General features: G+C 33.5%; 4 protein-coding genes across 9 annotated transcripts in view; 2 read left to right on the top strand and 2 right to left on the bottom strand.

Moving 5' to 3' along the window:
* The first annotated feature begins 21691 nt into the window (after nt 1-21691).
* Nucleotides 21692-26284, top strand: LOC122279162 (serine/threonine-protein kinase D6PKL2-like). 3 transcript variants are annotated; one of them, XM_043089546.1, is made up of 3 exons: nt 21692-22026; nt 22928-23997; nt 25256-26284. In XM_043089546.1, exons 2-3 carry the CDS (start codon nt 23033-23035, stop codon nt 26130-26132), a joined length of 1842 nt encoding a protein of 613 aa, XP_042945480.1. In that variant the 5' UTR covers nt 21692-22026; nt 22928-23032; the 3' UTR covers nt 26133-26284. The 3 variants fall into 3 exon arrangements, with proteins under 3 accessions (XP_042945480.1, XP_042945481.1, XP_042945482.1); XM_043089547.1 differs by lacking the exon at nt 21692-22026 and adding an exon at nt 22050-22204; XM_043089548.1 differs by lacking the exon at nt 21692-22026 and adding an exon at nt 22411-22511.
* Nucleotides 26285-27420: 1136 nt separating this feature from the next.
* On the bottom strand, nt 27421-29449 carry LOC122279163 (U-box domain-containing protein 35-like). 2 transcript variants are annotated; one of them, XM_043089550.1, is made up of 4 exons: nt 28776-29449; nt 28067-28185; nt 27859-27977; nt 27421-27742 (listed from the first exon to the last, which is right to left on the bottom strand). In XM_043089550.1, the coding sequence occupies exons 1-4, from the start codon at nt 29167-29169 to the stop codon at nt 27511-27513; spliced, it is 864 nt and encodes a 287-aa protein (XP_042945484.1). In that variant the 5' UTR covers nt 29170-29449; the 3' UTR covers nt 27421-27510. The 2 variants fall into 2 exon arrangements, with proteins under 2 accessions (XP_042945484.1, XP_042945485.1); XM_043089551.1 differs by having other exon boundaries at nt 27859-27974.
* A 16708-nt stretch (nt 29450-46157) lies between these two features.
* LOC122279450 (phosphatidylinositol/phosphatidylcholine transfer protein SFH2-like) lies at nt 46158-51196 on the top strand. Of its 3 annotated transcripts, none has more exons than XM_043090131.1 (11): nt 46158-46486; nt 46591-46622; nt 47392-47475; nt 47589-47642; nt 48305-48382; nt 48570-48623; nt 48776-48835; nt 48974-49021; nt 49266-49367; nt 49583-49663; nt 50550-51196. In XM_043090131.1, the coding sequence occupies exons 1-11, from the start codon at nt 46432-46434 to the stop codon at nt 50862-50864; spliced, it is 963 nt and encodes a 320-aa protein (XP_042946065.1). In that variant the 5' UTR covers nt 46158-46431; the 3' UTR covers nt 50865-51196. The 3 variants fall into 3 exon arrangements, with proteins under 3 accessions (XP_042946065.1, XP_042946063.1, XP_042946064.1); XM_043090129.1 differs by having other exon boundaries at nt 46160-46486; nt 48926-49021; XM_043090130.1 differs by having other exon boundaries at nt 46161-46486; nt 46594-46622; nt 48926-49021.
* A 185-nt stretch (nt 51197-51381) lies between these two features.
* The window catches only part of LOC122279449 (WEB family protein At1g12150), a 3446-nt gene continuing 2361 nt past the window's right edge, over nt 51382-52466 (bottom strand). The window contains exon 4 of the mRNA XM_043090128.1: nt 51382-52466. This exon is cut by the window's right edge and continues 855 nt beyond it. Within this exon, the coding sequence (XP_042946062.1) occupies nt 51831-52466 (636 nt within the window). The 3' untranslated portion in view covers nt 51382-51830.

Raw genomic sequence — 52466 nt, 5'->3', positions numbered from 1 at the left:
CTGATGGAGATACAATCTGGTGGATGAAAGTCCACCTGAATTTCATCCACCTGAACAATCTCTAATCCTACGGTTGATATTAGTCAGGTAGATTTGTGAAGAGGGTATTGAAGTAGTAGAAAAGTCAAACACAGGATCAAAATTCAAAGCAAGCCAGCCATCAAAATTCAAAGCTTTGGAATGGCAGGAACCCCATTTCACACGTTTCGTTCGTTCGTTCAAAGTCACGCAGCTAACCTTAAAAACCTTACGGAACCGGTGATCTCACTCTTAGCTATTCACTTCCCCTCACCTACGCACAAATCTTACATTGCTGCTTACCAATAAATTATAAGATAATAATACTCCACCTACTAATTTACAACTTCTTTATCTCTCTCATATGAATTTTTTTGTTTTAATAAAATAAAAAACATCAAGTACCCTCCCGTTACAAAATTAGATATCCCCGACGCGCGTTCACTTCTCTCCCCCCGCTCCCCCATCTGTCTTCTCTATCATCCCATTCAAAAGTCAGAAATCCATCACCCGCGTTCTCCTCCTTCCCCATCTCATCTCCATCATATTTTTCCACCACCACCATTCGGCAGCACGGTCTCAGGTGAGTCTCCTCTGCCTTCCACCTAGACTCTCTCTCTCTCTCTCTCTCTATACAAAATTAACTTTTACTATTATAGTCGCCTATGCTGCCATCTAGACTCCAACTGGCACCACTTGAGACACTCCTCAAGGTAAGCAAGGTCACGGCTCTCTCTCCCTCATACTCTTGATGTGCCCTAACTCCACTTATGCAAAAATCCATAGATTAATCCATCCCTAATTGAAACCCGTTTTCTCGATCCACAAACATAGGGCATGCACTGCTCTTTTAAAGTGGTTTGCTGGCTCCAAATCAAGCCAACCCAAAGCCGATTGAACAACCTCATCTTGAAATTCTCATCATAAGCAAGATGAGACACTGTCATAAGATCAGATTTAAAAATCCCACCTTTCATTTCCATGTGATCCAAGGCCTTAAAAGATGAAGAGAACAAATCCAAGTGCTAAAACAAAATGAACCCATATTTTATGGTTGTCGTGCAACCATTATAAGTGCGTTTTGGATGGTGTTTACCAGAGGCTCATGGAGGCTGTGTATGGTGATGCTGGAGTCAAGATGGCGACGACAGCAGCAATAGCTATATATAACTGTATAGTAACCATTTCTGCTCAACACCCATGTAGAGAGAGAGAGAGAGAGAGAGAGAGAGAGAGAGAGAGAGAGAGAGAGAGAGAGAGAATCATGGTGGCAGGTAGAGGATAGAAGGAAGAATATAAACTCACATGAAATGGCACCAAACGGTGGTGGTGGCTGGAGATGACAAAAAGACAGCGTGAGGGAGGGAAGAGTGCATTACGCTGAAAGTTTCGTGTGAAATAATTTTTGTCGTTAGATTGCTTTGAACATAAGGTTGTAAGAGTATATTAGCTTTTGTTAAAAAAATAAAAAAACACGTGGGGTAAATAAGTTGTATACGGGTGGGTGGAGTAACCTCGAAAAACGAAATGCTCAAAGTCCTTTGCAAAATCCATTAGAATTTGCAGTGCAGTACCCATTAATATCACATAGATAACACAGACAGAGAGAGAGAGAGAGAGAGAGAGAGAGAGAGAGAGAATCATGGTGGCAGGTAGAGGATAGAAGGAAGAATATAAACTCACATGAAATGGCACCAAACGGTGGTGGTGGCTAGAGATGACGAAAAGACAGCATGAGGGAGGGAAGAATGCATGGCAACTTATGCTGAAAGTTTCGTGTGAAATAATTTTGGACGTTAGATTGCTTTGGACGTAAGGTTGTAAAAGTATATTAGCTTTTGTTAAAAAAATAAAAAAAACACGTGAGGGGTAAATAAGTTGTATAGGGGTGGGTGGAGTATCATTATCCTAAAGTATAAACCTGGAAAACGAAATGCTCAAAGTCCTTTGCAAAATCCATTGGAATATGTAGTGAAGTACCCATTAATATCACATAGATAACACATCAGAGAGAGAGAGAGAGAGAGGAGAAAAAGATCAATGCAAATTTCTTTTCATTTCTTAAGTAAGAAGCCAAAGCATTTCGACATTTCGTAATCCTCCAACTACTTTATATATTATCAAATTGCTGCTAAGCCCTCCCAATCAAGGTGAGCATTCTACTCGCTGCTCGCAAGTTTTGATTTCCTATAGTTCTTTTTTTAATCGATTTGCTTGTTGGGATTTGGTTCTTTGGTTCTTTGGTTTTTCGATTATGGGTTGTTTCCAGCTTGAGCTAGTTGTCGTTGCTGAATATATATATATATATATATATATTTATATATGCATCTAATTAAATCTCTAATTCTCGTGTGTTTAAATCTAGGTATATATAGTAAGTTTGCTAATTATCTTTATTTTTATCTCTTAGCAGATGAATTACTGTTTTTAGTTTGTTAATCCTAAATGTTTTAGACTGGGTAAAATATTTGCACGGTCTTTGGTTCCTCGTCATAAAAAATCCTAAATTCCTTAGAAGATTATTATTAAGGGATATATTTTTTTTTTTGGCAGTTTAGAGTTTTTTTTATTCTAGAACCTAAATTGGTATGATTTTTTTTTTTACTTTCTTTTATTCATATTCTGAGTTATTCGTTGTTGATCAAGGAAATGTTTTGTTGTGAACATTGAACTTTGGAAATGCTGGCTTGTTTATTCTTTTATTTCGATCATAATAGTGGCTCAATCGATCTTTTAATCCGTTATTTAAACATACGAATTTTCCAATTCTACCTTAATGATTATTTTATTGCTGATAACTTGATATCATTACTTATTAGGTACTTTTAATGTTTATTCTTGATCTATAAATTTTTCTTAAAATATAGAAAAATATAAGCAAGCCAAGAATAATTGATTCTTTTTTTTAAGAAAGACGTGGACAATTCTGAGAGTAATATACATTTAGAGAGCTCGGTAACAACGTGATACTTCTATCACTGATGAGCGTCATTCTAAAACTTCAAAAATCTAACCTGAAGAGATGGATGCTACCTCTTTGAAACGTGATCTAGGATGACGTTCACAAATATAAGAATTTCCTACTAACCTACAAGATTATATTCGACATGCCTATCTTAAAGTTGATTCATATCAATCTAAACTTTTAGAATATTCATTTTCAGGAATAGGCAATCGATGTTGCCGATTTCAATTTTCTTGGTTTCAAAGATATTCAAATTGGTTGCAGTACTCTCCATCGAAAAATATTGTATTCTATTTTCCACGTTATGTTTTTTGTTAAGAAATCAACAGGCTGTCCAGGATCAGATGCATTTACCAATAAAGGTTTTGAAAATTGGAAAAAAAAATGAATGATAGAATGAATTTTCTTTTAATAGGACATGTGGGAAGATGTCCAAATTTACCACATAAAAATAGTGTAAAATACTGTGAGGATCTAATGAATTAGTCAAGACATATTGACAAGTTAGTTGAAAAATAAGTATCACAAGAGGTGGAAACTAAACCGTTGCGGCTTAAAACTTTGATAGATAGTATTAGATGGCTTACATTCTAAGCTTGTGCCTTTAGAGGTAATGATGAAAGCTTTGACTCAAAAAATTAAGGTAATTTCATTAAACTGATAAAACTTCTAGTAAGTTATAATGATCAAGTTAATGGAGTTGTTATGGAAAATACTCCACAAAATGTCAAATATACATCACCCAAAATTCAAAAGGAAATTTTGCATATATTTGCAAATAAAGTACGAAATGTGATTCGTAAAGAAATCAGAGATGTTAAATTTTGTATTCTTGTTGATGAAGCTCGTGATGAGTCTAAAAGAGAACAAATGACTATCATTTTGAGGTTTGTTGATAAAAATGGTTTTATTAAAGAGTGATTTTTTCATATTGTGCATGTCAAAGATACTATGACACTAACTCTAAAAAATGAGATATATGTTATTCTTTCTCATTACAACCTTCAAATTGAGAATATTCAAGGTCAGGGATATAATGGATGAAATAATATGTGTGGTGAATGGAATGGATTACAAGCTTTATTTCTTAAAGATTGTCCCTATGCATATTATGTGCATTGTTAGGCTCATAAACTACAATTAGCTTTAGTTGCAGCCTCTAGAGAAACCAAACATGTTCATCAGTTCTTTATCCATTTGACATTTATTATCAATATCGTTGTTGGTTCTTCTAAATGTAATGATGAATTACAATCTACTCAAGTTGTTGAAATTGAAAGTTTGATCGCTTCTAATGAGATTAAGATTGGAAAAGGAGCAAATCAAATTGGTACGCTATAATGAGTTGGAGATACTAGGTAGGGATCTCATTTTCAATATGTTTGTAGCTTGATGAGAATGTTCGATGCTACTTGCTCAGTTATCACTACTATCTCAAATGAGTGATCAAATTATTCTCAACGTGGTAATGCTGAAGCGACTTGCATGGTATTAACATCTTCTTAATTTATTCTGATATTACATATGATAAAAAAAAATCATGGGAATCACTAATGCACTTTACCAATCTTTGCAACAAAATTTTCAAGATATTGTGAATGCGATGAGCCTAGTTTCAACCACAAAAGTACTCATTCAAAAATTAAGAGGTGATAGGTGGTTGTCTTTGCTTACCAATGTTAAATCATTTTGTGAAAAAATCAAATTGATATTCTTGATATGAATGACCAATATACTAGAGCTCGAGACAAATCTAGTCGTCAAGTTGACAAGTCATTGACAATAATGGATCATCATTTTAGGATTGATATATTTACTGCTACAATAGACTTCCAATTGCAAGAATTGAATAATAGATTTAACGATCATACAATATAACTTCTCATTCTTAGTGCTGCTTTAAATCCTAAAGGTGCATTCAAATAATTTAAAAATAATGATATATGCAAATTGGTTGAGAAGTTTTATACACGGGACTTTACTGAACAAAAAAAAAAAAATCCTTTTGAGAATTCAATTACAGCATTATGAGATTGATGTGCTGACGCATCTAGATTTTCAAAATATGTCTACATTATTTGAGCTATGCAGAGGACTAGCAATTTCAGAAAAGTCAAAGATTTATTATTGGATTGATAGGTTAATTTGTCTAGTATTAACTCTCCCTATTTCTACTTTTACTATTGAGCGAGCATTTTCTGTCAAGAAACGTGTAAAAACTAGATTGTGTATTCGAATGGAAAATGAGTTTCTTGCAGATCATTTGCTAGTTTATATTGAGAAAGAAATTGTCAATAACTTCACTTCAGAGATGATAATAGATGAATTTTATTCTATGAAAAATCATCATTGATCTTAATTTGAAGGAAAAATCCTAAGTTGATATTTCATTTTCTTTTCTTTTTGTAATGGTCTCTAGCAAACTATAGAAATCTTAAGAAAAATTATTTTATAAGATAATTTATAGACATGTATTTTTTATATATAATTTTATGATGTATGATTATTGTTTTTTATATAGTCATATGCAAAAAATACATATTACTTATACTCACATATACTATACACTTTGTCGATCGGCCCCTCAAACATCAAATCCTAGTTTTGCCCCTTCCTTGAGCTAATGTTAGGTAGAGTTATAGGTTATATAAGTTTTGTGCAATTTTTTTAAAAAGAAAAATGTTTTAGTGATGAAAAGATTATACAAAAGAACATATACAAACTGACATACCTTGATCTGATACATTAAATTGTAAAATTACTTTTATTATAAAGTAGATCTAACGGATTCCATGAAACCACATCATTGTAGATTTACTTTGTATAATCTTTTTGTATCTGTAGTAATTTTCTTTTAAAAAAAAGAGTAGAGTCTATTATTAAAGTATTAATTTTTTTCATGTGGATCCATATTTACTCACTATTTTCAAAAGTAATGTGAGACACTTGAAAATTCTATGAATGTAAATATCATTTCTCTATCCTTAAATAATTAGTCTTTCTAAAGTAATTGTTAAATAAAGAAGTTATTTATTATTTAATATCTCGATACATATAAATAAAGTGAACTACACATAAATCTTAAAGTTATTAAAAAAATTACAAAAATTATAGAAATTTTTTTTAAAAAAATTAATCTTGAGAAATGCTTTAGCTACAAAGACATCTTACAAAAATAAATTTACAAATTGATATTGTTTGATGTGATATATTAAATTATAAAATTATTTTTATTGAAAATTAAATTTAACTTATCATATAAACTTTTGTTTATTTGTGAAATTTTTTTTGGAAGTAGAACTTCTACGTGGTTGCATGATTGTGCAAAAAATGAGTTGATATAAGTCGATTAAGCTCATGTGAATTCTTTTTTATTTTTTTTTAACAAGAGTGTTTGTTGGTTTGAATGGTGAATTGAGATGAGATGAGATGAAAATTGAATAAAATATTGTTATAATATAATTTTTATTTTAAGATTCAAAAAAGTTGAAATTATTTATTGTGTTTTATTTTGAAATTTGGAAAAGTTGTAATGATGAGATAAGATAAGTTAAGCGACTTTTTATAGCCAAACCTCTCCTAAAATAGATCGTTTAAGTCCAATTAGACCACTTGTATTTTGGACAAAACCCTAATTCAGAACCGTAGTAGAGGCCAATTACTACATGCCCAATAGTAATGGTTTGACTATAGTCTAGTTTTTCCTTTTCTTTGGTAGACTTTTTGCTTATAGTGGGTAGCAGGGCCCTGCACCTCGTTATCTCGCCCTGCATGGTCTGCCATATGCAGGTGGCATGGCCACCAGCCCTGCATCTAGCCCCCTAATTGGGGGCAGGGCTAGGTTCGGCTTTGGTTCTGTGGCAAAAATAATAGGAATTTTTCTGTTAGTCAAACCGACACCGTGTAATATTTATATATATGTTCGAATCTCCATTTTTAAGTTCTAGGATTTTTTTCCCCACAAGTTACAACATCGATTCCAAGCAAAGAAATATCAATACTGAATTCTCGACACTGAGGCATTGAATATTATCTATTCTAAGCTAACAAATAGCAGCATTGTTCATGAATTTTAAAGAACAAAGTATCGCCTAAAGTGTTGCTCACCCTAATCTGTTAACCCATTTAGACCCCGTTTAGATAGTAAAAGTATTTCATCTTATTATTAGGACTTTCATAAATTTCTATACAAAATATAATAAATAATTCAATTTTTTTAAATTTCAAAATAATAATAATATTAAAAAATAATATTCTAACAATATTTTATTCAATTTTTATCTAAAACCATCTCTTCTCATCTTACTATCCAAACCACACCTTAAACCAAATGTTTTTTTTTTTTTTAAGTACTATCTTTATTTACAATTTTACTTGCATAACATGTGTCAACTACTAAAGATAGTAAAAATCTTAAAATTAAAATTTAAGGTTCAAAGTTTAAAAAAAAAAAAAAAATCTTATTGAATAAGAATTACGTATAATATTGTGCATGTGTAGCACTATTTTTCTTATTAAGTAATTATAAATATATAGTATGTAAGTGTCGCGTACTCTCATTACAATAAGTGAGTCCCGCCATTAAAAATATAGTTTATTATATAAATAAAAATTTTATCTATATTTTTCAAATAAAATACTTGAAATTTGGAAGCCTTAGAAAGAGATTTAAAATTGCTATGAGGCAATTTCCATGAATAGCATTAAATTTAAATTATTTAAATTATTATTTAGTAATTTAACCAACTGATGATTCCAAAACCCAATGGTATTAAACTCTCATATTCTTAACCTTTTAATTAGGTATTAAACTCTCATATTTTTTTCTTTAACTAAACACTACACGGTGTCGGTTTGACTAACAGGAAATTTCCTGTTGTTTTTGCCACGGGACCCAAGTCGGACCCGGGTAGGGCCGCCCCCCACCTATATATTTGTATATATAAATATGTATTTATATTTATACAAATTGTGTGTATATATATATTACAATTTGTTAGATTTATTAATAAGATTATATTGTATTGCTCGAATAAGACTTGTGTTGCCTTGGCCTCCTATGTAAAGGTTGGCCTAAGAGGCTAATGCAATACAATCTTATGAATAAGTCTAACAAGTTTAAAAACTAATAACATAAAAACTATGTTAATAGTTTTTATATTATTGTTATATATACAAATTTTAATTTATAATTTAAATTATATAATAATTTAGTTCCAATTTATTATAATTTTTAGATCCAGTAGGAAATCAGTACCTTTGAAATGGCTGGGGGTGAGGTGGATGCAATATTCGCCCTCGCCCCCGCCTCCCAGGGGCAGGATGCAGGGGTGGAAAATCCACCCCCTGCATATGTGGGTATCACTCCTATACTTACACAGACTTGGGAGCTTAAGAGTGTATTTGGAAACATTAATATTCTTAAATATTTTTTTTAAACATCAATCAAATATAAAATATTTTTTAATTTTAAATTCTCAACTTTTTATCTATTTTATTATATAATCATTATAATTTCAAATTTGAAATTTGAAATTTTCAAATTTCAAAACAACAATTATATTAAAATATTTTTAACTTTATAATATTTTTATTTAACTTATTTTCCACCATTTCTCAAAACCTAATAAAATATCTTAACTCAAACCATTTAACTATTATTTATAGATATTTTGAGATATTCTAAATATTCAAACGTGTAACAGCCCGCTAGAAATTCAATTGTGAAATTTTTATTAACTTTAGGAACCTCGTGAAGACCCCATAAGTTTTCACGAATCCATTAATCGTATAGGTTTTTATCTAACTACATAGTTAGTGTTATTATTTATTATGGTATCAGAAGTGTGTTTTTGATTATTGGAGATAGTTAGAAGTGTCAAAATGTATTATGGTTTGTGTCATTAGACTCGGAGGGTTATTTAAGGTCTTATAGTGCAATAACACTTTTTCATAATTTCGGGCGAAACATCTGTTCAAAACTGTAGATATTATTGGATAAAAATATCTTAAGCTAATTTTGTGTATATTATTGGATAAAAATATTTTAAGCTAATTTCGTGGATATTATTGGGTAAATATATATTGAGTTAATTTTTGTAGATATTATTAGGTAAGAGAGTCCTACACTCCACTCTCACTCCGAATAAGAGAGTCCTACACTTAACTCTCACTTCGGGTAAGAGAGTCCTACACTTAACTCTAACTCCAGCCTCATCTCTTCCATATCTCATCCATAAGTATCTCCAGCCACCCCTCCCCACGAAATTATCTTCATTTATACTTTCCATTAAAAGAATATCAAACACTCTCTCTTAGACAGCTTTTAGGAGTTCTTTTGCATGCCGATTTCGAAGCTTTTGTAGGTGTTTTATCATAAAGTCTCCTTCATATAAGTTATTCTTTTTTGAGTCTAGTTTACGTGGATATCTTATTTGTCCCATTTGAATATCATTTGGTCAGTAAAATATTATGTAAACTATAGAAAGGTTATTCTGGAAGATAAACTGGAGAATATGTTATAGTTTGGAGTTTTTGACCAAGTTAATGGATAGATGGTCCGAAATTTTTATGGAGTATTGTTAACATGTATATATGACTATTGGTTGAGGATTTTTGCATGATTAAAGGTTCTGATGAAAGATTTTCTTAGATTTAGAAACTTAGAAACTGGAAGAGGAAAAACAGTTTCTGTTTTGAGAAAGTTTAACTCTTTGGTGGTCTAAACCTATTCCAATGACTTTGATAATTTTATTGGAGGATCATAAGCATCTTATATACATGTTATATTATTATTTTGAAGATATTTGATGTTAGTTTCAAAGATATGAAATTTTATGTAAAGAGATATTTAGATAAGCCAAAGTGTGGATGTTCTTGGCTAAATTTATGTTTTGGTTAATTTTTAACCATGTGATCTTGAATTAGAAACTTATATATATTTTAGGATATCTTTTTAAATCATGTGATGGTTTGGTTTGAAGATCACATCTTTATAAGTCATAGATCAAAAGGTTAATCAAAACAAGTTAGAAACAAAAATCAATGGAAATAGCATATGGGAATTTCGACCCTATGAAGTTTTAATAGTTGTGATTTGTTTTAAATTTTTCTAAATTGATATTTGAGTTAAGGATAAAATTTATATGAGGCATGTAAATTTTGGTGACTTTTGGAGTTAGTATGCAAAATCCTTAAATTATGGGTAAAATGGTCATTTTCCTACATGTAGAGAGTAAAATAGAAATTTTACTCTTTAAGTTAGTATTTTTCATATTTCAAGTTATTAGTGATTCAGTGCTAACTTTTAGAATCACTAATTACAGTTCCTCGTGATCGCGCTTGAGGTTTTATAAGAAATGCGGAGATCGAGGTAAGTTAGCTTTTAACTTACTAGCAGTCTACTGTGTATGTGTGCTAAGTAAAGGAACTACAGTGTATGTATGTGTGTTGTAATATATGTCATGTCATGCCAAGTCATCATGTAATTGTTTGTTATACAGAATTTATTCTGTCATCAGTTTTTATCTGTTACATAATATATTTTGTCATGTATTGTTGTACATTACAAGTACATTATACTAAGTATGCCATCTATTACATGTATGTCAAGTCATGTAATATTCACTGTTACAAGTATGTCATGTTAAATATGTTATCTATTATATGTTATGTCATGTTACGAAATATTTCTATCTCAAGTTGGTCATGTATTTCAAGTTATATTCAAGTCACGTTATGTTACGTCAGGGCTTCAATCCTTTCGTATTCCAGTCACGTTTCATCTTGATTACTTATGTATGGGGTCACAGCAATTGTGATACATACACTACGTGAGACACAGCAATTGTGACACGTAGAATACATGGGGCCACAACAACTGTGGAGTATGTATTTAAGCAGTTAAAGAATAAGTTTCCATAGAATACATGAGGTCACAACAACTGTGGAGTATGTATTTTTCATGTTAAGTCAAATTTGTGTAGAATACATGGGGCCACAACAACTATGGAGTATGTATTTACACGTAGAATACATGGGGCTATAACAACTGTGAAGTATGTATTTTTCATGTTAAGTCAAGTTTCAGAACAAATTCATGATAAGTCAAGTTTCATATCACGTTCATATTAAGTTAAGTTTCAGAACAAGTTCATGATAAGTTAACTTTCATATCATGTTCATGTTAATTCAAGTTTCAGAGCAAGTTCATGCTAAGTCAAGTTTCAGATCAAGTTCATGTCAAGTCAAGTTCAGTTCATGTTTCAATTTAAGTTATGTCAATTATGCTATGTTGTACGCCAATTTATGTTTTAATTACTTATGAATTTGATTATGCATTTATGCTTTTACTGTCATCCATGCATCATTAGCTTGTGTGAAAGTTTTTTTGTTAACTTACTGAGATTTGTAATCAAATCTCACTTTGGTAGTCCCAACTACCATTCCCCCCGAATGGTAGATCTTGTTACAGGACCTGAAGGAGAGTCAGGAGCTGATCAACTAGACACAGTTGACTAAGCGACGGTGCGACATCAATGTTAATATAGTAATTAACGTAAATTACTACTTGTACGATTGAGTTGCATCTCTAGTACTTTTTGGATCATAACCATTTTGGACTAGTGTTGTGATTTTAGTTGTTCAATAGGTTTTTATGTATGAAGTATGTTTTAAGCATTTGAGATATTTTCAATTTGGTGCATAGTATTGCTAAAGAAAAAATTTATCCTCTGCGAATATTGCATATTGTTATATGCATGTTAGGAACATTGCATCTTATATGTCATGAACGGGGGCAGATAACCTTGTGTTGTATGTCTCGACGCTTCAAATGTCCGTTCGATCCCAAACGGAATTTGGAGGTGTCACAAAACAGGTCATAAATCTGCACTAGATGGTCACCCAAAATCACCCATGCCCCCAACAATGAAATCACCGTGGCCATCATGTTCCACCATCCCCACTCTAATTGGAATCTTGATCTTTTTGATCAACAAGTGTGAAAACACCCACCGACGTGCTCCTCTGCAACTCCACCACCTTTTGTGCATTACTTTTTTGAAAAAAGCTATATGTAGTCGCCTATTACAAGTGCGAGGCAAACGCCCTCTTACGTGGAAAAATAAAAACGCACCATTTCATCTCTAATCCCATTTCCCCCGAATCTTCAACTTTCCCTCCTCCTTCTCTGTGTTTCTCTCCCTCCCCAAATCTTTGACTCTCTCTCATCTTCTGTGTTTCTCTCCCTCTCTGTGTTTCATCTTTGTGTTTCTTAAGTGGTCTAAGTTATTGATTCGTTGCTCGTTTCGATTAGAGGAAAAGAAAGGAGTGATCGTGTCCATGATAAACCCTAGGATTGAAGAGGCATCGGCGTAGATTATATTCACCATCTTCGTAAATTGGTTCGTTCTTTGCGGTGCCTCTGGACCTAAATTGGTTCGTTCAGTTTATATTCACCATCTTTGTAATTGCTGTGGAATTGCTTCACCTGGTGAAGAATACTGCCTAGAAGTATTTTGAGGTCAGCGCAAATTTCGAAGCAGAGGGAGACCTCTTTGATCCACCCCAATGCCCAGCATTCTCATAGATGACAGCTTCGTTTGTGCCAACTGCTGCAATCTCGCCACCAAGCAGCCATTCGCTACTGCTTGTAAAAGTGCCAAGAAGTACATTAGAAATCTGGGCATAAGACAAATTGCAAGTTTCAACCATCTGAGTAAATTCAACTTCTAGTCTTGCAGTAAGAAAGTTATCTGCAATTGCTTTAGTTCTTCTCGTGGAACCTCTAACTTTATCAAGCAGCCATAAAAGATTCTTTTTCCATTGATTGAGTTTATAAGATTTTTCAATTGGGAGAAGCCTGGATTTCCTCCTTTGCCATTGCTAATGTGGTTTTGCAATGTCTTACATTCACTCGGCCACTTGCTGCTTACTTGTTGGAGAAAGGCCATCAAAGAGAATGCTATCATAATGGTTGGCGCTTGCTACGTGAGTTTCAAACCCATTTTAAAAAGGCAACTCAAAGTTTGCAAGGATGTTCACCCATACTCTTCCTGTAAAAAAAGCTCCAAATATTCTTACCATTACCTTAAAAAGATTTCAAAGTGGGAGGTTCGGGAAACTTAATAAGAGAGTAGCTTTCCAGACAAGGTTGAGAAACTTTCTTTCTTTCTTATTTCAGTTTCGGCCTTCTTTCCTTATGTCTTTTTTTCTTTTTCTTTAACTTTGACGTAGCGCATCGACTACATATATACCGACTGTACGTAACGACTGTATATATATAGAAGAATTGTACTTTTTTTGGAGTTACATGCTCTTCATTTCAATAACATGGGTTGGTTGATCTACACTATTTTATCTCAATCAGGATCTTTCAAAGTATAATTCATATCAATCCATTAAAATATTTCTAGAAGAGAAAGGTATCTAACATTTCTTTCCATACTTTTTTTTTTATTTAGTGATTAAGTATATGTTTTTTTAATAATATTGTGAATTTTTTTAAATGTTTAAAAATATAAAAAAATATATATGAAATAAATTGAAATAAAATGCATTTAGGAGACATTTTGTAGGGCTACACCCTTAGTGGGGCACGACTATTTCTCTAAAAAAATCTTCGGTGGTCGATTCTTGGCTTCACCCTAGAAATATGGGATCGGCATTTTTTTAGCATTACCTAGTTGTTGGTTTTAATTTTTTGCTTAATTTTTAGGGTAGTTGTTATGGTTTTCATATCTCACTGTTGTACTACCTTTTAGATTGACAAGATTATTATCTTGCTTATTGAAAAAGATAAGGATACAAGTGTGAGAAAATATAAACCTGGCCCAATTTGGACAGAGAGAGTTGAGATAAGATGAGTTGAAATGATTTGTGAATAGTAGTGAGATATTTTAGTTGAGATAAGATGAGTTCAAAATAATTTGAATTAAAATGTTTTATGAGATTTTGAAAAAAGGAAAGAGAAAAAGTTAAATAAAAATATTATAAAATTAAAATATTATTAGAATATAATTTTCGTTTTGGGATTTGAAAAAATTAAATTGTTTTTTTGTATTTTGTTTGAAAGTTTGAGAAAGTTGTAATAATTAGGTAATATTTAGATGAAAAGCTAAAAATTTAAAATTGAAAAGTATTTATATTTGTAGTGTTTAGACATTAAAATGAGATGTGATAAGATAGGATGGGATGAAAACATCTCTCTATCCAAACGAGGACTGTATCACATTGTTATGATTGACATAATGATCAGGCACAAACCCATTAACTTAAGCTATTGGGTTGAGCACATAGGTTCCATAATATCTCAACTCCTCTCTTCAATCTTTCATTAATGCAAATTCTATTCTCTTCTACATGAATTACTTTCTTCTCTATTTCGAAGATCATTATCTCTTTATTTATAATTAAAAAAATTATTTATAGCAAAGTAATAGTGTGATAACAATTTATTTATTTCCTTCAACTTGAGCCATGATCCATGATTCCCTACTTATAATGTACTACAGCCTACAGGCAAGAAGGGCAAGTTTTCTTGACGAAGACTGTTATCTCCAAGCCATAATCTTGCATCTACCATCTGTACTATGAATTAGCAATCCCTTTGCTTAATTAGGTTAAATTTAAGGGGAACTGCTAGAGCCACAGAAAAAATCCAAAGGATTTCTACTGACTATGTATGACATTCCTCTTTTCAGAAACCATATGGGCTATCAAATAAGCAGCATTCTTTTCTCATAAAGACCACTTACCTGAAGGAAAGGCCAGCTCCTTAATCATTTGTTTGACAAAAACTCTCACGTAATTGCTTATCAATCCGGTTTCTATGACTTGGACAAAACAACGGATGACCCACAAATTACACCTTCTGGTACTAAAAGCTCAAGTGCCGACTGTTGTAAAAGTGTTTTAAAAAAATAGTTATCGCTATTGATCAGTACTAGAACAAAACAAATTTTATGTCATTTTCTTAGATGTTGTATAAGTTTAATGTAAAAGTTATTTTTTTTGTGTGTCATTGATCCTATGAGCTTTAGGGTTTTTGAGGAGGGTGAGGTGGGGAGAGATGTGCAGTCTCAACCAAAAAACCTAGCTTTAATTTAATTGTTACATGGAGATAAAGGTTTTTCAAAACCATTTGAGCTATCAAACAAGCTTCATTCTTATCAAACATTGGTTCCGACTTATTATTGTAGTTCATGGCAGTGAATTGCATGCACCATTTCTCATAAATACTACTTACTTGAAGAAAAGTTTAGCTCCTTACTCATTTAGTAGTGGAGCAACATGCACCACAATATGCAATCACCTTAGAGCAGCAGGATCATGATGATCACTCCAGTCGTGGCAACAACATTGCACTAGACTTACAGTTGCTGCCCTCACATTCAATGCTTATTAGCAAAGATTCTATTGTAAATAATTTACTAGAAAATCCCTCAAATGGATGAAGTGTCATTTACTATTTTATATTTACAAAGTTAGTTAGTAAATTATACAAACATTCTTTCATTTTCTAATCTGTTAACTGGTTGTACCTTTTTCATAAACTCTACTCTTCTTTTCTCCTTATTCTTACATTTGTTTCAAAAACTTTCTCGTTACTTGCTTATCCGGTTTCTATGAATTGCATAATTTCTCATAAGGAAAAGACTTTAGCTACAAAAGAATTATACAAAAGTAAACTATAAATTGATGTGACTTAATGTAATACGTCAAATTGTAAAGTTACTTTTATTATAAAATATATATAACGGATCTCATGAAATCACGTCAGTTTATGAATTTACTTTTATATAATCTTATTGTATCTGTAGCAGTTTTCTTTTCATAAAGGTCACTTATTTGAAGAAAATGTCAGCTCCTTATTTATTTGATAAAAGATTTCCCATTACCTGCTGACCTATTTTCTATGATTGGGTAATTGTGCATTTTGATACTAATTAAGAACTCAAGCGTTGACTGCCATATGAGTGTTTCTAAAAAACAATTATCGCTATTGAGTAGTAGAACGAAACAAATTTCATGTAATTTTCTTAGATTTTGTTTTTGTTTAATATAAAAGTTCTTTATTTTTCTGTATTAATGACCATCGATCCTATGAGCTTTAGGGTTTTTGAGGAGGGTGAGATGGGGAGAGATCTGTAATTTCAACCAAAAGGTTAGCTTTATATAATTTAATGGGCATGGGTTGCTACCACAAATTAGTTGCTTCCGAAATTTAATACATGACTGCCATTAATATTTATTTAGATTATACATGATCTGATTAAGTTCATGCGTTCAAATTAAACGATACTTAACATATATATCTTCTTTCATAATTCAATTTATTTGATATAATCGCAATCATTTATAACTGAGAAACTATAACAAATATCTATTACGTACAAGACCAACTCGATTAACCTGCTTTTAATTTTGGACCATTCTAGAAATGGATCTATCTAAATATATAGAGTACTTTATATATAATACATTCCGCCCGCACCCCCCCCCCCCCCAACCAACACCAAAAAAGGAGTGAAATTATACAACTTTTATGTCTACATCTATCGTGTATATATATTAGCCACAATGCCAAGTTTATATTTAGAAGTATATGCTATGTATATAGATTGCGATGGGTGACCTCGAGACCGGTCTTTTTTTGTTTTTGTTTTTTGATACAATGGGAAGGATGGTCGAACCCATGATCTTTATTTTGGAGACGTAGGTCGTCTTGCGCCATTAAGCCACAAGTCCTTGATGAGACTAGTCATTTCTTATCAATCTTTGTCGGTCTCGACCGGCTTGTGTATATATTTCTAGTGGAGTATAGTTTATTAATTGTAGTATTAGGCATGGTTTGAAAAGTAAGTTGAAATAGTTTGTCAATAATAGTGTTGAGTTAATATGAGATGAGTTAGAAATGGTTTGATTTAAAATGTTTTATGAGATTTTGAGAAATGAGAGAAAAAATTGAAAAAAAAATATTATAGAGTTAAAACATAATTTTTTGTTTAGAATATAATTTTTTTAATATAATTTTTATTTTAAGATTTTAAAAAGTTGAATTATTTTTTATATTTTGTTTGGAAGTTTAAGAAAGTTGTAATAATTAGATAATAATTAAATGAAAAATTTAAAGATTTGAAATTAAAAAGTATTTGTGTTTATATATAGTATTTAGATATTAAAATGAAATTGAAATATCTTTCTATCCAACTGACGCTTAGTGCTATTAGATGACAAATTAGTGTTCAAAGGTTCCTACTTCCATACCTAACATCAACAAAACAATAAATAACAAAAATAATGTAGTTGAGGTACTTACAAATGTTGAAGGAGACATGTTTGGATGTTGCTTGATTTCTTGCAAGTAACATTGAAAGCTACGTTTCTAAGAATTCATAAGAGACAAGCATCATAGTTTTGAAATTGGATTATTTGTTTCTTTTCTCTATAAGAAAATTTACTCATACTCAACTTCTTTTTTGAAATTGCATCCCTTCAAGATAACTCATATACTCAATTATCGCGAATATGACTTAAGTTTAGATAAAAGTGATAGCTAGGGAAGTTATCTTGAAATTCATTTCCCATCTTAGTCAAGTACTTGAAACTTCTACTTGGACTATTTTATCCACATATAAGGTGTGATACCTTATATTGACTAATAAGGATAAGTGGTATATGAGATCTTATATTATTTGAAAATTAGGGATTTTTGCTCTTTATAATAACTTATAAGCTTGCTAAATTCGGTTCTACCCCTTTTAAGAGATGAAGCATTTACTGATATAAGGTTTTTATTTTTTATTTTTTTTATTTTATCCCCATAATTTTGTATGTTTCACCCTAATCTAGATTCATTCATGACTGAATAAGTACTTTAGAGGTAAAAATTTGAATTATAGAAAATAAAAAACAAAAACAAATCTTATAATTCAAGATAATCCTAATTAGCCCCTACATATATTTTTGTTGGTGAGGATAATGCCCTATACATATAATCCAAAATGTCTTCTCTCATGGATGCCTTACAAATTGGCTGGACGTTACTCAGGTGGTTTGCTTCTCATTGATAATATTCATATATATTGTTGACATTTTGGTTGGACACCAACAATGTTCTATGGTGTAATTGGCCTTCTCAATCTCTTTGTACATAATTTTGGTCTTCTCAATTTTAAATAAACCAAGCAATAAAGTTAGTATGTAAACGAGTCCAAACATTAAAAAAAAAATAAAGGAGAAACAAAAGTAATATCTTGTCCTGCTCCGTAGCATCACTTGGATGCAATGACTCTACTTGTGATGTAGTAGCACAAAAGTTATTTGTGCGTTTCTTGATGGATTGACATCGATTGGTCAATGACACAACAGAACGTTCAAAAGTGTTTGTTTTTTTTCTTTTTTATACTCATTATAATATTAAGAAATTATCTCCCACATTTGTGTGGATTTTTAGTCAATTCTCCGTATAGTATCAATGCTAATGTTTAGCAAAGCCGAAACTAGAATATTATACAAACCGCGGAAAAAGACATACCTCTTTGAGATTTTTTAGTGGGTGGCATTTTTCACCTTTTTTGTTGGTGATTCTTGGACCATAATATTATTGTGTATGTTATCAAACGGGGTGTTGTCTTCCCCTTGTCTACCACTTTGTAAGAGAGTGGTGAAGAAGAGATTCTAAGCAAATGGTATGTCTATCCTTAAAGACTAAAATAATTTTAATGAATCAAACAGTTAGGGTAGAACAGAAAACAAAATAATAGATTCTAAAATAAACATAAGAGGTAAGAAATTCCCACACAACACAAAAAATAGTTTTCTAGGTAATGACTTAGGTCTAAAACATTTTGCATGTCCTTATAGCATAAGAGTAATAAAATTGTAAAAAGCAAGAGGTGAGACATAAGATTATGTAATGCTTAATGCTAAATAAAAAAGGTCAATAATAAAATTGCATTGACAATATTGCAACACCTAGCACCTATACTGTTACTGTGTGCTCTTTTGCTTCAATGGTTTTCTGATGCATCTATGAAGATCAAAGTTTACATCTATACTGTTAACTGTTTACAGCATGAAGATCAAAGTTTAATAATTATTATCAAATGGCTTGTATGCTTGATCTTACAATCAGGATAAGATATCAACAAATATAAATCAATGAAGTTGTAGTCTTATCATTATTTGCCGCAATAACCATGTACTCTAGAGCAACAGATCTATCCATAAACAAGTTCAAAAATCATATTTGCACTGAGAGCATGACAAAGAGCAACAAATTTGTCCATAAACAAGTTCAAAAATCATATTTGCACAAAGTGCATGACAAAGAGAATAGATTTGTCCATGAACAAACAAATACACCCCCAACAACAAAATCTCAACACTTCTAGAAAAAACCAACATGTGAAAAAAAATAATACAAAAATCTCTCAAAGAATAAATCTAAGTCAAGCACAACCTGCAATTGAAAATTAAGAAGCACGTGATGTTACCCTTGCTTTGGGTTGAAATAGATTAGCAACAGGTAGAGGTGTAACCTGTCCGGTTTGGTTTGGTTTTTATACAAATTTTGAGATCGAACCAGTATATACCGATTTTACATTTTCAAGAATTGATCCTAAACTGGTTACCTTTCTAAACCGGTACTTCCGATTTTACCGATTCTGGTCTAGTTCGGTTTGGTTTTTCAATTTTAATTAGTGTCAATGTAATTATATATATTATATACAAAAATTATATATATATATATATATTTAAGATTAAAATTTTATGTTATAAATTATAATATATAATTATTTCATATATAATTATATATAGTATATATAAACAGTTCCGGTCTAGTGTCGAAAAGCCTAGAACCTATTCTAGACTGGATTTAACTGATTTTTAAAATGCAGGAACCAATCCTGAACTAGACTTATTTAAAACAGAGCCAACCGGTCTGATAAGATTCTTTAGTTTAAACTTTCACCCCTAGCAACAGGGAGGCACTTTAGGGTAAAAATTCAAGATGGGTGGTGTTGTGTCGTACACCCACTGTTGATGATGATTGCTGGACACCAAAATATGAGAGAGTCAACATAAGGTGCTTGGCAATGGGAACCATCAAGGAAAGTTGGTTGAGAGAGAGAGAGAGAGGAAATCGCGCAAACTTGGGATGATGGGAACCAACAAGGAAACAGAGGGGTTTTATGGACAGAAAAACAGGCAGAAAATTAGAGAGAAGATAAAGAGAACATGAAAACTACCATGAAAGAGAGAAGAGAAAGAGAAAGCAAGGCTTGAGTAATATGAGCGAAAATTGAGAGAGGGTAGTTGGACGGGATTTTTTTTAAATAAAATATTCATTTGGTCTATCTACAGTATAATGTCAAATATGACTAATGGAGGAGATCACTGTAGCTCAAAATGATAAAATTATTCATTTAGTTAATCTAATACTGCCATTTGGCTAATCCAATGCCAAATATATATTTAGAAGTATGTACGATGTACATCGATTGTAACAGGCGACCTGTAGACCAGTCATTTATTGTTAGTCTTTGTCGGTCCCAATCGGCTTGTATATATATCCCTAGTGGAGTATAGTTGATTAATTGTAGTTTTACTGCTACTAGATGATGAATTAGCCGTTTGGATAGTGAGTTAAGACGAGATGAAAGTTGAATAAAATATTGTTATAATATTATTTCTTAATATTATTATTGTTTTAAGATTTGAAAAAGTTGAATTGTTTATTATATTTAGTGTGAAAATTTGTAAAAAATTGTAACGATGAAATAAGATGAGATAAAACATATTCACTATCCAACCATGGTAGGTTCCTACTTACATACCTAACCTCAACAAAACAAAAAATAAGAAAAAATAATGTAGTTGGAGTACTTACAATTGTTGAAGGAGACATGTTTGGATGTTGTTTGATTTCTTGCAAGTAATATTGAAAGCTAAGTTTCTAAGAATTCATAAGACACAAGCATCATAGTTTTGAAATCAGATTATTTGTTTCTTTTTTCTCTAAGAAAACTTACTCATACTCAACTTCTTTTTTGAAATTGTATCCCTTCAAGATGACCCTTTTTTTTATTCAATTATCACGAATATGACTTAGTTTAGATAAAAGAAACAACTAGGAAAGTTCTCTTGAAACTCAATTGCTAACATGGTCAAGTATTTGAAACTTATACGTAGACTATTTTATGAATTATCCACACATGAAGTGTGATACATTGTACTGATTGATAAAGATAGGTGATACGTGAAATCTCACATTATTTAAAGATGAAAAGTTATTGCTCTTTATGATAGTTTCTAAGATTGCTAAATTTGATTCTACCCCTTTTGAAAGATCCAGCATATAAGGAATTTTGTATGTTTCACACTAATCTAGATTCATTCATGACCGAATAAATACTTAACATATATTTTTGTTGGTGGGGACTGAGGAAAATGCCCTATACCATTCAACACAAGATTCTTTCGTAATCATGGGGTTTGATAAAAAAAAGTGGGAAGTTGTACTCCTAAAAAAGGTTCAAGAAAATGGAAAACATGAGAGGGATTAAAAAAAAAAAAATACATTTCAAAACAAAAAGGAAAAAAAAGAAAAAAAGAAATAAGGACATTTTGGTAATCTGCATAAGGATAGGAAGGCCGCCAGCAAATTTAGACAGGAGACAGAAGACAGGATACGAAGGCTGCTCCTTTACTTCTTTCTCATACGATGTGATAAACCAATAGAAACTCGTATGCGACGAATAAACAAAGATAAAGGAGCAAGCTTCCAGATCTTTGACCCATTTCTCTCTCTCTCTCGGCCTAATATCCACCAAATGCGGAGGCTCAGTTCTCCATTGTAGTGTACGCATAGTTCTCTGTAGTTTATCCTTCTGGCCATCCTTCCTCTCTCTCTCTCTCTAAGGTCTACACCGGTATCAAGCTCTCAGGAGAGCTCCCTTTTTCTCTTTGCATAGTGTTTTTTTTTTTTTTATTCACAGCCGGAGGAAAGCCGCTGGAGTGGTGATCCTTGAAATCAGGTACTCCTTTTGCCCCTTCTCTCTCCACCCCTTTGAGCCTCACTTCATTTTTATTGACGGGCTTCATTTACTTTATCTTCTACGCTGGCTTTTTGCACCTGGGTCTTTCTCTGTTTGTGGATCTGTTTTGAGTTTTCACTGATGGCTATGGCTTTGTGAGAGAGATCGGGATTTTGAGGTATTTGGCGCCTGATCATGCTCTCGTATTTGGCTGTGGTTGATTTATCTATTTGGGTTCTTCCCTAAAATCTATTTGAAGGTTGCGCTATCTGATTTGCTGCTTTCTGAATAATTCTTTGCTTCTTTTTGGTGGTCCTCGAATTTTTTGTACCTTTGGTAACTTTTTAGTTTTTTCCTTTAATTTTCTTATTGGTTTTGGTTAAGGTTTATTCACCTTTATTTGGGTGGAAGAGAGACTACAGATTGAATTAGATGGCTGACTAACAATCTTCCAAGGATATATCCTTAGCAATCATATAATTAAGGTCTGCATGCAGCTTTGTACTTGAATTATTTTCATTCCGGGGAAAACTAAACTTAATTGACTGATGGGGTTTTCTATCTTACTTTTTGCTCATAAAAATGTACATTTTGACTCATATTTAGCTCATCTTTTAAGTTTACACACCTGATCTAATTTTCTGATATTGTTTGGATCGTGTGAAACCTGAAAGGGAGCCGGATGTGTATAGTTCCACTTTTGCTTAAATTTTATCAATGGATTTGTGCCCACATATTTAATTATTAATGGACTTTGTCATATACTTCCGCGGACACCCTCTCTTTGTATCTTAGCGAGAAGTTGTTCGAACCAAATGTATTTTTTCACTTTGCAGTTTGATGGGTTTGCAATAATCTATATTAGTGATGCCTTTAGTTGATGAAATGCTGATTTTGACAGAGGTGGAGAAGTATGTTGGAAGCTTATGCAAGATATAGCCCGATGATAATGGATGCTGAGTTACTGGGTGAAGAATTACTGGTGTTAAAGCTGTAGTTGCATCTGATGGCCTCAAAAACTGGTGTCAGAGCTTCCACCAAACAGCAACAGAAAACAGCTGGTGTTCAAATAGTAGAAACAAATGATCCGACACCTTTAGCTCTAGAGCTTTTGAAAGCAAGCAAATCTGATACAGTTGCACTTGAACAAGTACCGAAATCTGTTCAAAACACATTGAAGCAACTTAGGGGTGAAGGTGCGGAAAATAAAGAGTCACCAAGTTCTAATAAAAAGGGGTTGTCCAATTCTTTCATTAATAAATTTAATTCGAGTACTTCCTTACTGGTTCTTGAGCAAGCAGCGACAGAAGTAGATTCTGCTGTAAATGATACAAGAGGCCCACTGGAAGGTTCTGTCAGTCAAGAAAAGAAGGCATCGGAGTATGGTAGCTTGAATAACAGTTCAGTTTCTGCAAAAGTTAGTGATGGGAACAGCAGTCTTGCCAAGACCAGTGGCAGTGCCAAGATTAGTGACCGCGTTGATTTCGTTGAGAGTGGCAAGAGCAGTATGTGTAGAGGAAGCACAAGCAGTGATGTAAGCGATGAAAGTACCTCTAGCAGTTTTAGCACCAGTATCAGCAAGCCTCACAAAGCAAATGATATTAGATGGGAAGCCATCCAAGCTATTCGTGCAAGAGATGGGGTTTTGGGTTTAGGCCATTTTAGACTGCTGAAGAGGCTGGGTTGTGGGGACATTGGCAGTGTGTATCTGTCTGAGTTAAGTGGAACGAAATGTTATTTTGCAATGAAGGTTATGGATAAAGGGTCTCTAGCAACTCGTAAAAAGCTACTTCGTGCTCAGACAGAAAGAGAGATACTGCAATCTCTGGACCATCCCTTCCTTCCAACACTGTACACCCACTTTGAGACAGATAAGTTCTCATGCTTGGTAATGGAGTTCTGTCCTGGTGGAGATTTGCACACTCTTAGGCAGAGGCAGCCAGGGAAGCATTTCCCCGAGCAGGCTGTCAAGTATGTTAAGCAAGCTTGACCATAATTTTTTTAATTTTTTATTTTAGTTGACATGCATGTTCAGTTTCATTTTCAGCTTCCTTATTATTATCATCTCTTTACACCTTTAGGCTTGGGTTGTTAAACAAGCACCCAATCCTCGAAAAGGCAAAAGTTGTTTATTATTTTCAGGAATTAGTTATCCTTGGCACTCATATAAGAGCATGGAATAGATTGTGTCTTATAGTTGATCTATTTCTGTTGTGTGGCCTTTCTCTTTTATTCTTCTCCCCATCCCCATTGTAGGATAACGTGACAGCATATGAGATGATATGTTTTTTTAAAAGTTGAATAAGATATTGTTATAATATAATTTTTTAATGTTAGTTTTGTTTTTGAATTTGAAAAGGTTGAATTGTTTATTGTATTTTATGTGAAAATTTGTGAAAGTTGTAATGATGAGATGAGATGAGATGGGATGTTTTGGGTAACCAAACTGGTGAAACTCAGCTTACATAAACAAAGCTCTTAAGTTCTATCCATAAAGCTGCCTGTAATTTATGGAACTTGGGACTCGTGTGTATCTGAACGTTTTAGTAATGCTTGTATGATGCCAAGTCATTTCCTCTAGAGCCTTGAATGAAGTTTAGTAGCGGACCTTCAACAATTGCTCGTGTCAGATCATGCAGAAGAATCGTTAAAAGTTTTAGTTGGAACCTAAACATCAGGACTTTTATGGCCTTCAATTCCCAAGCTGTATTCCTTACTGATTCCCAAAAAAAAAAAAAAAAATATCCCAAGCTGTATCAAACCACAATCACTGTGAAATCATAAAACTATTTTCAAAGACAGAGTTAAGACGGTCAATGGTTAAATCATGAATCAGTGGCGCTTTTTTTTTTTCCCCCCCACCTACAAGGATGCAATCATTTTGAAGGTTGATATTGCTGGAAGCCAAGACTGGGATTTGGTTTATTATATTTTGTGTGGGAATTTGGGAAAGTTGTAATGATGAGATAAGATGAGATGATATTAGATGAAATGCTTTCTGAATCCAAATAGGGCTGGTCTTTTATAATTGTACTATGTTGGGATGATTTTTTTTCTTTTCTTTTCTTTTTTCCTAGGATACTTTTCTTGAGGATTTTCATACTATACTTGATGGTGACAATTGTTGTATTTCACTTGTATTTGCACCGCGTATTTGTGCTATGTCTATTTCTACCAATAAAATTTGTTTACTGCTAAAAAAAATTGTTGTATTTCACGGAACTTGCAGATTTTATGTAGCCGAGGTCCTGCTAGCTCTAGAATACCTCCACATGCTTGGTATCGTCTACCGTGATCTTAAGCCAGAAAATGTCCTTGTGAGGGATGATGGACACATAATGCTTTCTGATTTTGATCTTTCACTCCGCTGTACTGTTAGTCCAACTCTTGTCAAAACCTCATCTGTGGAGTCTGATCCATTACGAAGGAATCCTGTGTACTGTGTCCAGCCGGCTTGCGTTGAGCCTTCCTGCATCCAGCCATCCTGTGTAGCCCCTACAACATGCTTCTCACCTCGTCTCTTTTCAAGCAAGTCCAAGAAGGACCGGAAACCCAAAAATGATATAGGAAACCAAGTCAGCCCATTACCTGAGCTCATGGCTGAGCCAACTGATGCCCGGTCTATGTCTTTTGTTGGGACACATGAGTACCTGGCACCTGAGATCATTAAGGGTGAAGGTCATGGAAGTGCTGTTGATTGGTGGACTTTTGGAATATTTCTGTACGAGTTATTGTTTGGTAAAACTCCTTTTAAGGGATCAGGAAATCGAGCTACCTTGTTCAATGTTGTGGGTCAGCCTCTTCGTTTTCCTGAATCTCCGGTTGTCAGTTTTGCTGCAAGGGATCTCATAAGGGGGTTGCTTGTAAAGGAACCACTGCATAGATTGGCCTATAAACGAGGGGCAACTGAGATCAAGCAGCATACCTTCTTTGAAGGTGTAAATTGGGCATTGATACGCTGTGCTACTCCGCCTGAAATTCCGAAACCAGTTGAGATTGAGAGATTACCTGCTCCAATGGCATCAACAAGTGAAAAAGCTGCTGCTGCTATGCCTGCTCCTGAGAAGAAAGGTTCAGATAATTATCTTGAATTTGATTTCTTTTAGTGTCTACTGGTATTGATTGCTTGTAATTTCTATTAGAAAGGAAATGTTTTGAACATTTCAGGGACAAGTAGTGGTGGTTATGAAGTTCTTTTGCTTAGATATAAGCAAATTGTACGGTTTCTATTGCAGCTGAAAGGTTTTATTTTTTTGCATGATTATAGCCTAATCTGAGAACAGTTCCATCATGATTAAAAATGATCAAACAATTCCACAGCCAGGGATGGCGAATTCAGCAATATTTTAGAATGATCTTGTCAATTTGTCCCGATACATCCATCATAAAATTATTGTCATAATGTCAACGAGTAGTCTGGTTTTGTTTTTCGTTTTTGGCTATGTTTGAACCATGGATAGATCAATACATCTACTCTTTCATCTTTGAACGAGTTCCCAGACTTGTTTTTCTGCACCTGCTCACTTTTTAGCTAGATGGATCTTCATATACCAAGTTGAATGGAAATGTACCATCCAGCTTATTACACCACTTCATAGAATCCTGTCGAAGCTAATTTGGACTAGAAGAGATTATTATGGTAATTGCCTTCACATAAGAATGGTTTCCCCGAACTAGAAGATCTGGGGTTGTACGGCAGGCCTCTTTTAGTCACATCCTTGTATTATCGGTTCAAACATGCAATACAAAGATCTTCGGTCCGATGCTTCCAACTGAGCTATTTCTGCCATTCAGTCTGAGTCAGTTGGATTCAGGTTGTAAAACAATCAACCTTAATCCAACCTGAATAATTTACATTTTAGTAAAGTTCGAGTCATTTGAATTCGTGCTGGATTATTCGGATTCGTGCCATTTAAGTCTTCTTTTTATTACTCTACATAATTGTAGACACATTTTGTAATAGATTTATCTTAATCATATTGTGTTGAATGGCATGGACTTTACCTATCTTTTGATATCAACCATATATGTAGAGAGGGAAATAAAGTAGTAGATAGCTTAGAAAATGTGGGGTAGCTAGGATAGATGGCTCTTTTTTCCGCATTTTACAACTTTCAGGCCATATCATTGGCTTATACATTCAAGATAGATTGGGTCTACCTTGCTTTGGACACTGATTCTTTTTTTTTTTTTTTTTTTTTTTTAAGGCAGATAATTACCTTAGTTTTATTTATTTTTCAATAGCCTAATTGTAGGATGCATAGTTTTTGCGAAAGCTTTGGTTTTGGGATTTATATAACTCCCAAAATCTTTCCCTGTTTGTATATGGTATTCATCTGCCATAAGTGAAAGTTATCTATAAAACTGAGGATACTGTCCCTTTCTATATATATATATACAAAAGATCTAAGCTCATTTAAGGTCAACTCTAACCTCATGTCCGAGTTGGATTCAGTTTATATTGAAGTATGTACAAAAAAGTACCTAAACAGGGGTCTTAAAGTTAAAACACATGCACAAGAAGGAAGCATGGGGTTTATCTTCTTCTCCTTCTCTCATGGATTTAGACTTGCTGGTATTGCTGCTTGGAGAGGGCCACACAATCATCCGGTCGATGACTTCCTTCCCCCTGGAGACAATCTTAATCTCACAGGTTTCGGGTGCATTGTGAAGGATCTGATCAGCAATCCCATTTCCTCTTTTTGACTCCGATTTCCTTTCAAATTCATATTAACGGCATAATTACAAGTCATAACCAAGAAAATGCTTTGAAAATTGGAAGTTTCTGAAACCGTTGTTGTTACTGTTGGGTAGTTAACATTGATATGGTACCTTAGACTTGATTCTGTGGTTCCAAGCACTAGTTTTCTGATATTGAGAATCGGAATAAGGTCCAGGATAGCCTTTGTGATGTTATCACCTTCAACCAGCATTACATCTACTTTTACCTGCTTCATTTTCATAAAACAGAACTTAGAATTTAACCTTAAATGAAGTCATATAAAGCTGTTATTATTGAAGTTTGGTCCAAGACCTTTACCTTTGAAACAGAGCATGTATCAAGAAACTTTTGGAGGTGCTTCCTCCTCTTGCCTTTTTCCTGCATCACGTAGTTCTTCACCAGCTCCGGCTTCACTTTACTCCTTGGAAGCGGTCCTACTATCATCACAAGGAAATATTCACTAAAATATGAATTAATGTGTGTGTTTATATATATAAATTGATGATAATCTTGAACTCAGGCTTGGCCACATCCTCAGAGGCAATAAATGGCAAACTCCATGCCATTCTAAGGTCAGGCATGATCTAAGCCCTTAAAAGGAAGAATAGTACTAGATATGATATGTAAGACCCGCGTATTCCATTTAAAAAAACACGTGACCTACATAAACATAAATAAATAAACGTTTTTCTGTTCTACTTTTTTAAAAGAGAGTGCGAGAGACTTGGTCACAAGAGCATTTAAATCTCAATGGAAAAAGTATTTGTACAGGTAGAAAATGTTTTTCTGGTGCAGAGAAAGCTTAACTGCACTTGCTGATCTTCCCTTGATCTATGCATCTTGATGAAAAAAAAAAATGGCCTCAGTACAACTTTCAACTTTGCAGGTTTCAACCAATAAAATTAAATTCAAACTCGAGTTAAACGTCACATGATTTTCCGAGACACTGGTTTGACCAGGACTGCAGGACAGCTATCTGGAGAGAGAGAGAGAGAGAGAGAGAGAGAGAGAGAGAGAGAGGTCTTACGTGGACTTGGAATGTAGCGTATAACCGGGAAGACGTGCAGGAGGCGAAGCACGGTGGAGGGGCTAACAAGGCGGTTCAGGGTCCACGCCAGCGCACCCATGCTCGAGCTCGACTCCGTGTTGCCGACTGCCACAAAGACACAGTCGTTCCAGGTCTGAAAATCAAAAGAAAACAAACTTGCCTCGTAGTCGTTCTCTTGATCTCCAAGGAGTAATCCACGGTTTATCTCGAAGAAGTCACTCGAACTCTCACCATCTTCCTCCTCCTCCTCCTCCTCCTCCTCCATCACGGTCGCGCAGCTATATGATCTGTTGAACTGCTCCTCGTATCCACCGCTTACTGTTCCATTAATGGAGGAAAGCAATTCTGTCTTCTCGGCCGAGACTGACATCATTTAATTTTAAGGTCAAAACACTTGCGATAACATTGTTTTCAGGAACCGAAACAGTAATTTAGGAAGACAGAAAGCACGAATATTGATGGGATTGGAAACTTCATGCAATATCCGGCCGGTGACCTTTCTCAAACTTTGAATCTTTGTAGCCTCGGTCCCTTTAAAACTGTTACTACCAATGATGAGTTAGCCACGAAAAGGGGTTGATCAGTTTTTTCTGCTTGGAATTCTCCTTGGTTGGCGCCTTCAACATCTGATCCCGTACGCAGGCATTTTTGTTTCATACGTATACAAACATATATACATATACATATATAAATATATATATATATACATATACATATATAAATATATATATATATATATATATCTCCCGCCTGAGACGGAATGCTGATAATTTGTTTTCACCCTAGGTTGTTGCTTGATTAACGTGGGTGCATGGGTGTCTTCGAGAATTTAACACGTTGTATTATGAGAAGTTGAGATCGATGTATTATCCTTCCTGATCATCTGAATTTTTTGGTTATCCAGCCAAACTAATTGATATTTTGAATTATTTCTACCTAAATAACTAATATAAATCTGCATGACAAAAAATAAAAATTCAAAACAAATAGTCACTCCACTAGTGTAAATAATAAAAGTAGTAAGAAAAATACTATTTATTATTTAATTTCTCATTATCTCTTGATGTAGCATTAAATGATAGGTTCACAAGTAAAATAACATAAACGTCCACGGGAACGTCAACATCATTATTCCGAGTCTTTCATGTTGTGTGAAAAGAGAAACAACGGATGAAGTCTTTGATGTTGTGTGAAAGTCTTTTATGTGGTGTGAAAAGAGAAACAACAAAGGAATATCCATCGAGATAAAAGAGAATCATGGCAAGTGGAATGGAAATGGTTGAGAGTCAAGTGCGTTTTTTGCATTGTTATACTTATAAATTGATGTCCCTATTGGAGGTGTCCATTTGAGTGCAATTCTTTATTCACACAAATCCATCTACATTCACAAGTCATAATCTAGTATTTGTGTGAAGAAATATTTTTAAATATAAAAGGACTACACAAAATAAATTTAGTGACATGGTTTGATGTAGTACGTTAAATTGTAAAGTAGGTTTAACGGATTACGTAAAACCATATTGTCACTTTGTAGATGTACTTTTATGTAATTTATTTGTATCTGTATTACTTCTCATTTGTTTGGAGGCCACAAGACTAATTTTTGTGATTAGAGGTGTAACCGGTCCAGTTTTGTACAAAATTTAAGACCGAACCAGTATGCACTGGATTTGTGATACAATATTGTAGTATATTGTATTATATACTATAGTGATATATTATAATATATAATATAGTGATATATTATAGTATATTATAATATATAGTGATATAGTATTAGTATAACTATTAATACAATAAACAAAATGATGTAAGATTTTAAAATTTAATATTATATTAATTAGAAATTTATCATATAATATAAAACTATTTTATATATAATTATATATTATATATAAAAGTTATATATAATAGAAAAAATTAAAAAATATATATATATATATATATGAACCGGTCTAGTCTGGTCTAGTTTTAGAAAAAGAAAAATTAGAATCGGACTGATTTTAACCAGTTTTAAGAAAAATAAAGCCGGTATCAGACCGAACCAAATTTGGGACTGGACCGATTCCATCGGTTTGGTCTGGTCCGGTCTGGTTTACCAGTTTTTTTTTAGATTATTTGAAATCAATTTATCAAACCTCATTTGGTTACATTGACACAACATAACAAACTATCTTATCATTATAACTTTTTCAAATATTTACATAAAATACAATAAATAATTTAACTTTTGTCAAATCTCAAAATAAAACTAATATTAAAAAATTATATTATAATAATATTTTCTTATCTCATCTGTATAACCAAACCAGGCCTCATATTATTTATTAGAAATTAGGTAAGAAAAGCAAGGACATTGATCTTGTGCTTCATGCTTGGGTTTCTGAAGGGTCAACCTGCAAGGAAGCAAAGCATGAAGCATGGTGAAAGAAAGAAGTCAGGATTTGTGAGAGTACTGCCTAAGTTTGTGCCTGTATTCTTCTCCCCCACTTAAACGGAAGTCATATGTTCCTTATTATTGTGAGAGAGAGAGAGAGAGAGAGAGAGAGAGAGAGAGAGAGAGAGAGAGAGAGAGAGAGAGAGAGAGAGAGAGAGAGAGAGAGAGAGAAGTGGATCATGATGTCCTTCCAACAAGATATTCTTTCAGGATAAGTTTGAAGAGAATTGAGCTACATGGGCTAAAACCCAAATGCTCTAATCTTGTGAGGTTTCTTCTGGCTTGATGTTTTTTGGGCTGGGATGAGAAAGCCACTGTCCTTGTATATATGGTATATTCTCTTTAGTTTCCCACAACATAATGAGACTACTGGATGTGTTTGGTTAAGAGAGATTTTGAGTGTTTGAGAAATTTTGAAATTTTCTTGAGACATATTCTCTTCAGTTTCCCACAAAAAGACATGTAGGAGATAGAGGTCTTAATGCTTATTGCTAATTTGATAACAGATTTGTATCAGATTCATGGATTTATACAAGAATTATCAATTCCAAATGTCACCGCGTTCGAGTTTGGATTTTGTGTTGGGTTCATATAGAGTTTATGGGGTTATACATGTTAAATAATTACAAGTCCTAAGCTTAGGGTCATCTACTTTAACCTTCCCTATTGTCATGTGCCCCTAGGTGAAGAATACCAAGAAATTTTTATTTGTGCAATGCTACTAGCTAGTAATCTAAGAATTGTTATCTGAAGTCATATCATTGGTATAATATATTTAAGTAATTTTGAATTCCCTTTGAAAAAAAATGGAGTTCATTATTAAAAAAATGATATTTTCCTGTGAGTTCTACCTATGCAGAACTGTAAATGTGTTCGAGGGAAATAACATAGTGAGAAATTTGTTCATGAAGGAAGTGCACCTCGATCTCGATGTGTTAGTACGATGGTGAAAAACTGGATTTTTAACTATTCAATAAGGTTAATTCAAATTATCTGAAAGAGTGGAATTCCCACAAGCTCGGATCTTTGTTTATTTTACGGTCTACGTCATTTTGTTGCTTACATCTCTATGTCACTTAGGAGGCTTCTAGAGGCTAGTAAAAATTCACATTTCAAAATCAAGAGATTTAGATGGTTTCTCTAGGAAATTGTAGAGAAATGAGAGTTTTTCTTTTTTGTACGTTGACTTTTTCACTCTTCTGTTTTAAAGTATGTAAAACTCTTATTTAAAGAGTTTTCTTATGGTTGATTCATTAATTTTTTAGAAGTTAAGTGGTAGTGGTGGGGAGTTAAATAATAACTTTTTCACCCATGTGGACACAATATGGGTAATGGAGTACCCAATACCAACATTGGCCATACTTATAGCACTAAGGTTGTCACAATATAAAACTCGAGAAGTAATCGAGCACCCGAGATTTGTGAGGAGATTGCGAAAACACATGAGTTCAGCCATTGTAGCCACAAGAGCACAGTATTCTGCTTTTGCCGTTGATTTAGATACCATGGTTTGCTTCTTAGTTGCCCAAAAGAGTAAATTGTCACCAAGAAAAATGGCAAAATCGGTAGTAGAGCGTCTATCATCTCAATAACTTGCACAATCAGCATCACAATAGGCATGAAGGGCATTGAGAGGTGTTTTAGTAAAATGCAATCCAAGGTTTAGAGTTCCTTTCAAATAGCAGAATATCCCTTTAACAACAATGAGATGAGTATCATGAGGATTTTGCATAAACTAATAGACAAAATGTATGAAATAAGCTATATCGGAACGAGTCATTGTAAGATACTGTAGGAAGCCAACTAATTGTCGATATATGGTGGGATCATATAATGGAACTCATTGGGCAGCAGACAATTGTGATCTTAAAGCAAGAGACGTGGAAACAGATTTTCCATCGAAACCAAATTTGTGTAGTAGAGGGAGCAAATATTTGGTTTAAGTCAACGAGAGAGTAGATGTATCCTGAGCAACTTGAATCTCCAAGAGATAATGTAGATCGCCGAGGTCTTTCATGTTGAAGGCTACAGACAAGTGAGAAATAAACTGAGTGATCTATAGATATGAGCTTCCGGTAACAATAATACCATCCACATATATTAAAAGCAAAATAATATCAGAATCGTGAAGTCTATAGAACAAGAAGGTTTCATAAAGACAATGCTGAAAATTCATTTGCTGACAATAGATACTAAACTTCATGTACCATGCCCTAGGTAGGGGTGTAACCAGCCCGGTCCTGTCCAGTCTAACTTTAGACAAAATTTAAGACCAAACCGATATGAACTGATTTTACATTTTCTAAAACTAATTACACATTGGTTACCTTTCTAAATTGGTACTCCAGTTTTACCGATTTTCGGTTCAGTTCGGTCTGATTGTCCGGTTTTAATGTACTATATTATATATGATATAATATAATATATTATAGTATTTAATAATATAGTGATAATATCTTGTAGTATATTATAATTATATTATAGACTATAGTGATAGATTATAATACATAATATAGTGACATATTATAATATATAGTGATATAGTATTAGTATAACTATTAATAGGCATTATATAATATTAGTATAATTATTAATACAATAAACAAAATGATATAAGATTGTAAAATTTAAAATTATATTAATTAATAATTTATCATATAATACAAAACTATTTTATATATAATTATATATTATATATAAAACTTATATACAATAGAAAAAATAAAAATATATATAAACCGGTACGGTTTCAGAAAAAAATCGAAATTGGACCGATTTTGACTGATTTTAAGAAAAATAAAACCGGTACTGGATCGAACCAAACTCGGGACCAGACTGATTCCACCGGTTTGGTTCAGTCCGGTTTATCGATTCACTCTTTTTTTTTTTAAATTATTACACCCCTAGCCTTAGGAGCTTGCTTTAAATCATATAAAGTTTTGTGCAGGTGACAAACACAACCTGGTCGGGATGGATCCACAAAGTCAAGAGGTTGAGAGAGATAAGCCTTTTCTTGTAAATCTCCATGGAGAAAGGCGTTACTTATATTAAGTTGCCGAAGAGACCAATTTTGAGATAAAGCTAACATTAAATTTCAAGAATTACACACAAATGGATTAAAGGAATGCATTGATTTCCCTGAAGAAAAGGACACTGAGGCACTAAGGAAACACATGGTCAGAGGCCACCACCCAAAGTGCTCCTACAGGCAGCAATGAGCACTAAGGACTGACACTCTAGGATTGATATGGAGTGTGCTGGTTGTACCTCATGAGGATTGTGTAGTAGAGTTAGTTATTTTTTTGTATTTTTGTATAGATAGCAAGCAATACTTTTCCAGTATTTTCCAGCTATTGAATCTGTATTGAGTCGTGTATATAAGACCAAGCAGAGGCATATGTAAAGTTAGAACTTTTTCAATCAATGAGAAAGAGGTTTCTCTCATTTTCTTATTTCTCCTCATTTTATGTTTTTGTTTTTGTTTATTTAATTCTTGACATGGTATCAGAGCAATAAGCTCATCAATACCACTGTAATTTCTTTTTCTTTTACTTTCAACTCAGTTCTTCAACTCAGCTCTTAACAATGTCAGATGATGAAGCTCATGAACACAATCCTCTTCAAAACACCCCATCATCTAACCCATCACCCAACCCAAATAATCCTTTCTATATACACCACAGTGACAACTCCCACATTGTGGTCATTTCTCCACCCCTTTCAGGTCCTAATTACTTGTCATGGAAGAGATCATTCACTCTTGCAATCTCAATCAAAAATAAACTTAGGTTTCTTGATGGCAACATTCCAACTCTAGGACATGATGACCCTTTATACATCCCATGGATGCGCTGCAACAACATCATCTTATTTTGGATTCTCAACTCCATCACCAAGGAAATTGCCTCCAATATATTCTATATAAGTTCAGCAAATACTGTGTGGGATAAACTCAACACTCGGTTTTCTCAACTTGATTCATTGAGAATTTACCAACTCTAACAACAACTAGGCACTCTTGTGCAAGACACACAATCTGTGAGTGAGTACTTCACTCATCTCCATGGTATTTGGGAAGAGCTCAACAACTATAGGCCAACACCATGTTACTTATGTGGTCTCTATACATGTAAAGCTCTCACTGCAGTTGGTGAAACTCAGCAAGCTGACTATGTCTTCAAGTTCCTCATAGGCCTCAATGAGTCTTATGAAAGCATTCGAGGACAAATCATTCTGATGAGCCCCATTCCTTCACTTGATAAAACTTTCTCTCTAATATTGCAAGAGGAAAGACAAAGACAAGCTCAAATCATGCTGCTTCCCTCTGCTGAATCCTTAGCCTTAGCAATTTTTCAAAACAAATCTTTCAAGAAGAAAGACAAACCAGATCTTACATGCAGTCATTGTGAGAAATATGACCATCTTCGAGACAACTGTTATAGGTTGATTGGATTTCCTCCCAACTTCAAATTCACCAAACTCAAGCAAGGACAGTTTCACAACCACCCTCCAACTCCTCACTCAACCAACCAAGTGTTCTCTACAAACCAGGAAAAGGGATCTGTCACAATGCCTCAACTATCTCTCACCCAGTCCCAGGTTCAAAAGTTGATGGAATTAGTCAATGATCAAGCACAACAGTCGGCTCATACCTCCATAGAATCCATCTCAGCTCCTCAGTTGAATATGGCAGGTACATGCTCAAAATCTGCTATTTCCAACACTTCAATTTTTTCACAGCTCCATCAACACCATCTCTCTTCTCCATTGCATCACAAGTCACACAGCCTAACACATATACAATGGATAATTGATACAGGAGTTACAAACCACATAGTCTGTTCCCCAACTATTCTGACATCAATCACTTCAAACACTCATGCATATGTTCAATTGCCAAATGGGTCTTGGCTTGCAGTCACACATATTGGAACAGTTCAACTCTCTAAGTCTATTACACTCACAGGGGTATTATGTGTTCCCTCATTCACTTTCAATCTGTTATCAGTGAGCAAACTCATCCTTAACCCTCTTCTTTGCCTCATTTTCATGGAAAACTTCTGTTTTATACATGACATTGCTTCATGGATGACGATTGGGCTAGCTAAAGTCCATCGTGGTTTATACCATCTGCTCACCAGCTCCATCACTGCTAGCAATCTTCTCAAGCTTCCTCAAGATTTTTCCATTTCCTCCAAAGATCATATCTGTAATGCCTTGAATAGGCAAGACCTTGATGTGTGGCACCTTAGGCTTGGTCATTTATCTAGTAAAAGAATGAACCTAATTCATTCTTCTTGCTCAGATGTAATTGGTCCTTCATCAAGCCACACTTATTGTACTGTTTGTTACATGGTTAAACAGAAGAGATTGAAATTCCATGCAAGTGTCACTTCTACAACTTCAATTTTTGATCTTATTCACATTGACATTTGGGGCCCATATTCTCAGCCTTCATTGAATGAACATCACTATTTTTTAACAATAGTTGATGACTATAGTCGTGCCACATGGACATACTTAATGAAATTCAAATATGAAACAAAATCAATTTTACAAGCTTTCATTCTCATGATCACTACACAATTTGAATCAAAGGTAAAACAAGTGAGAACTGATAATGGCCTTGAATTCAATATGTCTGAATTTTACAAGTCTCATGGAATAATCCACCAAACATCTTGTGCCTACACACCCCAACAAAATGGAGTGGTAGAAAGAAAGCAACAACACCTCTTAAATGTAGCTAGAGCACTTTTTCTTCAAGCAAATCTTCCAACAAAATTCTGGGGTGATGCTGTTTTGACAGCAGCACATTTAATAAATCGAATTCCTTCCCCACTTCTTGAAAACAAATCACCATTCGAAGTGCTCTTATCTTCCAAACTATCCTACACACACCTCAGAATCTTTGGCTGTCTTTGTTTTGTATCCACACTTAAAAGGGATAAAACAAGACTGGATCCAAGGTCCAAGAAGTGTATCTTCATTGGATACCCTGTTGGGATCAAAGGATACAAACTTTATGATCTCACCACACATACCAGCCTTATATCTCGAGATGTCATCTTCATAGAATCTGAATTTCCATTTGCAAAAACAAATCCTGAATCTTCCTCTTCACTCCACTCAAATCTCACCTCACCACTAGCCTTTCTTGACCTCATTACCTACCCCTCACCCTCTCCTTCAAATGAGACTAAACCTCAATCCTCTCCTTCCCCATCTCCTGCACTTTCCAACATCACCACACCACCATCAACCCCTACCTCTCAAACTTCACTTCTTGACTCAAACAACCCTGAATCTCCACCTCATTTGTCTCCTATCTCACCTCAATAGCTTAGAAGATCAGAAAGGGTTAAACATCAACCCTCATACCTACATGACTATCATTGCCAACTGGTCTCCTCCACCTTAAGTCCTTCCCTTTCTAATTTTTCCATTGCACACCCCTTACAAAACACACTTTCCTACTCCCAATTGTCTCCATCTCACCAAACATATGCCTTATCTCTTGCTCTCATTTTTCAACCAACAAATTATAAGGAAGTTGTTGTGCATGATCATTGGCATAATGCCATCAATGAAGAACTTGCTGCCTTTGAAGAAAATGGCACTTGGTCAGTCACTCCTCTCCCTGTTGGCAAGAAGGTCATAGGCTGCAAATATGTATTCAAAGTGAAACTAAAGTCAGATGGCACTGTGAATAAACACAAGGCAAGACTAGTGGCAAAAAGATATACTCCACGAGAGGGCTTGGATTATCAAGAAACTTTCAACCCTGTGGCAAAAATGTCAACTGTCAGGTTATTTCTTGCTCTTGCTTCAATTCATAATTGGCATTTAGAACAATTAGATGTTCATAATGCATTTCTACATGGTGATCTTGATGAAGAGATCTACATGGAATTGCCACCTGGGTTTCAGCTTAAGGGGGAGTCTCAATTTAAAGGGAAAAGACTGGTATGTAAGCTTCACAAATCCTTGTATGGTTTGAAACAAGTATCAAGACAATGGAATGGAAAGTTCACTGCCTTACTCCTTACTGCTGGTTTTCATCAGTCAAAACCAGACTACTCTTTATTTACTAAAAGTGACAAGGATGGCTTTATTGCCCTCTTAGTCTATGTTGATGATATCATCTTGGGAAGTAATAGCTTAATTGCTATTAATTCTGTGAAATCCTATTTGAATGATCATTTTAAAATCAGAGACTTGGGAATACTCAAGTATTTCTTAGGATTAGAGGTTGCAAGATCAAAGAATGATATACATGTTTGCCAAAGGAAATGTGTTTTAGAGATCATTGAAAGTGTTGGACTGCTTGGAAGTAAGGTTGTAAACACTCCAATGGAACTAAATCACAAGCTAACACATTCCTCAGGTGAATGCCTCTAGGATGTCACTGGATATCGAAGTTTGATAGGAAAACTGATCTATTTAAGCACCACAAGGCTTGACATTACCTACTCTGTTGGTATTCTTAGTCAATTCATGGACAAGCCAACTCAAACTCATCTTCTCATAGCTCATAGGATACTTAAACATCTCAAAGCTTGATTGGTCAAGGAATCTTCTTCTCTTCAAAATCTTCCTTGCATCTTAAGGGGTATAGTGACTCGGATTGGGCAGCCTGTCCTGAAACCAGAAGATCTATAACTGGTTTTTGCATTCATTGGTGACTCTTTGATTAGTTGGAAATCAAATAAACAAATGGTAGTGTAAAGGTCATCTGCTGAAGCAGAATATAGGGCTTTGGCACAAACAAGCTGTGATATCATTTGGCTGAAAGTTCTCTTGGAGGATTTCAACATTGAACATCCACAACCTGCCCTATTGTATTGTGACAAACAATCTGCAATACACCTCACCAAAAATCCTATATTCCATGAGAGAACAAAACATGTGGAATTAGACTATCATTTCATTCGAGAGAAGGTACTAGCAGGTGTGATTAAGCCAGTTCATGTGTCTTCCAAGTTTCAACTAGCAGACATATTTACTAAGGCCTTAACAGCACCACCCTTCTACCTACTATTGTCCAAGATGGACATCCTTAACATATATGCTCATCTTGAAGGGGAGTCTCAAGAATTGCACACAAATGGATCAAAGGAATCCACTGATTCCCCTGAAGAAAAGGACACTGAGGCACTAAGGAAACACATGGGTCAGAGGCCACCACCAAAAGTGCTCTTGCAGGTAGCAATGGGCACTAAGGACTGACACTCTATGACTAATATAGAGTGTGCTGGTTGTACCTCATGAGGATTGTGTAGCAGAGTTAGTTATTTTTTTGTATTCTTGTATAGACAGCAAACAATACTTTTCCATTATTTTATAGCTATTGAAGTTGTATTGAGTCGTGTATATAAGACCAAGCAGAGGCATATGTAAAGGCATAACTTTTTCAATCAATGAGAAAGAGGTTTCTCTCATCTTCTTATTTCTCCTCATTTTATGTTTTTATTTCTGTTTATTTAATTCTTGACATTAAAACCAATCCAATAGTCCAGAGTTTTACAATTGGACTAAAATTAGTTTCTTCATAGTCAAGGCCATGAAATTAAGTGAAACCTTGAGCTACTAGACGAGCTTTATATCTTTCAAGAGACTTGTCCGCATGAGTTTTAGTTTTAAACACCCATTTGTTACCCACTAAGTTCATATATGGGCGTTGGGAACAAGGGTCCACGTATCATTAGCATGCAAAACATCTATTTCTTCTTGCATAGACTTGCGTCAATGGGTTTCTTTGAGTGCTTGCTGGAAGGTTTTTGGTTCCATTGAATGAGCAACCAGATCTGACAAGAAACAAGTGGGTATAGATGAAATGAAGATAAGTAAACTTCGTGTTTTCTAGTACCATTTTGAGTTGGAGTAATCATGGGATGAGTTTGGTTGGGAATTGGGACTGATTTGGATTGAGAAACAAGTGGTGCAAGAGATAAACTAGTGTTAGGAACATCAAGCAAGGCTGAACGTGAGGTATCAACAGTAGCAGATGAAGAGCATGACACCAAGACGAGTGAAGAAATTTTAGACTGCAATTGTACATTTGAAGGTTTTTGGAAAGGGTTGAACCTTGAATGGTTGAATATTTTTTGGTATATGACCCAGTACATGTTGAAATGGAAACCTGAGTTTATTATTATTATTATTATTAATAGAAGAGTCAAGGCCACATGATGTCTAATAGTAACCCCTATCCCAATTTTATTTAAAAAAAACCCATCGCTTATGGCGAATGAAAACTATGAGAATATCATTACAATAGGGGTTTACAAGAATAACAAATAAAAAACCAAATCCAAGTGTACAAACATTATTAAAGCATCCTCAAAACATGAGTTCATTAAAAACAACTTGCCGTGATTTGTATATGTGGCCTGTTTGAACGTCCATGCAACGATATCATTTATGTTGAAGAGAGTATCCAAGAAAGACACATCTAGCATACTTGTACTCAAGTTTGGATGTCCAAAAGGTGTTAGACATGGGAAGCATGCACATCCAAAAATTCTTAGAAATAAATAAGGTGGTAAACGTAAGAAAACCACCTCAAAGGTGACTTATCGTTTAAAATTGGAGTGGGTAACTGATTAATAAGAAATACAACAGTATCAAATGCAATAATCCAAGATTTATCTACTTTTTTTAAAGGGTGTGCACAAAACTTATATAACCTTAGACTGCAAATATAATTTCTGATCACTTAAATATTGAAAGTGTCATCAATATGATTAAATACGACAAAACATAAAATAAATAAAATTATTTCCTTTTATATTTTTATATAGCCTTATGAACAGGACAGGCAAAACTCCTTGTAATTCTTTAGGTTTATATCTAATATATAAAAATTCTATGTGCATTTATATTTATATAGCTTGCATGCATGTATGATATATGAATGGAGCAAATCATTTTTTAAAAAATAATAAAGAGTGAGATCAGATAGCAACTCAACGACAAAGAGTTATTGTAATAGATCATATTGGTGAGGGAAGCGTGAATGGTGATGAATATGGTGTCGTACAGTACCGATTGTATTAAATGACATGATTTATAGCGTACCCATTTTTCAACCCTAGCTCCATGTTCACTTTTCCATTATATTTTTAGCATAATCAACCCAAAATAATGAAGAATTCAAAATTATTTATACGAGTTTAGAATACTTAAGTCATATATACCCATTTTGAAAAAAAGTAAATAAATTTATAATTTATATAAAAATATTTATTTTTTAATTATTAAATTTTATTTTTTTCAAAAGAAATACGTGAAACTTACTTCATTTAAAACTTCAAAAGTCAAATTTATTGCTTTGTTCGAATAAAAAATGTAAATTTTTTAAAGAGCTATACTCTAATTTAATGCATTATTTAGAGGGGAATTGTTCATCAATGAAGAAAAAACAAAGCAAAACATCGCAATCTATGGGCTGCTGAAGGCTCATCATGCACATTGTTTAATCCATTGAATGCTCTTTGATGATATACTTATTAGATCGTCGGTCGTGTCATTTAAAAAATAAAAATAAAAAAAAAAGGAAATTGGAATCTTCTTTCGGTCTACAATCTGCTTTCGGCCCAACTTCAGAACTTCTTGGTCCATTGCGCGTCGAAACGAAGGAAAAAGGAAAAAAAGAAGCGATATATTTACTAAAAGAGGACAGTGCTGACTAACCGATACATAATAAAAGTGGTAAAAGTATTTATTTCTTTATTTTTATTTTAATCATTTTTTATATAATTTAAATATTTTTGAAACATAAAAAATATTAATTCATTAATATTTACTTCATTAATTATTAAAAAAATAAAAAATAAAAAATTTAATCGAACGCTTCTACCGACTTAACTAACTTTTTTAAAAAAGGAACAAAAAATTCAAAGTCAGAATTTGCGCCTTTGACCTGGAGCACTTGGTCGAGTCAGAGTCCAGTATGGCTCATCATTCAACTTTTTTTTTAGGACCGACTTGACTTTCAAAGAAGGCGGGGGTAATTAGGTGAATCACATTTTTTGAACAGTAAAAAATTAATGTCGAATTAAATAAAAATATTTTAGTCATAAAAAATTATATAAAAATAAATTTATAAGTAAGTGTGGTTTGATATATTATATTAAATTATAAAATTTATTTTTATTAAAAAATAAATCTAACGTATCATATGAAATTATATAAATTTATAAATTTATTGTTATAATATATCTTTGTGCTCGTAACACTTTTTTTTCTTAAAGTAAATAGTGGAGTCCCAACATATGCTTTGCCCTTCATCTATTACAATATATAAGAATTGAAACTAATTTTGTAAATATTTATCTGTTTTTTTATTTTATTTTTTTAAATTAGTTTATATTCTCTAATTACAATACAAACGAATTTACACCTTCAGTCTTTATTACCACTTTGTTGTTTATTTCATTGGAAGTTTATTTCATTTTCTTCTATTTATTTACAAATCTTGATCATCTATTTATAATATGTTGTTTTTTGTTTTGTTTTCATCTTGGAGCTTGTCGACTTTCCGCATCCCTCGAGCGTACATCTAGTCTAAATAATTCTACAATTTGACATATCATATTAAGTTATATCAGTTTATAAATTTATTTTTATAAAATTATTTTATGTATGAGATGAAAAATTCTACTTATCATCCCATATACCACACGCCATGTGATTTATCATTTTTTATAATCTTTTATTTAAATTCATAAATATTGATGTGTAGATATATATATATATATATATATATATATTTAAATAATAAAAATATAAATATAAAATGATATATTAGTAGGTGTCATAGAGATGATAAGTAGTATTTTTCGAGGTCGGAGATATAGTGGGAGGGAAAAAGCTAGCGTTGGAGCTACCCCTCCAAATTTTTTGATTTTTGATTTTTGTTTTTTAAATTTAATGATTAAGAAAATATTATTTAATAATATTATGAATATTTTTTAAATATTTAAAAATATTAAAAAAATAATGTAAATATATTTGGCCTGGCGCGCGGTGGGTGTAGACCCACCCATGGTGCGGGATTGCAGTAAAGGTTGCGCGCACGCGTTGAAGTAACGTTGGAATGGCATTAATGCATGGGCGCGCACCGATGCTGCCCTTAATATCTCCACGACCACGTACGCAATATTTCTTGGCTACCAATACACCAGAGTGACATCTTTCCATTCCTCTTTCCCAGTTGCATAACTAATACAAATTAAGACTGGTTTGAGTGAGACAAAGCAGAAGTCCTGCCACCAACGTACGTAATTTTCTCTGCATAATCTCATGTATACGTGCAGTCTTCTAAGGAAATGGGACATTACCACCACTCTTTTAATTCGTGGACACCTTCAAACAAAGACAAAAGATTTGTTGCTTTCTCCTTTGACATTTTAGTTCCTTACGTGTTCATGTTGAGGAGGTACGTTTAGCCCTATGGCTTTTCACATTTGCAAATTAATGAGTAATATTATATATCACATTTTGATCTTATTTTTATCATACTAAATAAGATATAATATATTCATACTATTAGATGATAAAAAGGTAGATAATATATAATTATTCAACGGTAATAACTGTGCCACATATTCCTTTTAAATTTGTCTACTTTTTTTAATAAAGTGCACAGATTTTGCACATCCTAAACTATAGGTGTAACCGGTCTGATCTGGTCAGGTTTTGAATAAAATTTAAGACTAAACCGGTATGCACCGGTTTTATATTTTTCAAACCGATTACCCTTCTAAATTGGTAATCCGGTTTTACTGGTTTCAAGTCTGATTTTCTATTACCAGTTTTACTGGTTTCAAGTCTAATTTTTTAGTTTTAATAAAATACAAATTTCTCATAAAGAAATCTGCTTATGAAAAAAAAAAAAAAAAACTGCCTTTAAAAAAAAACTGTTTTATTGAAAATATATTACTATTTACAAAAATCTATTTTATAAAAAAAATCTACTATGTAAAAAGAATTTGCTTTATAAAAAAATCTGTTATATAACAAAAATTCTGCTGTAAAAAAATTACTAATATATATTAGTATACTAATATTAAAACGAAATGTAATTAATATACTAATGTTATTAGTATTAATAATATATTATGTATTTATCAAAAATTCAAAAAGAATATGTTGAGAATTTATTAGGCTATAAAATATTATTAATATATATTTTATGTTTAAAGCATATGATCAAATAAATTTTTATGTTTAATATTAACGTTTTATGTTATAAATTATAATAATATTATATTATATATAATTATAATTTATATTATTATATATAAAAATTATATATAATATTAAAAAAATTAATTTAAATATATATTATAGTAAATCTGTCCGGTCCGGTCCTAAAAATTATGGAACTGATTTTGACATTTTAGAAACCGGTTCTGAATCAATTCCACCAGTTCAATCCGATCTGGTCTAATTTTCAAATTTTCCAGTCAAAACTTACACCCATATCCTAAACTTTACAAATGAGATTTTTTAGATTAATCTATATATTCACACTTTTCTGTGCATGTATGTGTCGAATCTTCACAGCAAGGCAGTTGTCGTCTTCTACTTCTTTACTTTTGAAAGAATCATCTTGTAAGAACAATTCAAACGGAAATTTAAGTTTCATTTGGATTTGTACTCTAGGTCGGTCAATGTTATAACTGCATTTTTATAGAAAAGCATTCTAAATTTTAAAAGAAAAATACTATTCTCACCGAATTTTTCTACCTCATTGTGTTTTTTTTAAATTTTTTTTTACTTAATAATTAAGAAAATATTTTATAAATTTTATTTTTTAGTAAAAAATATTTAAAATGTGTAAAAAAATAAGAAAAAAAATAATTTATACCATTCGGCTGCCATTCGTTACTAAATTTTTGGTAGGAGTAACAACGCTCATTTTAAAAAAGAGAATTGTCAAAGCTCCCGAATTTGGGGAGCTTTTTTTTTTTTTTTTTAACCGAATGCTTTGTTTTTTAATTTTTTTTTAATTTAGTGATTAAGTAAATTTTTTTAATTGATGGTGTGAAATTTTTTTAAATATTTAAAAATATAAAAAAGGTTAAAAAAAAAAAAATACATTCAATGAAAATTTTTAAAATCTTTATTCGATTCCTTTAGCATCACTCTTTAAAAAGTAAAAACATATCTTTCCCCAAATAATATATATAGATACGTATGATGTCTACCCACCGAACAATAATGCACACCCAAAAAGTAAAAATATCTAAATCATTATATTCTTCCTTTTTACAAATAATCTAAATTTTATTCACAATCCTTTCTTATGAGAATACAAACACAAAATATATATTATTTGTTTTTAATTTTATTTGTCATTAAACATTTTTTTATTGGATAAAGAAAGAGAAATGATTTAATTATAAAATAATTTTATAATAAAAAACTCTTAAATTCATATAGCTTAACGTAATATGTCGGATTACATAATTATTTTTTTATTACATTAACATATTATGTGAAATCTTTATATATATATATATATATATATGTACAACCTTTCTTTAAAAGAAAAAAAAATTATTAAATAATTAAAAACTCTGGAATAAAATAATAGCAGGGAGACTGCAGAACCACGGGTCCTTGAGGAAAAAGCATGAAATCTAACGAAATTAAGGAAGAACATGTGAAGAGAACTGGACTAGTCTGGAGTGTGTTGTACGTACGTGGATACTGCACATATTTTTCGGGAGTTGCAGTGAGAGGGACGGTGGGTTTTATTTATTTATTTATATTTAAGTTTTTTTTTTTTATTAATTTATCATAAAAATTTAGATGGGATAAAATTGAGATAAAAATTTTACACCAAGTCCGGTTTTAAGATTTTCTAAATGAGTTTGGTTTCGTATAAAAGGAGCCTAAGCCCTGAAAAGGAAGACATAACCCAGAGTTAAAACAACGACATAAACAAATTTCAACGAGTAAACTGGGAGTGGGGTTGACTGGGTTGTAGGCCAACCTTTCCTGACCACTCTCTCTCTCTGTCTCTGTGTTTGAGTTTATATTATGGTGTGAACTGCAGCTGGGTTTGTCTTTCTATATACTTACCAAGCTCTGGTAAACACAGAGTCGAAAGCATAAGGAGGGAGAGGTGCTTTGAAGGTAGGTGATTTTTGTGGGTGTGCATTCGGGAAAAATAGAGAAGAATAAATGGAAATCGTTTCTCAGGAAGCGATCAAGCAGCTCCTAGGATTAATGGATCAAGGTCTGCTTTTTCTGAACTTTAATTTTATGTTTTTTTTTCACATTCGACAAACACTTTATTTGCTTTTTATTCTTTGTTCTTTTCTTATTACTTTTTAATGATAGCAGTTGAGGAGCCATTGAAGAGAACATTTCAGGTTTGTAACTTTGCATTCTCACTATTCTCCTTTTATTTTTATTTTTATGCTGCATCTGATCTGTCTTTCAACCTGAGTCACAAAGCTTCGAAGTATTCTTCTTTTTACTTTCTGCCTTTCTTCTCTGTTTCTGAAGTTTAGATTTTTGTTCCTTATTATTGTAATTATTATTATTTCTTGTTGTGTTTCGGTGACTTCTTTGTTCGCAATAGAGTTTGATCCTGAAATCTTTATTAGCTGCCTGATTGAATACTCTGATCTGGTCTTCTGGGTGTCCATGGATTTTGGCGCATACCATTATACTTTCCTTAGTCATCAAACCAGTGGTTCCTGGAAGCTTCATGAAAAGCTTTGCCGACGACTTCAAAAGCTTTTAGTTTGCATAACCATACCAAGCCAAAACGTTGAACAACATCTATTGCTTTTAAAAATCCAGAATGTGTGGCAAGTTTGAAGGGTTAAATAAGAATAATGATTTGCGATGTCGTCTGCATACAAAGTCATTGTAACTTCCAAACTGAGGGAAAACCAAAAAACTGTACTTTGGTTAGGACTGCTGATTTTCTATTGAATTTTTAATTCGTTGGAAATTATCTATGAATATGAAGATGTCTTCCCATTTATTTCTTTTTTCTTTAAATGTGATTGGTGAAAGTCAGAGATAGTTTACCGGTAAAAAAATCGTTGCAGTATGCCTCACTACATGTCATGCACCTTTTCCAAATCTATTGATGTTTGAGCTTAATAATAATTGTTCCTTAATCTACAGAATGTTCATCAAGGATGTTTAGCTGAAACTCTGGCACGTTTTCTAAAAGCAAGGGAGTGGAATGTTGCAAAAACCCATAAAATGGTTGGATATTCATCTTTGGTTGAAACATGTCGTAACGTTTTTATATTCTAAAATTTTAATTTTCATTTCCCTTTTTTACTAATGAAGTACACAATGCCTGTATGATGTTGCAGTTGGTGGATTCTTTAAACTGGAGGGTACAAAATGAGATTGACAACATCTTAGCAGTAAGTTTGTATTCTGCTCAGGCGTCACAATTTTTTTTTTTAAGTTTATTATTTTTCAGATTTTAATTGTTATTAATGGATTTTTTTCGAATCTTTGATTGAATTGAGGCATCAAGCGAGAGATGGGCTGATAGAATCCCTTCTCGGCCTTTTGTTTAAGGCACGAGGTTGTAACAAAGTTTGTATTTTGTAATTCAGTGATAGTTATATTCTGCAATCTACCTTGCATAGCAAGTTCTAGTGATTTTTCCCATTATCCAAAAACTAAATATACCATTTCGTATGGAATAAATATTTGTAATTATCTAGTGGGAGTATGTATATGGCCAATTCATTGTAGTGCCTTTATGAGCTGGTCATATTGGAAAATTATAGGCAGTAATTTTCTGTGTTATGGGTGAAAATCATATAGAGCGGGTAGGGTGTCATATTGTTAGTCTTAGAGCAGTAATATTTCATAGTATCTTTCAGAAACTTAATTGACTTGGGAACCCATTAAAGACAACCATAATTTCTTCGTAAGGGCATGCCCATTAACAATGTTTTGGTCATATATTGTGTTGCTCTAGTGATTATGAGCAGAAATAACATCAATGTCCATGATAATAGTAGTGGTCAATTAGTTCTCATGTTTCTGATTTGGACGCCATTCCTTTATGCAGAAACCCATAGTTCCCAGTGAGCTGTACAGAGCAGTGCGTGATTCACAGCTGGTAGGAGTGTCAGGTTACTCAAAGGAGGTGCTCATTCTTCAAAAAAATTTGCTTTGTTTACAGCTTTGTAGACTCCACTTCCTTTGGTCAGGACAGTGCTTACATATTCAATACTGTAATATGTTGCTTGATGGGGAGCACCTTATTTTAAGTAATGATCTTAATTGCATTGCTCTCTGTGGTATTGACTTATCACTCTTGCCATCCTCTCCAGGGGCTGCCTGTCTTTGCATTTGGTGTCGGGCTGAGCACATTTGATAAAGCATCTGTAAGTGTTATGATATAATTCCAACTTATCAAAAGCAACTGTTATGATACCATTCTTTATTAGGGTCTGATTGACATAAATTCTGAGATGGAACAACCTTTTATACTGCTTGATCTCAATCGAGGATTTTTGTGTCTCTTCTTCTTTTGCAGGTCCACTACTATGTGCAGTCACACATTCAAATGAATGAATATCGGGACCGTGTAATTTTGGTAAGTGTTAAAGTTTCCAATCTGTTTGAAATGACCTCTGCTGTTGAACAAACATTTTTTTAGGAACAATTTCTTTTGTTGTTTTCGTAGCCTTCTGCATCTAAAAAATATGGGCGGCCTATTACCACTTGTGTGAAGGTTTTGGACATGACTGGCCTGAAGCTTTCAGCACTGAGTCAGATAAAGGTATAACTTGCCTTTGCTGAAATTTTATATTTTCTCTTCCCTGCTGTCCCGTTTAACATTTTAAATCTCCTTATTACTCCCATATTTGTTTCTTAATATATATTTTAGCTTTATATTGGTACTTTCAATGTTTCTCATTTAGCAGCAAAACTAAAGCTAGATATCAGTGTTTATTTCCTGTTGAAGTTTTTATTGTACATATCCATGTAGCATTCCCTCAGTTGGGCTTTGTGTGCTCGTGCAGTTATTAACGATTATCACAACAATCGATGACTTGAACTACCCAGAGAAGACAAATGCATATTACATTGTAAATGTCCCCTATGTTTTTTCAGCTTGTTGGAAGGTATGCCCAACGTTATTGATCATTATGATTATGCATTATTCAGGTTTGCTATTTCACCTGTGGTTCTCCTTTATGCATTGCTTCAAATTGAGCACCTATTTATACATCTTAAGCTCATTCAGAACTTAATGGCCACATAATGTATTTTTCCTGCAAAACAGTATACCTATGACCCTGTTGACATGTAAACAAGCTAACACATGAACTGTTAGCAGGTTGTCAAGCCTCTTTTGCAGGAGAGAACAAGGAAAAAAGTTCAGGTCTTGTCAGGGTGTGGGAGAGATGAGCTCTTAAAGGTACGTTGGCTCCAGAATGTTCAGTAATTTATGAATTCTGCTCCATTATCCAAAATCTTCTTTATAATAGGTGATTTAGATATCTGAACGATTCTTATATATAGTTCTCCTTGTTTCCCTTTATCTAAGGACTGAGCTTTTAACACTTTCACAGGTTGTTCTATTTATTTTTCTAGATTGCAGTAGTCAATGTTCTTTCCTCTTAAAAATCTGTGTTATACACTGTCAAGTGATGGCTTCTGTTTGTATTGTTTAAACTCCTCTCCGCGGCAGCACCACTTAAGCCCACACAGCCGGTGCGTTGATGAAGCTCTATTCAAGCTGTTCTTGGTGACTGGAAATAGTCTGGTGTGAAAAAGTGGGAGAAAAACAGAGATGAACAAACTATAATCCAAGCAGAATAAATAAGAATTTGAACCCCAGAATCTTGCTCCCATACCATGTTAGAATATGCAAATGTGAGAAATGGGATGAATTATTTCTCCATTCCACTCTTCCAAATATATAGTAAAGGTGGTGACACAATACAGCTCATGAAGTGACATCTGGTGGGGACACCTCAGTTACAAGTTCCTGAAACTTCTGGAAGGAAACTCCTATCATTCTAACAATCATAAAGTCCATGGGATGGGATGGGATGGGATATTTTCTATCGTGAAAGAACCCAGGCAGGGATAGTGCCACTTCATCCATTTCTGTCAATAGTGAAACATCTTGTATTCCTCTTTTGATGTTAAATACTTTCTGAAAATATGATGAAAAATGCTGTGGCTACAGATAAAGAATGCAGAATAACGATTGCATTTGCTAGCTTACTGAATGATGCTTAGTAACCTGTTCTGTTTTTTCAGATGGCTAACATTTTTGGCTTTTGTGCTTCATGTAGATAATGGACTATGATTCTCTCCCACATTTCTGTAGAAGAGAAGGCTCCGGCTCTGGATCATCTCGACATAGCTTTGGAAATTGTTATTCATTGGACCATCCATTTCATCAACAGCTCTACAACTACATCAAGGAGCAATCCTTGATATGTGAACCTGTTGGACCCGTAAAACAAGGTTCTTTCCATGTGGATGTACCTGAGGCTGCCGGAAAAGGAGCAGAGATTGGTAAAACAATACAATCTGAATTACACAAGTTTGGGAATGGGAACAGGATACATGACTCGCTAGATGCGCTAAAGATTGAAGATAACTGAAGTTATGCAGATGAATTTCTTGCATGATTTGCTCTGACATGAAAAAACACTCAGATGCCCTTTCGCTTCATTGTAGTAGCTATTAGAGAAGAAATGTGGCCATGCGGGTCCCTCCATAATATTTGTACAATGTTAGTGAATGTAATGGTAGTCACTTGCATTTTCCGTACATGAATTCAAGGGAAAGCTAATGTGATGTAACTTGACAACTTGGCTGGATAATTAGTTTTAAACATCCCCCAGCCTTGCATGTAGTATTGAAGCAGAGAATTCTCACTTTTAGTTGCACAGATTTAAATTAAATGTTAATAGCACAGGAATCACTTTGAGCCTTCGGCTTTTGACTGTTGATTGTTGGACCTTTTGGCAGGGCTTACTAAATAGCATTTGGACGAACATTCTCGAGGATCTTTGTTTGTTTTACTAATTTTTTAACAGTAGAGTTTGTATCAAAGGCAATTTGCTTTACCAATGCATATGGAGTGATCTGGTGTTGGCCAATTAAAAATATCAGAGGTTACCGGTAGGTATGGCTGTTGAAAACTCCTATAGAATGGCAAACAAGCCTGAACCAGGGGCCAGTAGTGGCCAAGCTATCTGGCAAGTGAGCTGCTTTTCCATCAATATTTAAGAGCATTTACATCACTCTTGAAGAAAAAATGGCAAAATGTGACCTATTTTGCTCTTTTCTTTTTAGTTTTTAGTTTTTTTTTTTAAGAAGTGACATAATGACTTCCTTAAATGCTCTACAAGTGCATCCTAACAAAGTTCTGGAGTTCCAGTCATTCTAATTTATATTCTAATGCTGCAAAGTATCACTGAGATTGAGCAATTGTGACCTTCCAAAGTACAGGGTTTCCCCTAAGGACTTCCCGTTCACCCTAGCAGGAGCGGGTACAGCTTATAAGAATCCTAGAGCAGCGGCAGAAATGATGAAATGATCCTGATGCCTTCCCGGATGCTTTATTATAGCCGGAGCTTCAAATTCCACTTAGATTCTGCATGTCGCCACTTTGTTTCTGCATATCGCCACTTTGATTCTGCATGTCTCCACCTCTTGGGTTCACTCTCAACCATCTCTGCCTTTTTTAGAGCAATCTCGGTTACATCCTTGATTTCCTGGATTGCCTTCATATTGGCCTCCAGCTTTCTATTTGCTTGACTTATACTCACATTGATTGATCCTAACAGAGCCATGGCATCTTCTTCTTTTCTTTTAGCCATATTTCGAGACTCCTCGACTTTCCTACTAAAGGACTCAAACTCCTCCAAAGTTAATCTGATGGCAGCACCAGTCTCGGAGTTCAAAGAAGGAAGACCATCCCGTTTCTTAGAAAAGGTCTTCATTTCGTAAAGGGCTCTATGCTCTGCTGCTTTTGCTTCCTCAGCCTCTTTGAGGGCAAGTTCTAGTTTTCTCTTTGCTTCCTCTGATGCAATACGAGTGGCTTCAGCTTGTCTCTTAAGCTCAATAGCCTTTCTCTTCATCTTCTCTGCTTCCCGTTCAGCGTTTTCAGCTTCTGCCTTATTATTCTGTACTAGAGTATTCAGCTTAGCCACAAAGGATTCCATTGCCATGTCATTCTTCAATTCTGCTCGCTCCTT

This window comes from Carya illinoinensis, chromosome 10 (assembly GCF_018687715.1).
Source record: "Carya illinoinensis cultivar Pawnee chromosome 10, C.illinoinensisPawnee_v1, whole genome shotgun sequence".
Lineage (NCBI taxonomy): Eukaryota > Viridiplantae > Streptophyta > Magnoliopsida > Fagales > Juglandaceae > Carya > Carya illinoinensis.
Note: the sequence above shows the minus strand (reverse complement) of the source record. Positions and strands in the feature narration are given on the sequence as shown.

Coding starts and splice junctions, on each gene's coding strand:
- LOC122279162 (XM_043089546.1), top strand. CDS start 23,033: ATGGCCTCAAAAACTGGTGTCAGAGCTTCCACCAAACAGCAACAGAAA. Junction 23,998..25,255: donor TTCCCCGAGCAGGCTGTCAA/GTATGTTAAGCA, acceptor CGGAACTTGCAG/ATTTTATGTAGCCGAGGTCC.
- LOC122279163 (XM_043089550.1), bottom strand. CDS start 29,169: ATGATGTCAGTCTCGGCCGAGAAGACAGAATTGCTTTCCTCCATTAAT. Junction 28,186..28,775: donor ACGCTACATTCCAAGTCCAC/GTAAGACCTCTC, acceptor TTGTGATGATAG/TAGGACCGCTTCCAAGGAGT. Junction 27,743..27,858: donor ACCACAGAATCAAGTCTAAG/GTACCATATCAA, acceptor TGAATTTGAAAG/GAAATCGGAGTCAAAAAGAG.
- LOC122279450 (XM_043090129.1), top strand. CDS start 46,432: ATGGAAATCGTTTCTCAGGAAGCGATCAAGCAGCTCCTAGGATTAATG. Junction 47,643..48,304: donor AGATTGACAACATCTTAGCA/GTAAGTTTGTAT, acceptor TCCTTTATGCAG/AAACCCATAGTTCCCAGTGA. Junction 48,383..48,569: donor TGTCAGGTTACTCAAAGGAG/GTGCTCATTCTT, acceptor CATCCTCTCCAG/GGGCTGCCTGTCTTTGCATT.